This window comes from Miscanthus floridulus, chromosome 4 (genome assembly GCF_019320115.1).
Source record: "Miscanthus floridulus cultivar M001 chromosome 4, ASM1932011v1, whole genome shotgun sequence".
NCBI lineage: Eukaryota > Viridiplantae > Streptophyta > Magnoliopsida > Poales > Poaceae > Miscanthus > Miscanthus floridulus.
The window spans coordinates 81,963,183-82,035,271 of NC_089583.1; the positions used below are offsets into that span (position 1 = coordinate 81,963,183).

A 72,089-nucleotide genomic window follows, 5' to 3' on the forward strand; every position below is an offset into this window, starting at 1 on the left:
CCTCGGTCGCTTACGCCATCACGCACGGCTCGTGGCTCTTTTTCCTGCCTCCCGCTCGCATCTCGCACTTGCCGGTGCCGGCGCGGCGGCACTCAGCCCGCTCTTCCCCCCCCCCCCCCCCCCCCCCCCCCCCCCCCCCCCCCCCCACACACACACACACCTGCCGGTGGCTGCCATTGCCCTCATGGGGCCGAGCGTCGCCCCTCGGCTGCCGGCCCTTGGCCCGCCGCAGCGCCGCCCTTAGGATTCGCGCGCTGCCTGCACCTGTGCTTGCCGGAGCCTCGTATCGCCGAACAGAGCAGCTGAACAGAGTAGCCGAGCAGGCCAGAACGGAGCACCGCGGACGACTGATCGGCCATCCGCAATGAGCTTAACGCGGCCACGGGTCCGTGTTCCCCGACAAGGAGTTCCAGCGGCGGCTGGCCGATCGAGCTCCGATGTGATTTGGATGCCATTAGCCGGATCAAGAACCATCCTCGGCTCACCTACGAGGCTACGACACATGCCGCCGGGTCATCGTCGCCAAGGAGACCCAGTGGAAGCGCTATGGGCAGGTTCATGCGGACTGACTTCTTGGGCCGAGGGTTCTGCGTGTTCTTTTCCTCACCCAAACTAAAACCCCTCCATTCTGTTATAATTTTGCTGCACTAACCAGAACTCGACTCAAATTCTTATACGTAAATAGAGGGAAACATGCACCGCATAGACCGGAAACACACACGTAAAAGGAAACGGATTGAACCAGGCAACAGGGACAGCTCCCGTACGTAAGTAGAAACGAGCAGAGCAGCGATTGAAACAAAAACAGATGTGGAAATAAATGCGGAAGAGTTGGACGAAATCTTTTTGTGGGCAGAAATTTTGTCTCTTTAGTATTAGGGATAAATCTTTTATTATACACCTTTTCTATATTACTATTTTATTGTACATTTGCCAAGTCCTTTCTATATCATTATTTAATATACATCATTTTTTATTACTGTTTTATTATACATAATTTTACTTTTTTCCAACATTTTAATTAATATATTACCCCCTCCTGCCAACTCCTTTTCATTATCGTCGTCGTTGTTGTCGCATTAATTTTTAATTACTGTTTTATTATACATCATTTTTTTCTTTTCTCCAACATTTTAATTAATATATAAGCTAGGATCATGTGTTGTGCGTTACCACAGAAAAAATAATATTATGACAATTCAAGTCTAGATATGCATTGTACCGTTAAAAAATTGATACATTAAGTATCTGATACATTAAGTATGATGTATTCGCAACATTTCGTCACTATTACCTTAGTCTCGAATGGACTTAAGCCACCAAAAATTGAAGTTGCATATTTGTGGCATCATAGAGGGAGGAAAGGAGGGGGTGTTAGATTTCATTGACTTTGTGCTAGGAATGCATGCAAGACGGGTTGCCCTACTCTGTGCTAAACTTGGCTCCTAATTTTGTTCTACTTCAGTAATAACAAGCAAGAAACTAACATATCGTATTTGTGTTGTATACGTGAGGATTTAAATAAGCAATACAAATTGAATTTTGTGCCTCGTTGAGACTAAGAGGAGCAAATATTTATGCCACAAGTGTATCGCATGGCCACCGATCCTTTAGGGCCCACATGTCATCCAAGCAACAGTTGCAGCCCACCATTTTGCCGCAACTTTGCACTGGCCCCAATCCTTGGCCGTGTCGACAGCGAGGAAGCATCTGCCATGTAGATTGTTAGGTGCAGTGCAAGAACATGGAATGTGAGAACAGAAAGGGGATATGGATGACAAGTGGATCACTCCATGTGTTAGTGTCAAAGTTAGCACACCACGTAGATTGTTAGGTGCTGACATGAGTAATATGAACCCACGATACACTATTAGACAAGTTTAGTAACCCAAAACATAGGTTTTTTATAATTTATAGACTTATAAATGGCACACTATGATACTGTGGCAGACGGAGCGCGTAGTGGGCGTTTGTCCGGGCTCCCATGCCGATGTACGCTTGGATCGTCTCCATCATAGCACATTTTGCTGGGAGCTCCAAAACAAACTAGCTAAACGGCGCAATGAGATTAGCCGAGGATTCGATAAGTGTTGGGTCTGCCACTACTGTGACAATTTCACGCACCACTGTTGTATTTTACACTTAGAAAAATAAAAATTGGGATAACAAGTCAGTAGTGTAGTGTAGTGCTAGTATTCCTGGTTGAGTTATTATATGAAAAAACGAATTGCTTCGGCCTCGTGCCAAGCTAAAATTTAGGACAACTATTTCCGGTGGCAGTGTTGTAATTTGTATACACACACATGCTCACGTGCTGGTATCCTGTCCGTCTGGTACAACCCGTCGATCCACTTGTAGACAATTTGAGGCCCGTTTTGATCGATGCAACGAACGAGTCCGGTAAGGGTCACGCGCTCACAAGTGTGACACGCGTTAAAAGTTTTTTTTTAAAGTACCGAAAGGAGTATTTAACGACGCCAAACTGGCATAAAAAAGAAGCGCTAATTCTCTTCTTCTTTTTTTGAGAAAGGGTTGCATTTTATTGATTCATATAAAATATTACACATACATCCTTACAAAGACACCCTTAAATAAAATTAAAATTACATTCTAGTCCTTGCAAAGATCTCCCAGTCGCCTTTGTCGCCAGAGAACGGAGCCACCGCTCGACGTTGAAACGAATGCCGAGCTTGCAACTTGAAGCCGAATCCCACCTCAACGAAGAAGCTTCCAAAGAAGCAACATACGGTTTTGAATCTACATCAATCGCCACATAACAAGATGTGCACCTTAAACGCTGAACGCCAGAGCAAATGATGGCCAGCGGCCATATCCTCGCCAAGAGTACGGGATCGGACGCCATAAGCACCGCCGATGACCCCGAAACACTCAGCGACAAAGCAACCCTAGGCACAAGCAGGACCAACCCACCACTCTTCTGTCAAGGGGTCAAGGTCTCCATCCAAACTTGTACTCTAAGCCCCCACACCTGAGTCCTCGACTCAGTGTGGTGCTTAGACCTCCCCCATCCCCGCCTCCAATCAGTCGGTTCAGAAAGAGTCGGAACCCACAACAAGAGAGCAACGAGCATTTCCGCTCCCATAAGCAAGTATGTGCTTAGGATAATAAGTCTGTGACCTTACTAGAATTCAATGCAACGGTCGGTCCTTAACCGACATGGACAGGGAAAACAGTGTAACCAAGCTATGCCCCGTTGGCCGTGGGACACAACCTCTTACATCCACCAATACCCGTACCATATCCCTGCCCGATCTCCATTTCTTTTCACCATTCTATCATGAGAGTGATAATAATAATCACTTATTATGGGTAATGGCAGGTTACTCATGCTACCGATAGCCTAAGCATAGCAGCTACTCGACCTATGCTAGTAGGACTCATAGGTAGGTTATCTATGCATGTAGTTTCAATATAAATCCTATAACGTAAATGCACATCACATATATATATACAGTGATCATTCAAAATAAGGGTTATGCACCGGGACTTGCCTTGGGAAGGCAGGGTGTCAGCTCAGTCAGTCCGTGGTGGCTCCGGAACCTTCTCCTGCACGAGAATCTTCTCCTCATACTCCTCAATCACCTCCTTGAACTCATGATCTCCAATGGTCACGATCTCCGCCAACACATTCTCTACATGCATGCGATGATGATGCAACACTTAGTATTTTGGCAACACCAACTCTTAAAATAAGAATACACATGCTAAGCTACTAAGCTAGCTCTAATGACCAAAATATTAAACTAATCATTATCTCTATCAAATAGATTCCAAGCTCACCCTACAAGTGCTTAATTTTTATAAACCAATATCATGCCATTATCCATTTAGCCTTAATGGGTACTTAGCTACCATATTAAATAGTCTATTTTAGGGCTACAAAATTACAGTGAGCACATAATAATATTATTAAGCTACTGTAAAATTTTCAAAGCTAAAGCTATCGCCATTTTACCATAAAAATTCCTTAATATTTAACCTAGTAATATTAAGCACTCTCAATTGATTTAATAACTCCTTGTATCAACAAGTATATATATATATGAACTAAATATACTAACAGATAGAGCACAATTTTAGGAACTTAACAAAATTTATTTCACAATTTTTGGAGATCTACTTTATTTTATATTAATTATCAAAGTTCAGCTCAGAATTGAAATGAAAAGCTATTTCTATTTTTACACGAAAAAGGTAAACCGCTTTCGGCCCAACACGACCCATGCGGGGCAGCACATGCGTGCGTGAGCGTGCGCGGCCCACGCGAGGCCGACCTGCAGCGCGAGGCGGCCCGCGGCGGGGGAATCCCGCGTGTGCTAACACATTAGCAATAACGCCCCTGGACTTCGAGCAAAACAACCCGCAGTCCATGTTACTATTTTTATAGACAATGACTTTGCAATGGAACCCTCGGATATTTCTCCTCATTACAACAGCAAGGCCCCCGGCCTTCCCCGCGCGCTCTAACGCGGCGAGCGGTGGCACTGGCGCTTGCGCTGGCCACATGGGACCCACGCTGACCTATCTACGAGGCCGACGCTCACCTAGGGTTCGACGCGAGACGATGGGTGGCGGTTGCACAAGCCGGGACACCTTAGAAGAACCTCTCCACGACGACGGGTGTAACACCCCTGGTGTTACGAGCTCGTTTGGCGCCGCGATTTAGGCCTAAGAAAATTTTTGAAACAAGTTTATCGGGTTTTTGATTTAAAACGTACTTGAGGCGATAAGCGAGTCTTATGTGACTTAGTTCGTGGACTCAAATAAACACTCAAGTTAAATCACGCTGTGTGTAGAAATATTTATGAATGTCGAACGATAATTCCGGTCAATCGATAGTGAATAGTTTGTTCTATTAGATTAAGCATGAAAAGCAACTTTTATAAATAAAATAAAATCCATTAATAAATAGAACGATATACATACATATAGCTTTTGAATCAAATTTAAATTTGAGCTTTGTTGAAATTTTCCATTGCCTATACGTTGCAAATTGTCTAAATTAGTAAACCGTTACGACGATAACTCAAAAATAAAGAATTAAAAAAGGGCAAACGTACTCCTACGTGTAACAGTGGCAGTGTGGTCATCACCAAAGCTGACCATTTAAAAAAATCAAAAATCATTAGCGTGATAACTCTGACTATCACCATTCACTTTGACTAGCAAGGGGTGAAACCAACGGTGCTGAGAGTTTCCCATTTGGCGGTGAAAATATGTCCTGTCTGTACAAGTTGATTGACGTTGCTTCCTCGTTCTCTCTCATGCGTCTGTCTTCCATGTCTCCTTGGCTTGGCCTCTGTCTGCCCCTGTCTGCACCTGTCTTGTCTATCTTGCCTCTGCTCCTCGTGTTCAAAAACCTAGCTCGCATTAAACCATGAGCGAGTCCCATAGTTTCTCTGCTCTCTGCCTTGCTTTCCATCATATCATTCTAGAGCAAGCAAGCAAGTGCATACACACATGCAACCACGTCATGCTGCTTCTACTGTCTTCGTGGCCGGAGAAGCAAAACTCCAAACACGGTTCGAATACGACACTAGGGGTGCTCTAAAGGTCCTTGCTTTCCTATTGCGCGGTCAAATCCTTGCCGGCCTCCGTTGTCACTACCCTCACTGGCGCTGCCATGCGTACGCCTTGGCCGACCGCCCACGTGTGCTTGTTTCCTCGCTGGCTTTGCTCTTGTCTGTGACAGAACCATCTAATCTAATGTCTCATAGGAGTGCTTGTCTTCTATTAGACACTAAGTACTCAAGGGAGAACACTAAATTACTCGGTTCCGTTGGGTACACCCTAGGGGAAAACCCAAAAATCCACATTTTTACCATCAGGATCACAAATGAGAGAATAAAGCTTACAACATTTAACCATTTCTTACATCACTTTACATGTACATCAGGGTATAACATTTATTATTATAACAGCGGAATGCAATCATATTACTAGAGTTATGAACAATTTAAGTTATAGCAGAATGTAAACATGTTATCAGAATTACAGCGGAAATAAATATCTATTCATGGCATGATGAATCATTGATAAATAAACTATGGCAACATATTATAACACTTCTGTTTATAAAAATATTTAGTGAGAATTATAAATAAAGACTACAATCGCAGCGTAAAGGAAATCCTCTCTGAGCCCACCAGGAGGAGTCCACACACAATAGTCAGCTCAAGCATCCACCTGTCACCTGCAACAGGGGGAATAAAACCCTGAGTACTCAATTGTACTCAGCAAGACTTACCCGATAGGAGGAAAGAAAAGACTCCAAGGATATGCAAGGCTATCTGGCTTGTGGGTTATTGCATTTGCAGGAAGCATTACTAAGTGTACGTCCTTATATTCAATTTTTTTATTAAAAGCCGCATTGGTTCATTAACTAACCATTCTATGTAAGCACGCTACTTTCAAGTAGGTGGTAAGCAATCAGATTTTCTTTTTCATTCCATCTTTCATCTTTCAGTTCTTACTATAATGCTAGACACTGACACAAGCCATACCGGATAGCCCGGCGATTCGCGAATCAATGCCCCCAGCTGGGTACCCTGAAAACACACACCCCGCTTATACCCAAGGCACAAGCAGGACCAACCCATCACTCTTCTGTCCCGAGTGTCCAGGTCCTTGTCCAAACTGGGACTCCAAGCCCCCGCCCCTGAGTCCCGGACTCAGTATGGTGCAAGGACCTCCTCCACCAAAATAAAACCCTGACAGTCGGTCTGGAAAGAGCTGGATCCACGACAAAGAGCAACAAGTCTTCCAAGCACCCATACTCAAGTATGTGCTCACGATAATAAGTCTATGACTTGCCTCGATGGCTTATGCAACGATCGGTCCTTAACCGACCAGACAGGAAAAACAGTAGTAACCAAGCTATGCCCCGCGTCTACGGTGACATAACCTCTTACACCCACCGATACCTAAACCATATCCCTGCTCGGTCATTATTTTTCCTTTCCACCATTTATATTTTCCAAGTGATAATAATACAGTAATATATTTCCTATCTCTCACGAGTGACAGACAATCACTCGACTTCTACTGGAGTCCTGTAGCATAACATTCTACACGACCCTGTAATGCTAGTAAGACTCATGGGATAAAGATATATATGCAAGTGGGTTTCATTCAACTCCTTAAAACTTAATGCACAAATATAATTTAAACTGCAGAAAGTAGGGGTTATGCATCGGGGTTTACCTGGGTAAGATATATATTAAAAAGTTAGTATTTGCATCTTCAGATCATCCACCATCAATTGGATAGAAAGCCCACTGACATCATCTCCTAGAGAGAATACCATTACACCATCTTTGGATTCCTAATCATCCTTCAATTGATCCATTGATCCATCATCGTACCTATATGGTATGCATGCGATGCAATGCAAAGATGTAATTAATCAACTGTAATCGTGACTCGTAAAATACGACGTACGCCTCTTGAGTTAACGGGCTAGTTCTAACGACGACCGTACTTAGGCTATATATACACGTTGTCGGATGAGGCGTTATTTTCCAACAATAATTTTAGTTATATAAACCAAGGTGTTTTTTTATTTTATTCTATCGATTTAATCTTTATGCAGGAATAGGGCATCATTATCAATTTAGCAAACTAATTATTCCGGAGCTACAAAATTTACAGTGAGTACCTAATATTGCTAGGAACCTACTATAAAGTTTTAAGATCCAATACTATTACCAATTTATCATGGGAATTCCTACAAGTTTATATTTTACAATATTAAGTATCTTAGATTAATTATATATCTCCCAAAAATATTACCAAACTATATGAACAAAATATACTAATAGGTAGAGCATAATTTTAGGAGACTAACAAAACTAGTTTTATAATTTTTGGACTACACAAATATATATTGATTTTATAATTTTATTCCCGAACTAAATTAGCTACTTGTTTTAGAAAACCAAAGGGACCAGCAGGCACCAATCGGCCCAGTGGAGACCGACGGTACCAGGCCAGGCCCAGCTGGCGAGAGCAATCGGTGGCCTGGGCGCACAGACCTCCGGTCGACGCAGCAGCGCGAACATAGCCTAGTGCGCGGTGGGGCGCTAGCGGCCCAGCAGCGGCATGCGGCCATCGGCCCAACAGCGGAGAGCGGGGCAGCAGCCCAGGCAGGGCACAGCGGGGCGCGCACGGCCCAACCAGGCGTCCTAGCCAAGCCGGCCTGGCTTAAGCAGAACGGTAGCAGGCCGGCCTAGGCGACTGGTGGCGTGGCATATATGCAAAACAAACCTTGTGTTTTCTCGAAATTAACCCGCAGGAGATTTGCACTATTTACTTGAGTCATGTATTTACCAAAAAAAGACCCCGTATAATTCATTTGCTTGGATATATACCCTTCACATCATCTTCTTCGTAGAGTCGAGCAGAGGAGCTCCAGCCAGCGACCAAACCCGGTCGGGAAGGCACGGCGGTGGCGGGAGACCCGCCGGAGAGTTGCTTGAGAACTCGCGCGACCACGGCCCAGCCGCGTCAAGACCCAAGCTGTCCCACGGCAGCCCACCCGCACGAACTGCAAAAGGCGGCAAACCGGCAGCGGTGGCTCCGACCCGACGGACGGCAGCAACGGCGCGAAGGCGAGCAGCTCCGGCTGGCCAGCAGCCAGACGGTGAGAGGGTGCGGAAAAGAAGTGCGGGAAAACCGTGGTTGCATTCATGGGGCGGCTGCGGTTCGTGGCGGCTCGGCGAGAACAGGGGGCATGGGCACACGGACGGGGGCGCGGCACGTTAGCCCGGCGCGCAGCTACGGGCAGCCGTGGGACTGAGAGGCGCGGGCAACGTGGCCAGGCACGCACTCGTGCAAGAGAGGGGAGGAGCCAGCGCCGAGCAAGCAGAGGGAGGTGAGGGAAGCGGAGAAGCGCGGTCCTCTGCTTACGATGCCTGTGGCAGCAGACAAGCGCACAAGGCAAGGCGTGGGCTGTCGGGCTTCCCTGTGCGGTGCAGCGAAATGAGAGAGAGAAGAAAATGCATAGACCAGCGCAGCATGCAGTGGCAGACAGACAAGATAGGGCAGACAGAGGTAAAGCAAGGGAGCAGACTCGTGAGAGAGAGAGAGGGAGAACGGACAAGTAGCAGCAGCTCAGCCTGTGTTTTTGCATTGAGAATATTATTTGTTTACTCTAGCTGCCCGCTGCGGTAGATTACTAGATATACCGTACTGGATAGTGGAGTAAAAATCAGCAGCTGCAACATTCCGTCAAATCCTCATTAAGATACCCACAGAGAAGAGAAAAGGACGCAAGAGAGAAGGGATGCAGCGAGCAAGTAGCCAACGCAGTCAGGCTGACAGACCCACGCGCGTGAGGTCGCGAGGAAGCAACGTCCAGTCTTTCAGCAGTAACCAGCAGAGGCAGACAACGGAGAAAAGAAAGAGGAAGCAAGAGGTCGGTCAACTTGTACAGCCTTGCAGAGAGCACAGATAGGGACGTTTTTCCGCAGCACTAGCGCTATTGTTACACGTTCTTTGATTTAGAGCTATTGTCGTAATGTGTGTGTATATATATATATATATATATATATATATATATATATATATATATATATATATATATATATATAACGGTTTACTACTTTAGTCAATTTGCAACGTCTAGGCACATGAAAATTTCAGCAAGCTCGAATTTAAATTTGATTCAAAAGCTATATATATATATATGTATATCGTTCTATTTATTAATGGATTTTATTTTATTTATAAACGTTGCTTTTTCATGCTGAATCTTAAAGAACAAATCATTCGATAGCATCGTTATCGGGCAGTCCTGAATATTCCTATGTACGGCGTAATTTAACTCGAGCGTGTATTTGAGTCCACGAAACTAAGTCTTACAGGATTCGCTTATCGCCTCGAGTACGTTTTAAATAAAAAATCCAAGAAACTCATTTCAAAAATTTTACATAGGCCTAAATCGTGATGCTAAACAAGCTTGTAACACCAGGGGTGTTACATTGTCCCTCTCTCTTGTGTCACGTCCGAAAAATTTAGGCGAGCGCCAGTCAAGCAAGCGACCTGCTGCATCATTGAGTGTCCAAGCAACAGCAGACTCCTTTCCCTCGCCTGCCACCGCGCTAGACACAGCCCTGTGTTCCTGCTCTCCCTCCCCAGCTCCTGCGCCTTCCTTCCCACGCCTCCTGTTCGCCAGTTCGTCCATGCCGCGCCATGGCCAGCCATCTCTCTCGGCCGAGTCCGGCACGCCACTTCCCCGGTCCGCTCCGGGCCATTGCCCTTCCGTGCGCCTGTGCCCGGCCATGGCCGCACACCACTCTATGGCTCTGTGGCGCTCCTCCTCCAGCGCCGTTTCTGCCTCGCCTCGCTCCTCTACAGCGCTACCATGGCCAGTCACCGGTGCACGCCATGCTCGTGCTGCAGCGCTGCTCCGCCTCACGCTGCTCTTCCTTTCCCTGCTCCTTCGCTGCTCCTCCCGAGCCCGCTGCTGACCGCGCACGCGCCGCTCCTGCTTGCCCTTCTTGGCCACGTCCGTTGCCACGCCTTCCGCCGACGTGTTCGGTCTTCGCGTACGCGTGTGAGCGCGCGTGTCCCATGGCCGCACCGGACCCGACGCACCCTCGCTGTCTTTGCGTGCCGCAGCTCAACGACGTCTCGCGCGTCTCCACCTCTGTGCCACGCTCCGGAGAGCCCCGCTGCCGAGCCGGTTCGCCCCTGCCACCGCGAGCGCGTGCTGCTCGTTCGAGCCGGCCCGCCTACCGCATGGTCCCGCCCTACCGGCGTTGCAGCGCCACCGCCTCACCCCGAGCTGCGCACCCCTTCCTCCCCCGTGCACGTGCGCTGTCGATGCGCCATTCCCGCCGGTCGGTCGATCGGTGCTCTCCTGCATGTGCTCTGTGTTTGAGGCTGAAGAAAGGGTAAGAATCCAAACCAAAGCGTTGTACATGGTGCTTACTGCTAAATACATGACCCATTTGAACAGTACTATAGACCTAGGGTAGAATCGAGAAAAGCATAGGGGTCGTTTCGCATATATGCCGTCGTCACCGTGCCCTAACCGCGTTGGGCCGACTTGCTGGGCCGGACCTGCCGCTGGCTACCGCGCTGTGGTCGTGCCTGGTTGGGCTACTGCCTGCCCGCTGGGCCGTGTGCTGCTCCCGTGCCTGGGCCAGCCTGTGGTCACCGTGGCTAGGCCGCTCGCGCCAGCACGTGCCATGGGCCGAATCGTGCTGCTAGAACGGCCACTGCGCCTGGGCCGTCCGCGCCCTTACTCGCGCCTAGGCCGCCAGTTGTTTCGCATTGGGCCGCGCCTGCTCCGCCTAGGCTGCCATGGCCGCTGGTCAAGGCGAGCTGGGCTACTTCGGGCCCAAGGACCCTTTTACCTTCTTCGGTGTTTTGTTAATTTCAGCAAGTGTCTAAATACTTGGAAGTTGATAATAAAATATAGAAAAATTAGAAAAATGCCAAACCAATTTTGTTGAGTTCTTAAAATCATGATCTACCTGTTAGTATATTTTGTTCACATAGTTTGATAATATTCGTGGAAGCTATATAATTAATTTAAGGTACTCAATATTGTAAAATATAAATTTATAGGAATTTTCGTGGTAAATGGGTAATAGTGTTGGATCTAAAAATTGTACAGTAGGATCCTAGCAATATTAGGTATTCACTATAATTTTTGTAGCTCCAGAATAATTAGTTGCTAAATAAGATAATGACGTCCTATTACGAATAAAGATTAAATCAATAGAATAAAATAAAAAACACCTTGGTTTATATAACTAAAATAATTGTGGGAAATAACGCCTTATCCGACAACGTGTATATGTAGCCTAAGTACGGTCATCGTTACAATTAGCCCGTTAACTCGAGAGGCGTACATCGTATTTTACGAGTCACAATTGCAATTGATTAATTACATCTTTGCATTGCATCACGTGCATATCATATAGGTACAATGATGGATCAACGGATCAATCGAAGCATGATTGGAAATCAGAAGATGGTGTAATGGTATTCTCTCCAAGAGATGATGCAATAGGCTTTCTATTCGGTTGATGGTGGATGATGTGAAGATGCAGATACTAACTTTTTAATATATATATATATTACCCAGGCAAGCCCTGGTGCATAATCCCTACTTTTCTATAGTTTAAATTATATTTGTGCATTAAGTTTTAAGGAGTTGAATGAAACCCACTTGCATATATATCTTTATCCTATGAGTCTTACTAGTATGACAGGATCCTATAGATTGCTATGCTACTGGACTCCGGTAGAAGTCGAGTGATTGCCTGTCACTCGTGAGAGATAGAAAATCTATTACTGTATTATTATCACTTAAAAATATAAATAGTGGAAAAAAATGGTGACCGGGCAGGGATATAAGTGGTGGAAAGATGCAAGATGGAATGGGAAAAGGGACTCTGATTGCTTGCCACCTGCTTGAAAGTAGTGTAGGTGCTTACATAGAATGGTTAGTTAATGAACCAATGCAGCTATTAATAAAAATCGAATATAAGGACGCACACTTAGTAACGCTTCCTGCAAAAGCAAATAAACCACAAGCCAGATAACCTTGCATATTCTTGGTGTCTTTTATTTCCTTCTGTCGGATAAGTCTTATTGAGTACAATTGAGTACTCAAGGTTTTATTCCCCTGTTGCAGGTGATAGGTGGAGGCTTAAGCTGACCGTTGTGTGTGGATTCCTCCTAGTGGGCTTAGAGAGGATTTCCTTTACGCCGTGATCGTAGTTTTTATTTACAACTCTCACCAAATGTTTTTATAAATGAAAGCTTTATAATCTGTTGTCATAGCTTATATACCAATACTTCATCATGCCATGAATATCTATTTATTTCCGCTATAGTTCTGATCACATGTTTATATTCCGATGTTCAATTAAATTGTTTATAACTCTGATAATATGATTACATTCCGTTGTTGTAATAATAAATATTATACTCTGATATTGTATTAAAAGTGATGTAAGAAAGGGTTAAGAATATTATAAGCTTTATTCTCTCATTTGTGATCCTGATAGCAAAACGTGGATTTTGGGTTCTCTCCTCGGGTGTGCCCGACGGAACCGAGTAATTTAGTGTTCTCTCTCGAGTGCTTAGTGTCTAATGGAAGACAAGCACCAGGCTTGTTCCCCTACCTCTAACAAGGCGGAACCTGCTATCCCTGAGGCTATTGTTGCACCTGCTGAGTAGGTGCATGGTACTAAGTGGGAGGTGCATGGTAGGTCTGCTTGAGGCTGATGGAATGACTGCCCACCTGAAGACTGATAGGGCACCTGCTTGACAACCTGCACCTTCTAAGCCTAGAGGTGACTAGAAGACCCAGTCATCACCCGCTTGCGCTTCCACTCAGCCTGAGAGTTACGCTGAAGTCCCTCCATGGCAATAGCAGCATTCATCATAGCACCAAAAGTCAGATAGTTCCCTATGTATAGCTCCTTATGCAGACTGCAAGAGAGGCCATGATAGAAATGGTCCCTCTTCTTCTCATCAGTATCAACGTGGGTCCTAGCATACTATGCTAGATGGTTGAACTTATTCACATAATCCATCATAGACATGCCCCCTTACTTCAGATCTAGGAACTTAGTCAACTTCCTGTTCAGCACACCAGCAGTTATGTAGTACTCTATAAAAGCAGCGGTAAACTCCTACCAAGTCACATGGTGGTTCACCAGCTGCATGGCATTGAACGTGTCCCACCATGCACTATAGAACCCAACAGCTGCTGTGTGGCAAAGCGCACCTTCTACTCCTCAGTCATAGTGAGCAGCTGAAACTTATGTTCTAAAATACGAAGCCAATGCTTCACATCTAGAGGCTCAGTAGTTGGTGTGAACATGGGTGGGTGCGTCTTCAAGAAATCTTAGTAAGAACAGGGCCCCTCGGGACCATAGGCACCACCCCTGTTCCCGCCATTGCCAATGTGGCCCTCACAGGCGAAGCCACCAATCGCCTGCGCTAGCGTCTCCAAGGCATAGGCTGACTCGCGTCGAGCAGCCAGCATCTCCGCCATCATCTCTGCATGGGTCATCGGAGGTGGTGGTGGTGGAGGAGGAGGAGCCAGAAGTGGGGCCTCATGGCTATCCCCATTGGTGTGGCCATTGTCCTCGCCGCGACCGTTATCACCCTGGTCTTCACCAAGACCATGGCCCATCCCAGCACTGGTACTCTCGCGACCAGACCTCAAGTTCATCTGTGAACAGATAGGAACCAACCATTAGGGACAACCCTCCAGATTAGGAACAAGAGACTTAGAGAAACGATAAGACTTTTATTAAAGCATTCTTTTAGGTTATCCTATCACTTTAGTAATCCAAATTATACGTGTGGGGGGAGTTTAGTTTAAGCAAGATTCTCTTTTCATGATGCTTGCATCGGCCTACCCTATTCACTCAAGCCAGAATATAGCGGCATTCGCAAAATTTTTGGCACATCTCACACTCACTTTCTGTATGCTAAACGATTCTTACATAGCAAAAGTTAGTGTACCTATAGAAAATTGATTAGATAAGACTAGTGCCGCTATCCTAGATAGACCATACTGCTATGGCTTATACTTATTTATATAATTTTATCGCATCCTACTTTTTGCAAAGCTTTTGTTGGTCAAATTTTAGGTTTTAAAAGAGTTATGAAACTCGTAGAGTCATTATTGGCTCTGATACCACCTATGGCAGAACCGCCCGAAATAGCACACTTCTAGAGGCGCTCATCTTCCGCTAGACACTAAGTACCCCAAAAGTAGGCTACACCAGGCAGTTCTATCGAGCACACCCCAAGGGAGAACTGAAATAATCCACATTTTCCTCCAGGATCCAATAATGATTACGAGTTTACAATACTTAGTCTATTTTATACAACCAGAGTTCTTAGAAATACATTATTACAATACGAAGTTCAGAGTGCGGAATTTAAACAACGGAATTATAATAAACGTCTAATGATAAGATACAAGGATCCGTCTGTGCCCACCAGAAGAATCCTCCACACAATAGTCATTCCTCAAGCTGCACCTGCAAAACCTTGAGTACACCATGTACTCGCAAGACTTACCCGACTAGTGGGAATAATTTCTTGACTTCAAAGGATATGATAAGCTTTATGGTTTGCTGGGTTTCCTTTTTGCAAAAAGCATTACTAATATTGAATCCTTATGTATGTATTTTATTAGCAAACATGATTAATTTGTTAGCTAACCATTTTATGTAAGCACCTGTTCTACTTTCAAGCAAGAGTTGAGTAATCAGATCTATTTCACCATCTTTCATCTTTCAGTTCTTAATACGGTGCCAGATCGTAGACAAGTCATACCGTATTACACGGTGATTCACAAACCAATGTAGCCCTAGCTAGGTACCCTGAAACACATGCCCCGCTTATACCCTAGGCACAAGCAGGACCAATCCACCACTCTTCTGTCAAGGGGTCCAGGTCCCCGTCCAAACTTAGACTACAAGCCCCCACACCTAAGTCCTGGACTCAGTGTGGTTCTTAGACCTCCACCATCACCGCCTCCAATTAGTTGGTTCTAGAAATAGCCAGAACCCATAATAAGAGGGCAACGAGTCTTCCTGCTCCCATAAGCAAATATGTGCTCAGGATAAAAAGTCTATGACCTGACTAGAATCAAATGCAACGACCAGTCCTTAACCGACATGAATAGGAAAATAGTATAACCAAGCTATGCCCCATTAGCCACGGGACACAACCTCTAACACCCAGCAATACCCGTACTATATCCCTGTCCGGTCTCCATTTCTTTTCACCATTATATCATGAGAGTGATAATAATAATCACCTATTGTGAGTAATGGCAGGTTACTCATGCTACCGATAGCCTAAGCATAGTAGCTACTTGACCTATGATAGTAGGACTCATAGGTAGGTTATCTATGCATGTAGTTTCACTATAAATCCAGTAACGTAAATGCACATCACATATATATTCAATGATCATTCAAAATAAGGGTTATGCACCGGGCTTGCCTTGTGAAGGTGGGGTGTCAGCTCTGTCAGTCAGTGGTGGCTCTAGGACCTCCTCCTGCACGAGAATCTCTTCCTCATACTCCTCGATCACCTCCTCGAACACGTGATCTCTGATAGTCACGATCTCCACCAACTCGTTCTCTATATGCCTGCGATGATGATGCAACACTTAGTATTTTGGCAACAGCAACTCTTAAAATAAGAATACACATGCTAAACTACTAAGCTAGCTCTAATGACTCAAATACTAAGCTAATCATTATCTCTATCAAATAGATTCCAAGCTCACCCTACTAAGTGCTTAATTTTTATAAACCAATATCATGCCATTATCCATTTAGCCTTAATGGGTATTTAGCTACCATATTAAATAGTCTATTTTAGGGCTACAAAAATTACAGTAAGCACATAATAATACTATGAAGCTAATGTAAAATTTTCAAAGCTAAAGCTATCACCATTTTGCCACAAAAATTCCTACAATATTTAACCTAATAATATTAAGCACTCTCAATTGATTTAATAGCTCTTTGTATCAATAATTATATATATGAACTAAATACACTAACAGATAGAGCACAATTTTAGAAATTTAACAAAATTTGTTTCACAATTTTTAGACATCTACATTATTTTATATTAATTATCAAATTTTAGCTCAGAATTGGAATGAAAAGCTATTTCTATTTTTTCCACGAAAAAGGTAAACCGCTTTTGGCCCAATGCGACCCACGCTGGGGCAGCGCACGTGTGCGTGAGCATGCGGCGGCCCATAGGCAGCGGCCCATGTAAGGCCGGCCTAGCAGCGCGAGGCGGCCCGCGGTAGGGGAATCCCGCGCGCACTGGCATATTAGCAAAAACACCCCTGGACTTCAAGCATAACAACCCGTAGTCCGCATTACTATTTCTATAGACAGTGACTTTGCAACAGACCCTTCGAATATTTCTCCTCATTACAACGGCAAGGCCCCCAAGCTTCCCCACGTGCTCCGGCGCTGCGAGCGGTGGCACTGGCGCTTGCGCCGTCCACATGGGACCCACGTTGACCTATCTACGAGTCTGACGCTCACCTAGGGTTCGACATGAGATGATGGGCAGTGGTTGCATGAGTCGGAACGCCATTGAAGGACCTCTCCATGACGGCGGGCACCCTACGGCAATGGCACCATCGTTCTGGTGAGCCGCAACAACAAGGCGATAGGGGTAGCGGGTGAGCAACGACAACTCACCAGTGACCTTACCGAGAAGCTGGCTCGGCTAGAGACGACCCAAGCGAGGTTGGCCACATGCATGCTGCGAGGTGAACGGTGGACCACAAAGGCACGGCCGCAGTAGCAGCGAGGAGGCGGTACTAGAGCTACGACTAGCGTGCACACGACGAAGAGGGAGCCAAGGTGAGCTAGTGGTGCAGAGGAATTAGCGTGGGGTGAAGTAGTGGAGGCTGGCCACGGCGCGGGCGGTGACGGGCCTTAACGGCACGGCGGCGAGCAAAGCTCCAAAATTAGAGCTTGGTGTGACGCGAGTCAAGGCGGGGTGGGGTCGGCTAGAGAGGGGGCTTGAAGGCAGAGACGCGGGCAAGAGGAATTAATGAGAGGTGCCCGCTCTCTGGCCTCACCGTGACGCGACATGATGGCGACAGAAAATAGAGGGAGAAGAGGAAAGAGAGAGATGGCGTGGCAGGTGGGCTCGGCTCATGTCAAACATAGCAGTATCTAACTGTTGGCAGACTTGACTAATTTCTTAAGTTTTTTAGCTGAATTTGATTTCCATTTGCTGATTTCTAAGCTAGTAGGAAATATTAGCTAGTAATATCATTTTTCGACCGCAAGTATTTCATTGTCATCTACAAAGTTTGTACTTCAAACTTTATTTAAGTATCACATACATGTTCTATAGTATTTTTGCTTAATAAAAATTGGTTTTAAACCTAAGTGATATAACACAACTATCGAATCAACTTTCATTTCACATTTGAGTTGATCGTTTCGAGTTACCGAAATTGATTTACACACTTTATCACATGCATTAACACATAAACATGATACTCATGACATATTTTAGTAAATGATTTACGGTGTAACACCGAGGGTGTTACACCTACCTAGATATAAGCTAATAGGGGAGAGTATGTACACCAGCCATCGATCTTCGCGACTCCTCTCCACCTCCGTTGCTGGAGCGGCCACTGGAGGCGAGGAGGAGCCGAGGAAATCGACGCCAGGAACCAAATCGCCTCCCTTTCGCCCTGGTGAACTCTAGCAGAGGGGAAAGAAAGGTCGAGAACCTGCCGCCAACTCTCTTCTCACCGGGTCTTGTAGTGTAGGCTTGTAACCCAGCTTTGGGGGGGGGGGGGGGCAAGCAGGCACGTTGCCGAGCCTATTGTTTGTGGGCCAAAATTACACGAGGGTATTACTGGACCATGACTGATCACGGCATTAGAGACTTTAGCCCAGGTCCGACTCCTAGTCGGGGGCACTATATATCATTCTGAATGTATATCTGCTTATCAGGCGCACAATTCTCATAGATGGGTGTGTGTCCGCCTCTGGTAATAGTCATTGTCAATCTGCTATTTCTAAAGGCGTGTAAATCGATTAAGGGTGTGTTTGGTTCAGCTAAGAGCTCAATCTAGTCATATTTAATCACTTTTTACCCAAACACTATGACTAAATAGGGCTAAAAGGACTTTGGTCCTCTCTAGCAACTCTGGAGTGACTAAATGGGACTAAATCATTCAGGATGGACTAAGTTTAGCAGTCCAAAACAAACACCCCCTAACATAGCATAGGCAGACACCTTTTTTAGTATAAAGTTTGTCATCCAAATTCATATCGAAAAGTTATGAACTTTTTTTGGATGCAACTATTTAAAATTGGTTTTTAGATATAGATGCTTAGCATGGCTGCCTCTGTTCGTAGCGACGAGAATCCTAAGTTGACCACCTCTATTAATTCTTGATTTTTGGAGGTAGTCATCTTAGAACGCCTGCCTATGTAAATGTGAAAAAAATGTGTGCATTATGAGTATATGTGTTGTACTGTGTGTAATCATAAAAAAATAATTTTTAGAGGCATGTGAACTCAAGATGTCTGCCTCTGTGAATCAGAGAGGTCTCCTATAATAATTACTTTTAGGTAGTATATCTAGAAGCAGACCATATTTTTATCCGTCTTTAGAAAGAGAGCTTTTTTAGAGATGTTTTTTTGGGCGGTTTTGTAAGGTCGTCATCTCTTTCCTAACCGTTTGTTTATATAATAGCGACACTGAAATGATTGTTAAGTCTTACAATAAGGCGGATGCTTATGCTGATTTGTTATGAGAAAAAAATATTGTTCGTTCGTTAAAAAGTATTGTTGAAGTAGTGCTAAAGAACAATGGTTCTAGTGAGTAATTATGCTAACATAATTCCTTTGGCCGGTGGGCGGCGGGAGAGACGTACACGCCGATTAAACGGAGAAAGTACAGGCTCGCCTAATGCTGCAAGCATCATTTAAACTTAAGCGAGAGTATCACGTGTACTACGTGTGGCAGGCGTGTGCAGCACGATCAACTTTCCATCAAGATGATCACCCTGTTCACTGAATCTAAAATTTAGTTTACGCTGATATTTATACTAAAATATTGTGGGAGAAAAATATTATCCTATGACTAAAAAGTAGTTCTGAATAAACTCAAACGAATGGGGCCGACGCTAAGGGCAGTCCCAATGGTGCATTGATGATGGTTTCTATCCTCATTAAATGACTTGCCACGTAGGTAAAACGCTGATGTGGCAACGTAATTAATAAAGAAAGAGAGCAAAAATCATAGAAATGGTTTCTTCATGAAGAAACCAGGTCTACTCTTGACCCAATGCACTAAGAAACCATAAAATCGTTATTGGGGAGAAACCACCAGTTTCTAGGGAGCTCGTGTCGCACTCCCATTGGAGGAAAAGATAGAGTTGGGAGAGAGAAAGAGAAAATAGTTATTACTCATAGAAACCATGGGTTGGAAAGCAGTACTTTTTAGTGCGGTATTCTATATTATAGAAACTACTAGTTTCTTTCATTGGAACTGCCCTAATATTGCTACGGCAAGTAGAACACAAACAACGACCGTGCACGAAAGGTATCATTTTGTGTAGCGTGAAACACTGAACCTCGATTATTTTCCGCTGTTCCAGTTATCCTGATTACTTGCGCATCGAAACAACGCAAAAACAGCATAAGATACCTCCTTAGCGTTATCTAGGAGTCCAATACACGATACTGTACACTCTTTTTCTTTCCGAAACACATTATACATGTGTATTCATCTTTATGTACCCACGCATACTAGGTACCTTACTCTATGAGTACCTACGACAGGCTAAGATTAAACCGATAAGTCTCGAGATTAATAAAGTCATTGCACACGTCTTGCTGTCAGTTTTGATTCGATCGGTGGCTGAAAATAATGTTACGTAGTAGTATTGCTATCGTGGCCCGGAGAATCAGTTAGTATTTCTTCAAAACACAGTGACAGAACTGTTGCGCTATATGGAGCGTAACTAACTTACATATAGCTAATCTTTTTGGTTTCAAAATAAATGACCTAAACTGTATTTCATATTTGTTCATCTATATGTTTTCACGAGTATAATAATCATATCTCAAGTTGATTGCCCGCACTATAGTAAAAAGAGGAGATGTGGTGCTCGATCACACACTCACTCGCACTACAAAGAGTATAAAGAATACAATTCTAGCACACAGGTCATGTTTTAGTATTTTAAATTTGATCAGCTATAGAAAAAATATTAATATTTATGATATCAAATAGATAATATTAAATTAATTACAAAATATATTTTGATCATAAATTGATTTGGAGACGTAAATGTTAATACAATTTATTAAAAACTTGGTTGTTGTATTATTTTGGGACACTAGATATATGTCTGTGCGTTGCATCGAGGTCATAATTTTTAGAAATGAAGCTAATCGGACACGGATAGATTAGTTCTGAGGATTTCATATTGGACACGGACATATAGATCCAGTCGTCCTATCGGAACTGGGTAGGGACACGGATGTGTGAGCTCTGGCCTTGTTTGGCTAGTCTAAGCCGCTTACGCTGATTTGTACGGCTGGTTTATTGGGAGAGAAAAATATTGTATCATGGCTAATAAGTTGGCTTATAAACCGGCTTATATGAGGAGCCGAACACAAGGCCTCTGAGTGAAGTATTCATATCGGACGTGGACACGGGCGTAGACGCGTGAATATGGATCAAGATTTGATATCGCTGGATAGATGATGACTTTATTGTATTTTTAGATGTGTATATAGATAAATAGATAGATAATATAGATGTAGATGTAGATATAGATATATGTATAGGTATAGATATAGAGAAGCATATGATACGGACGAAATGGAATCTGTTGTCCCCGACTCGCAATCGCAACAATCGTGGTTTGAACAGCTGTGGCGTGGCGGCGTGGGACAGCGGATGCCGGAGTGCAGTCACTCCAGATCCCAAGGGCCAAAATCTCCGCCGTCCATGTCCATGGCCCCGTTGCCCGTCACTCTCCGGGGGCAGGCCCATGAGGCCGCGACGCAGTGGGATAGACGCGCACGCCACACGTCTAACAACCGCGATCCAAAATACAAGATTCATTTATTATTTGGGTATCGCTACATGCAAATGGTTCAATACCTATTTTTTATCTTCTTCAACAACAAGACACAAAAAACAATCTTTTCTACAAATGAGTCTTCAAAAGAGAGAATATTTAGATTTAGGTTATGCCTCTCCTGATACATAAAATGAGTCTTGTTGGAGGCTATAAGCCCCATTTTAGTTTTAGACAGCCTTAGGCTGTCCGCACCGCAGACCGCTAAAGCGGCCGGTACGCTAGCGGTGGCGTACTGCGCGCCCGCACCGCGCGTGGTAGCGTACCGGCCGCACAAGAAAGTGCCACAGACCGCGCACGTTGCTAAACACTGTAGCAGTACTGTATCGCGAAGAGAGAACGAGAGCTGGTGAGAGAGAAAGGGGGAGAGAGGGGAATAAAATATGGAATAGTGGGTATAGAGTATAGGATAGAGATAATATGGGTGTTGAAGAAATAGGTATAGAGTAGAGAATCTCGATGACTAGGATAAAATATTTTTTTAAGATGGAAATAGAGGTGAAGCAGAGTGCGGATAGCCGGGTCTAGCACGCACGGGCACGCGACCGCCCCCAAACCGACGTGTTTCGGGCCCGCCACGCGGCCTCAGGCGAGTGGGCGCTATATAGCGCGCGCTGTTCGCACTCGCGCTCCCTGTCTGTTGCCTTCTCTCGCGGCTCACGCTCCCCTTGCCTAGTCGCCTCCGATCGAATCGAGTCGGACCGGATCGTGTCGTCTAGTGTCCGATCTGTTTGTCTTGGGGAATAGAATAGAGCACCGAGAATTCCTCGCGCGCACGGACAGGAGGGTGTGGCCGCAAGGGGAAATGGGATCGGAGGGACGGGCCTGGAACGGCGCCGCCGGCAGCGGCCATTGCGGCGGCGTGGAGGCGAAAGCGACCACCGCGGCTGTGTCTGCCGCGGCGGCCGCGGAGGTTCCCAGGTTGGCGGCCTCCGTCGACATCTCGCTGCCGCTCCCGGAGATGTCGCCTGACATCATGCAAGTACCCCCTCCTCCTCTCCCGCCTCTCTTCGACCCTCTTGCTTCTGCTCGCGCTCGCGCCCGGGCTGATCTCATGCCCCGCTGCGTCTGTCGGCTCGTGACATGTTCGAGTAGTCGCGAGCGCGCGCGGCGTCGTACGTACCCGTGCCCGCGAACGAACGAGCCGGTAGTGTTTGAGGAAATGCCTCCGCGTGTGTGCGGGAGACAGAACACAGAGTGTCCTGATGCACGGGAAGTCTCTCTGATTTGAGGATTGCTGATGCTTTTTTTTCTTTTTTGAGCCTTTTACCGCCATTATGGCCCTGTTCGCTTCTCTTCTAACGTGGACGCCTTTTACCGCCTTTCTCTCGTAACAAATTAGTCAGAACTTATTTTTTTAGCGAAGCGAACAAGGCCTATAAAAGATCGCAATTTCTAGCGTGCCATAAAAAAAGTTGCTTAGACTTTTTAGACACAGCTCCCAACTTTTGTTCTTCAGTGCCACTGCCGTTGCTTTTGCCTCTAACCTCGTTAAACAGGAGGAGGGGATGACCCAAATGCCCTCATCCGATGTGGACTACAAAATTTTCGATTTCTTTCTGCGCCACTGCTTGCTTTGGCTTTTCTGGTGGGAGATTTTGGCGCCAAAACGCCCTACAGTTAGCGCCAAGTGAATGAATGAATGACACAGTGAAATTCATGGAGTCATGAAAGAAGTAGAAAACAAAGTGGTCTCAAACACCTGACTATCCCGGTTCATCCATTACAGGTTCAGGTCACCTAGACCACAATTCAGTTTGACAACAAAAGCAAACTTTTTAGCCACCCAGACCACATTACAGGTTCTGGTCATCCAGACCACATTACAAGTTTGCAGACCACAAAATAAAGTATCTAGTTTCCAGACCACATTACAGGTTCTGACATCATCAAACCACATTAAGTCCTGGAACAACAAAATAACACAAAACAGAGCTCAAGTAAGGTTAAGTCTCTTCTTGCTTCTAGTTCCCATCGCTGGACTGGATGGTGAAGTTTGCACCTTGCTCCTAGTTCCCATTGCTGGGCTGGATGGTGAAATGTGGACCTGTGCACCTCTTTTCTTCATCCCATCTTTTGCATCAGTTTTCTTCACCACAGCTGCCTGTGCATCTTGTTCAAATGTGGGTGGGAGCAAAATAGACAGTGGCATAGGTTCATCTCCAGGTTCATGCCCAGGTTGATTAGACCCAGTTCCAGATCTAGTGGCATATAATCACACACATTTAGTGCACAGAACACAGTGACACAAAATGAGGATCTGTTGTGTGAGTTAAGTTACCTTCCAGACTGAGGATCTGTTGTGTGAGTTGAAGTGTTTGATGACCCCTTAGTTTTCTTGCTTCCTCCTGAAGATGATGTTTGCTTATTTCTTTTCTTGGAAATGGGAGCAGTGTTAGAAATGTATAACTGTCCTCTGAACTTTCCTGTTAAAAATGTACTATCTACTGCCAAATAGGGCCTACAACCTTGGAGGAATCCATCAACACAAGGTTTCAAAGCAAAAAAGAGCCTACTAAACCTTATCTTGTTGTTGATGGTATGGTGATCAATTACTACAAAGCTTCCAGGACAGCATAACTCAATCTGTGCCTTAAACCTATACAAATTGTCAAAACTTTCTTTCCAAGGACCATAAAGCTGATCCAGAGCAAGATTTTTACCATAGTAGACTCTCTTGTAGTGCACCATCACTTTGTAATCATCCTTCAACCTTCTCTGAAGCTCCTTGGCACCCACGGTTGCATCTTCCTTAAGCCAATCAATAACCTTCTCACAGACCCAATACTTGGTAGCTCCTTTAACCTTGCCAACTCTTCTGGTGCTATGGCATGTATGAGGAGATGGGTTCTTCTTCACCTACAAAGATATATATCCATACTCATAATTAAAGAAAAAGACACAATCAATAAAAATGACTATGGCAGATGCATTTGATTACCTTAACTGTGACATTATCACCCATTGTTGAGGCATGAATCCTCCACTTGCAGCCCTCAGCCTTCCCAATGCAGTTAACCCTGTACCACCCTGGATCACTCTTCTCAATGTCATATTCAAACTCATGCTTGATGGCATGTGAAGCTAAAGCCAATCTAAAAACAGACATGCTTGGATAGATACTGCCTACTGACATAGGTGGGTCATCTTTGTCATAGTCTACTTCTGTGATATGAGAAGGCACCTTATCTTCTACTATGTCATCTACCTCATAATCATCATCACAGTCTGAGTCAGATTCAGAGTCTGTCCCAGGATGGTAATCTTCATCTCTATCAGCATTTCTGTTCACATTGGGCTGTTGTTGCATATCTATGTCAATGTACAATCCCTCCTCATCCACACCAACATGTTCATTGCCTGGTTCAGGATTCACAAGGTACTTGTCCACACCCTCCTCTTCAAACTGGTAAGATTCAGTTTGGTGAAGATTGGGATGCTGGCAATGATTGCTAGGTTCAGTAACACTGGTTGATGTCTGGTCTGGGTCTATTTGGCTTGGAGCTGCTAATGAGGGTGTGCAGGGGATTTGTACTGATCCTTCAGTGCTACTGTCCCAAGATGGGATGCTAGGTGGCTCACTATCAGGACTAAAGTAAGCAACTGACATCAAACAACACTTAGTATCCTTATGTTTTCCAAACATCGGAACTAACTCTTGGTCACAACTGATTTCAATGTTGGTCTTACTGTCAGCACAGAAGTAGAAGACCTTAGCTACATCACCATAACTGCACGGATACTTGTCCAGAATCTCATCAACAAAGTCTTTGAAATTTGTAATGTCAGCATCGACAACTTTGTTAATAGAAAACCACCGTGCACGCGATTTGGAAGAAATTATCCTTATTTCTAGGTTGTAGCTAGTCTTTAGGTCCATCCTACAGATGGACAACAACGAGTTTATGTACATCTACCAGCAATACAACGAAACAAGAACCAATCCAATAGGCAAAAAAAAACTCACCCTACTGGGAGCCAGACCAGAGGGACGCCTCCTCCGTTGTCCGCCATTCCTCCTCCTTGCCTAGATCCGCCCTCCTCCTACCCCATGCGAAGCGAGATGAGGGGGGATATGCTTGGTTTCTTCCCTACTGCCGCCACCGCTAGGGTTTCGATGAGGAGCAGAGAGAGCTCGAGTGAAAGGGAAGGAGAGACAGAGAGATTTCGAGTCAGTCAACGGAGAGTGAGAGAGACAAGAGAGTTAAGCCCAGAAATGGAGGGGTACCATGGACATTTGCACTCCTCGGACCCACTTGACAGAGCCGAATCCCCGTTAAAACGAGGGCAAAAGCAACGGCAGTGGCACTGAGGGAATACAAGTTTGGAGCTGTGTCTGAGAAGTCTACGAAACTTTTTTAATGGCACTGCTAGGAATTGCGATCTTTTATAATGGCCTAGAAGTAAAAGGCTCTTTTTTTCAGATTTCTCTGCAAGGAATTGGTCAGTGGGTGGTGTAAGATTGACAGCTCGCGCTTCTCCATCGAGACCGTGTCTGGAGGCATCACCAATCTATGTGAGTTCCTGTTCCCCTGCCCTCACAGTGGCATGGCTTGTAGCGCCATCCAGATTCCTCACCTTTTCGCCTGAGCAGCATGGTGATTGTAGTAAATAAATGGATACAGTAATTCGTAGTTAGTTGTTGCTTGAAATGTTGCTTTGACATGAGGACATGACCTTTTTTTTCTCTCGCTGTAAAGTCTGCTTGTCCGCTTCCTGCTACTCGTTCTTCCCATTTGCTGATGAAGCGCCAGAAGTGCAGAACCTAATGCTTTTTGCAAACTTTGTGCGATTAGATACTCCAGCGGGGCAGCTGCATAATATTTCCTTTGGCCTGTATCATTTCTGCTGTCGTTGTCACATCTGCCCCATCATGCTTGCAACATTAGAAAATAATAAGAGCCTGCTGTCTCTGTATCTGCACCTAATTCACCCATAGGGATGATTCACATGAACAACCATTCATCGATTCATGTGCGCAATAATTTATTACAGTTTGTACTCCATGATGTTTATTCGTTATTACCTACAGTGCTCAAAGTTTCTGTCAAAGAAGACAACGACAATGAGTCTTCTGTTACTGTCCGGTTGTATGGACCAAATACGGACTTGGTGATTGATCGGAAAAGGGAATTGCAGGTGAGAATCTGAGTGGTATTATATGCTTTCAATAGAAGCAGGGCTTTTGCTTTTGGTCTAAAAAAGAATCTGAGTGGTACAAGATTGTGTGTTACCTATAGTATTCCACAATGATTCTAGGCTTCTAGCATTACCCCTTGTGTTGGTGCCACAATGATTCTAGGCTTCTAGCATTACCCCTTGTGTTGGTGCCATATTTTTATAGTGGCACATTTTTCAATTCTTCTAGACACAGAATAGTCATGGTTTTGTAGTAGCATCTGTCCTACCAAGTGCATTACCTTTTGTTTCATATATGTACCTTTTCCCTGACGAATGGATTTCATTTCATTCTCTGAAAAATGCTAACATAGAATGATAATTTTTAAGGGTCCCTGGACTGCACACGTAGTATAACGCACCCACAAAATTAAATCTCGTTTCGGTTCTAAAATATTTCCTAATGCATACACCTATTACTGTCATGGTTAGGCGATACCATATCTCTCAGCTGCAGGGTTTGGGGCTCGGCTACTTGGAATATTTGAGAATGGAGTAGTTCAGTCATTCATCTATGCTCGAACACTGTCACCTGCAGGTAGGCATACTTCCCGTCTGAATAACGTATGGGTGTGGGGTCCTAATCAACTTAGTGGAATAGTTTCTCTATTCTCCTTTGTAGTTTTAGTGGCAATTTCAAATGCAAGTTCAAAGGAATTGTGTTTTTTTCCTTTCCCTGTAGTCAGCATTATCCACTATTTGGTATGTCAATTTCAAGCCTTGGATGTTTGGAGGTTTTATGAAATGCTTCTGTAAACAAATCTACTGATCCTCATTATTTTGTTTTCTAGACATGAGAGATCCTAAAATAGCAGCTGAAATTGCCAAGGAGCTATGCAAATTCCATCAAGTAGACATACCAGGGTCTAAAAAACCGCAATTGTGGAATGATATATTCAAGTTTTTGAAGAAAGGTAGGTGACTTATGTAGCTCGTTTGAGACTGTTGCTTTTATGTCAATGGCATCTCAAACATGACACCTTTCTTGGCACAAGTTAGTAACATAAATAATATTTATGTGTGCTATCAAATGCACCTTGCAGCTGCAGCATTGAAGTTTGAGGATAACGAGCAGCAGGAAGACATATGAAAATATCTCATTTAGAGAAATACAAGATGAAGTTCAAGAACTTAAGGTACCTTGAAGTTGACAATGTACCTTCTGATATTTCGGGTCCCATTTTGCCCTTCTTAGAGTGATATTTTCCTATTTTTTCCTTGGGCACAAATAGTAGTTGATCCTTCCCTGGTATAGTGGGACATCCATGTAGCATAGTTATGAAGCAAAATGCTGGTTGTGGTGGTGATGGGTTTAGGCCCATACTAGGGAACTAAAATCGAAGATAGCAGTTACTCCTGCCAATTCCTACTATCTGTACTTCATATTTCTTCATCAATGTCCAGTGCACCTTTTAGGATCTCTTGGACATTCTGAATGCGCCTGTGGTTTATGCACACAATGACTTGCTTTCAGGAAATCTGATGCTCAATGATTTGGAAGGTAAAATATTTTCCTTTGTATCAGTTTCCCCCCATTTTATTATTACTCATTTGCAAAACTAACCAGTAGTGGCGGTGTGCCTGTTGTTTCCTCTGTCAGGGAAGCTATATTTTATTGATTTTGAGTATGGGTCATACAGCTACCGTGGCTATGACATTGCAAATCATTTCAATGAGTATGCAGGATTTGATTGTGACTATAATTTGTAAGTTATCTCCATGTCAATGAAATACTCCAAAGCAATATATTGTTGTCATGTTCTTAGTCAGCAGTTACATTTGATTGTGTTTTTAGGTACCCAGATAAAGATGCCCAGTATCACTTCTTCAGGAATTATCTACGTCCTGATAGACCTAGTGAGGTATGTGAAACAAAACCAATTGAAATCTATTATTGGAATTCGAGTTCTTTCTAGAGTAAATGAAGCTTTCTGCTAGTACCTTCTCTTGTAACATATATTTGACGCTATGAGTAGTTCCTGTCTTTGCTTGTTTTTTTGAAGTTAGTAATGCCTCCATATGTGCTACATGTGTTTGATATTTAGAGTGTTCTTAAGCTGAACATGGTTAGCATTTGTTTGTATTAGCTACTGGGATATCTCAGATGTTTGGCATTCATAGAAGGCTGAAAGGCATACAGGAGTTCTCATTTTTTCTTTACCAACGGCAGAACATTTGGAATTTTCTGTTCTGATGAATTCATGATTCTCTGTTTTTCTTGGGGGCAACTGAAAGGCGCAGGCACAAGATATGGAAGTGCTTTATGTGGAAACAAACACTTTCAGACTAGCATCGCACATTTACTGGGCATTATGGGCCCTTATTCAGGTGAGCAAGGTTATTGATTCTGCGCACATGATTTTTTTTTTTGGGATCATCTAGGTTGAGTTCCATGTAAAAGATACTGTGAATGGCAAAACTTAATGATTAGCACTTGAATGCAGGCAAAGGTATCCCCAATTGACTTCGACTATCTTGGATACTTCTTTCTACGGTATGTTGAGTACAAGAAACAGAGGGAGTCCTGCTTCTCCTTGGCACAAAGCTTTCTCTCCGAGCTAAGAAATGGCTAGAGCCTGAGAATCTGTTGACGAGTTTATACTGTTGTACGCATACTCAGGGCGGGTACGCGTTGTGATCATCGGCTGCTACTCAGAAACTCTATTATAGTGGGGGTAGCAGCCCCTCATTGTTGTATCTGATGTTAGGTTCGTCATTGCCTGATAGAAAAGTCGCATGATCCGTCCTCGGGAACACAGGGTGGCAAGATCTGTTATATTTGTAATAAACACAATTCTGGTGGGTTCTGCCCTGTGCAATTTGTTGTGCACATAAGCATTCTGGGCATGTTTGGATGCTGCCTCCCAGGCAGCTCAGACGCCCGCCAGCGTCCCCAGACGTTCGATTTCGATCGCCTGGGGTTGCGATCGCTTGCCTGGCAGGCAAGCCCAGGACGAGGGCGGCATCCAAACACGCCCTCCGTGTTTTGATACATTCTTATGAGGAACTGCATAAGTTTTTTTTCGATTAAATCATATATTGTTTTTCATGACTGGGTAGTCCTTTGGATGTGCGTACACACACAACGCATAAGGATCACAATCAACTACCACTTCGAATTACAAATTATAAGACGTTTTGTCTTTTTGATACGTTACTTTTACTATATATCTAGATATAGTGTATATTTAAATGCATAGAAAAAAAGTGTGTAGCAAAAACTATGTATCTATAAAATCTAAAATGACTTATATTTGGAATGCAGGGAGTATGATGCAAGCCATGCCCAATTATAAACATGGTCACATAATAAGTCTTTCAAAAGCATGTTTGAGTTTACATCAAGTTCAATGATCACATAAGGTTTCAAAAGCATGTTTGAGCTCACATCAGGTTCAAAGAGTCCATCGCGCTCATGCACATAGGCCAAACATGCTACAATGGCACTCATACAATAGAGCACATAAGCTGGTCATGAGGCCCAAGACACCATTCTCGTATCGTATAGCCATCAGTCGTCTACTCACTCGCACTGAGCACTCCATCAACGGAAGCTGTTGTGCCCGGCCGCTCGAACGGAAACAAGCCATATCACAGAATTATTTGAGAAGAAATTTAGAAAATAGGAAAAAATCATGTGTGGGAGAGGTTGAACACAAGACAAAAAGATTAAAGTAATCATTGCTCATCACTACACCATGTAGATGGTATGTCTTACTTATAAAATATTTATATTAGGATGTTCAATGTAACCTGAGACTGCGACAAAGGTACCCCTTCTTTAGTTCTTTGCATTTGTTATCTTCTTGTTTGAACTGTTTGCATAAATAATACATATCTATGAATTCAATTTTTTTCGACATTAGGTCCAAATTCTCCACTAGAAATTATGACAAAATAAGTTTGGAAGAAACTGGAAAGGAAAATGAAGCTTGGATCTTTGAAGACAATCCACCTGGTCTTAACTCTGAAGAGTTGAACACCTTTTGCTTTGAACTGTCCGCACTGAGTATACATTGCAGCGATGGCAACGTCTCTTGTCAATTGTGAAATCAGTTCAACATACATAGCTTTTGCTTATTTACCATCAAATCTAAATTCATAAATAAAATTTCAGAATTGGTGCTAGACTTGGATGTTGTTAAGGCTCATACAATGGAAGAAAGTGATGAGATTCTTAGAAATTAGAACCAGGAAAGGGAATGGAAGAAAGATGCATTTGATTACCATGGCATTGCACTTGAATACTTGATGTTGGTGGAGCAAGTCCGGATGCTGCTGCATGAAGATGAATGGGATCCACTGGATTTTTATTGAGTATCAATGCCATGTTCGCTTGCCTGATAAACCATGACTGAAAGTACTGTTGGTTGATTTGTTGTGAGAGAAAAATATTGTTCGTTGGCTGAAAAAGTACGGCTTATAAGACAAGCGAACATGGCTCAATTGTTTTGTTCTGTGGTTGTATCTTTTTAGTACAAACTTGTTTGAAACTTTTAGCATGTCAGTACGTTGTCACACATTCGATATTTTGTATTAAAGAACCTGCTAGCCGGGTTCTGCATTTCGATATTTCATTATTTCTATGATGTACGAACTAAGATGAACTTTATTTTATTATTATCACGCACTTGATGTTTTGAATTTTAAGAACATGTCATTCTGTATCTGCATATGTATGAATCTTATGTTTGTACAATTAAACTGTGTTGTCTACCATGTGTTAATTATTAATTATATCATATACATATACCGGCTCAATGTATTTGTGGCCGGTTCAATTTATCCAGTTCAAAATAGTTGAACTAATGGTTCAATCGGTTCTAAACAGGTTGGATCAGTGAACCGATGGCCTTGCCAATTCGATCTTCGGTCCGGTCATAATAACTATGTTATAAACCGTAGAGGACCATTTAGAATTATGTTTTAGATAAAAACATACCCCGTAACATCTCATGGAATATAGAAAAAACTACGTAAGAGGTAAAACAAAATAAAAATATAAAAAGAAATAAAAAGGAATGGAAGAAAAAAGATTATAATAAAAAACTAATAGAGGAAATAAGGGGAAAACAACCTAAAATACATTAAGGAACATCACATGAGCACTACTTGAACAACCTAAAATATACCATAGAACATCTCATAGGTTCTATATGAATACTCAAAGATAATCAGGGAGCATCGTATATAGAATATCACATGTATACTACGTAAACGTCACAAAAAAATACATCGTAGAACATTACATGTATACCAAAGCCACTGCTAGTGATCCGCAAGCCGAGGAATAAGAAGACAGGAGCCATTGATAGCATCGTCGAAATCCCCATGCATCATAGGCTCGACCTGGAGGAGGAAGCTGGTGATGGTGGCGTCGGCGAAAACCACCTCCTGGTGCACCGTAGGCTCAATATGGACGACGCCAAGATTGGCAGCAGCACATCGCTATGCTTCAATAGGGCCACACTGAAGGACAACCTGAGGTTCCTTGCCAAGCTTGCCTTGGACGAGAACAGGAAGCCACCACGTACGTCAGTAACGCTGAAGATGTATCTGCGCTCCTAGAACCAAGCAGAGCTAATGGAGAACCTACGGTCCCTTGCTAATAAAAAAACACCCTGCTGCTACCCCTCGGCGTCATCGATACCACCTCCACGATAGATGAATATGGCGCCAACAAGGGAAAGAGCAAGGCAATGGCAACGAGAAGGGTGGTGAAACTTTCCTTGGTGCCTTACAAGAGCAAGCGGGCCGCCACCGCTAGTGACGAAGGTGCCATCATTGCAGATGAAGACCTTATCGCCATGGCGCTTGTCGTTCATAATGAGTCAACTGGAATAGAGGTAATGTACGTAGCGGATTGGAGGTCAGATTCCGTGGTGCTCCCCAACACGAAGATGTTGCGACAGCTGGTGCGCATCACCCCTGCAATAGAGGCAATGTACAATGAGCTGGTGCGAGCGAACGAGACGTGCTTGGTTGAGGACCTGGACAGCATCCCTGAGGGCCCTGAGCTAGGAGAGGAGCGCCAGTGTTTGCAATTCCTAGTGGATAAGTTCACGGGGCATGTGTGCGCAACCATCGGTAACATTCATTTGTTAATTCATGTGTTCATGTCATGCATCATTGACGTGTTTTTTGAGTTAACATGAAGGAATCCCTAAGATATATATTTTCGTGTATTAATGTGTTTAAGTTAACACGAAGCAATTTCTAAGATATATTTTCATGTACATACAGGTAAAAGGGAGTTTTCTAATTGGAAAGGAATCGTACTTACTTCCGTGGTCGGCACGTTCCTAACACAAAATGTCACGGACGTTCACACAAGTTAGGTTGAACTCATATGTATTCATTTTTAATATAGTTTCAAAATTAATTGTTTGGACGATCCTATAACAGGCCTTTTGGATTTTTCAGGCAATGCTTTTATGGACATAGCTGCAAAATTATCCTTTGCGAAAAATGAAAGCAATGTTGCCCAAAGTACAAATGTAACTTTGATAACATATGGGTGTGATCTAGGTTTAGGAGTGTCTAAACAACGTGATAAGGACATAAATGAGCTCATTACATCGCTTAGAACAGGAGAAATATCAAATTGGTCCAGGGATGAAGAGCGTATAAAGAATGTGTTGCTAGAACGGCTCAAATTTCTGACGACGGTGACGACAATTTCACATGACATTAAATCTTTCATAGAAACCGATGCCTCTCGTTGGAAATGTCTACTTGAGGAAGCCTACAAAAATGGGTAGAAATAAGTGAAGCAATTGATTGGGAAGCTCTACTGCATGCATCGTTTGGTGAAATCGAAGAATGCATCAAGGGTCGTGGAACTCAAAGCCAGATGGCATTCAGAATACTGGTACATAGTCACAACTGTACCATTTAAAATTCCAATGCATATATTCTCTTTTTATGACACCTAATTTTTATCTAGCATCTTTTTTGAATGCTAGTATTTCTAACATGTATACCAAGATTTCTAACTAGATAATAACTTTACAAAATAAACTGTAGAAATGTGCATCCAAGAAATCATGGAGACATTTCAATCTAGAGATTTTATATTTTATTTTGTTTTACAAGCATAACAGTTATTAGTTAACATCAACTTCTTGATTCTTTTCATTAATTTTGTAACTCTGTTGCATTGTCCTTATGAAAGCATAATCTTTTTACAAAGTGGTACTCTTTCCTTACATTTCATTTTGTTTGTTGTAATGATGTTGAAACTAATTCTCTAATCGATTAAATGAACATAAAGTGTATTATCTAATCTTGTGTACTTTCTAAAGTTTTTACTAATTCGGATCAAGAGAGACCAAGGAAGCATTGACCTTGAGTGGCTTAGATACATCCCCCGTACAAAGGCAAAAGTAAGAGATATATATTTATATACTCGTATTAGTGCTTTGTAAGCTTACACAAAATATGTAAACTCTTTAAGGGATTTTAGCAAAAGTAATACAAATACATTTATATAGTTGTATTACTGCTTATAAGCTTACACAACATGTGGTTCTTTAAGGGACTTTAAAGACTAGCGACCGTAAAACATTCATTTTAGTGAATTGATAGTATATATATTTATACTTTTGCAAATAAAAAAATTTAAGCAAAGAATGAACAAGTATTCACATTTTCTTTTTTGTCCATCTCTTTTGAATAGTAGTGGTACGCCTACTGTGACATACTACTACTACCAGTTCTATTGCAATCCTTCTGTCGACAGACAAACACCCAAGTTTACCCTGGCCAAATCCATAAATTTTGCATATCAGGCATTCAGGTTAATAAAAAGACAAACAACCAATGACGTCGCAGCAACAAATGAATGATCCAAATCAAAACTAGCCTCAAATCACAAGTATGCACCACGTACGTACGTACGTACGCTTGGCTTATAAGCCGTACTTTTTCAGCCAACAAATAGTATTTTTCTCTCACAACAAATCAGCCAGCAGTACTTTCAGTCATGGCTTATCAGCCAAGCGAACAGGGCATTATTGCAGATATGTGATCCATGACAGTGTAAAAGATGATCCAAGTACGACATCATTTAAAATATTTCAAAATGTCATCTAATTGTCACAAAAACATGTCTGATATCTTCTCGTAAAGCCATCTCTGTGCAACCTCGTCTAGCCTATCTGGTGTAATGGTTGACCACCCCTTCCGTTCAAAGGATGATTCACAGGGGTAGCATCATTGATGCTTCTTGATTCAAGCTTAGCATGTCAAACTCTATTGGCTCTCCAACAATGATATCTATCTTCTTACTGCAGAGTAGCACTGGTGGTCGTCGTTGGAAGTAAATGGCAGCATGCTAAGAATATATTCATATTTCAAAAAGAATGTTCTATACCACATACTACGAGGTATTCACTAACAAGATGCCATAACAGTTTCATGTACCTTTTCAAAACCGGAGTGAACAATTGGTAAAACTATTGGAGTCATAGGTGCTCGCACAATAAGACTAGCAGTTCCCCACTTCAATCTTCTAATTGGCTGATTGTCTTGGTCTATTTTTCCTTCAGGGAATGTATGCAACTATTTGAATATGTCATGATAGAATTTGGAATTAAACAGAGGGCAGAATCCATAGGCAGAGATATGGCAATTGTTGATGACAGAAAGTTCAGTATGTAATTGTAAAAAAATAACCCATATCCATCCTCCATTTCTAAGCACGTCAAGGGCTTAATTCATGTGTTCTTGATAGATCCCAGCCCCACTTGTGATTGGTATGCATTTCCCTGTGTGCACAATTATTTGTCACCTCAAAAGTAAAAAATAAGAATAACCGAAGAATGTGAAGGGCAAAGAATAAGCACCGGACATTTAAATAACAGTTGAACAAAAGATAATGATGCACTAAATTTGACAGCATTTGTTTCTTGTACTAGTACCACAACACATAGCTTAGAAAGCATCAGCTAATCTTATCTGATAGACTGAGATACTGCAAACGAGGTACCTGAAGATATGTCAAATGCAGAATACAAACTATGGCGAGCTTGAAAAAAGCATGCATAACTATTTTTGACTCGTCTCTGTTCTTAAGTTATATTTTCCTGTCTTTGGGTTCTAAATTTGGTGGCATCTCAAGGATCTAAATCTACTGTAAGGTTTATGGTCTTCATCGTGCAACTGTACTGAATGTACATTCACGTTGAGCTAAACAAGAAGCAAAGTTTCATCCGTAAATCATAGGCTAGGGTCTTCAAATGATACAAACGCATAGGTGGACTCCATATTTGGTTCTTTATTGCCATTGGATCCTACATCTCGAAATTATTCCCCACCAAGAAAAGAAGCAATACGCAAGCAAACTTAACACAAGAAATGTGCAATGCAGTTTCTCAATTATTTGGTGCTTACATCAACAAAATAGGATGGTCATAGCACTAAAGCGTGATGCATACCTGGTTTCAATGCCCTCTCGTCGCTCTCAACCGCTGTGGATGGCCCCTGGCACACAGTGCTACCACGGTGAACTCTCTAGGCCATCTGCTGTGTCCACCTCCTCAACGACATCGGGTGATGCAATGGCAGGCAGCTTGACATTTCGGTGGTCGTGCTGCCTCATCGGCGGGGCTAGCGGCACCATCCATGGCACAGCCGTTGCGCTGGTCATCCTCGCACACTTGAAACATGGGCAGCAGCTGGGTGACTGAACTTCCATCAGTATATACATCGCGAAGCCACCCTTGGCCCGCTCGGTGGTGACCCCGCAATTGCCACCGCCACCGCAACGGCCTAGTCGAGGACGTGGATCGAGGCACGGACCTCCTCATGAGGGCACGCCAAATTGGACGGCGCCGCCGAACCTCGCCGGCTGCCAGCACAACGAAATGGGATCTGGGGAGGAGGCGCCTCCCTCCGCTCCAGTCCGGCAGTCGCCGCTGCTTGGGATGTCCTCTCCTTCGACGATGGTTCCTTGCCGCAGGGGGAAGGAGGCGTCGCCCCTGGCTCGGTCCACCAGCAGCTGCTGATCAGGACGCCTTCTACTTCGATGAAGTAACGGAGCGGCACAGAATAAAGGACGTGAGAGCTGATGGGCTGGACGCGAGGACAAGTTGAGCGCAACCATGACTCAGGCAACAAATCAACCCCATAAGAAAAATAATCACTTAGTTTAATAGGATGCTTTGAGATTCGTGCTACTTTTGAAAGAAGTACCAGATCAGTTGCCTTTTTTCACAACACATAATTTAAAATAAACTTTTATAGCTCATTGTTCATCTTTTTCGCAGCTCACTGTAACTTCTCCATGTCCCGTAGCTAAACCTGAACGAACCCTTAGCCTGATGTTCCGCGGCCCTAGCCCCTGTGGATACGGCAGCGTACGCACTGCCTTCCGAAATCTGAACTAAAATTAAAACAAAGGGCACCGCCGAAATTTGAATGCTCCAGCGGCGGCGGAGATCGCCAGCAACACCGTACGGTTACGGTACGGCCGGGACCGTGCCAGATTTCGCTATTCCTTCGTAGGATGCCTCCATTTCGCAAGCATAATCCAGACGTTCAGATGGAAATTAAAGCTACAGAATTCATCTCTAAGCTCCAGCGGTAACAGCAAAAACTTCTCAACACAGCCCGTTTGTAAAGGCGAATTCTCTGCGCGACAGACTCTAAACCGACTTTGCTCGCTAGTTTGGGGCGTTGGGACTTGGGGGTGGTCTCTGAACTCTGCTTCACACCAACAAGCAGGGAGGCACAGGGAAGGGCCAGTGAGCGACGCTCTGGCTCGTCGAACCACCTGAGCTGACCTGAACGCGGAGCAATCAAGGCGGTTCTCATGGCGTGTCACACACTGTTCGGCGCCGTGCCGCGCAGGGCCTCATCCGGAGATGCCAACTGCCCGCGTCATGGGGAACCGGTGCCCGTCCAGGCTTGCGCGGTCGAACGGGACGTCGACGTGGGAGCAACCACACCACCCCCTGCTCACGGGCTTCCCACTCCCGCGCGGGCTGGGCGCCGGGACAGGCTGGTCGCCGCCGCCGCCGCTCCTGCCGCCTTTCCTCACGAAGCCCAGCAGCTTCTTGAGCCCCTTGGACATGTCCCTGTGCGAGTCGGAGAACACCGCCGTTGGCCTCTCCGGGCTGCCCCACCGCTTCCTCGCCCGCGCCTGCGGCGAGGCCAGCGCCGCCGTCTCGAACGGCAGCTCCGACACGGACCGGACGTGGCGCGGCGCCTGGGTGTGCGCGTGGGCGTGGCCGAGCTCCTCCTGCTGCTGCTGCTGGGGCAGCGGCCTCGGGGTGATGGCCACGTCGAGGGTCGGCAGGTCGTGCACCCGCGTCGTCCGCAGCCTGGCCGGCGCGGCCGCGCCGCCGGTGCCCGTGCCGCGTTTCAGGAACGGCCTCGGCGTGGCGCACTCGCCGAACTCGGCGAGCACGCCGAGGCTGTTCCGCCTCTGGTGGTGCGACGACAGCCTCGCCTGGCCGGCGCCGTCCTTTCTCGGGGTGCTCGGGGTGGACGACACGGCCGGCGTCCTCTTCGCCGGGGCAATGACCAGCCGCGGAGTGGCGCCCGCCTCCTGCGTGCCGCGAGCCGCGCACCGGAGCGCACTACGCGGGCTCATCGGCGTGGTGCGCCCCGCCCCCGCGGCGCGCACGCCCCGAGGTTGCTGAGCCTTATTATTCGCCGGTTGCTGCTGCTGCTCGGCCGACGCGGCCACGCGCCTGGCGTTGCGCCGGCGCATGTAGGCGTCGTACTGCCTGCCGCGGCAGGTGCTGCCGCCCCCCGGCGTCTCGGCCCCGTCCGCGAAAGCGAAACCCACGTCGTCCCCGTCCCCGCGCGCGGCGCGCAGGAGCTTGTACGCCGCGAGCTGCAACTCCAGCTCGTGCAGCTTCGCCCACAGCGCGTCGTGGTGGGTCGCCATCATCACCACACCGCGCGAACGAGAGAGAGCAACTCCAGCCCGTGCCTGCCAACAACCGGCTGCTGCCGCCGCGACCGCGAGCGATGCCGCTATGTATACGTGCCTGCCGCGCGGCGCGCGATCAATTGGGCGCCGTCGAGCCGTGACCGTGTCGGGGCCAGCGGTCGCACGGGGCAGGCTCAGTTACTCCAGGTTTGCCGCGCAGCATGCGAGCTGAGCCGTTTTGATTTGATTTGGTCGCGGCAGATGAGGATGCGGGAGTAGGCTGGTAAGCTTGACCTGAACACTTGGCTAGGTGGGGCAGGCAAGCTGATTGCAACAACGGCGGCGTACATGGCAGGGCAGCGACGACCTGTCCAAGTTCTGGCATCTCCAGAAAACTACGGGTTCGGTCAGGGAAGTCGTGCTGAGAAAGATCCTATCGCAGGACGTGTCGCCGTTGATCGGTCGTCGGACTCGTTAAAATAAAATGACTTCCCGCTGGACATGGTCAGGATCACAATGACAAGACGACCCTCTTGAACCGTGCTTGTAGTTATACAGATCCAAATTTTGTTCTTCTTGTCCGTCGAGCAGCATCGTGCTCGTGCCATCCTAAGCAGCGCCATAGGTAAGTCCGGTGCTATTGACGTGAACTTTGGTACATGCACCACTAGTGATGCCGACTGTTGCGGTCGTCCGGTCAAGATTCTAGAGTATGTGTGTTGCATGTGAAACGGTCTTGGTCTTGCAGTGTGGATGGCTCACAGAATTTCGCGCATACAAAGCCCGGTCGTCAGAATGGACTGAAGACAATTCATTCAGGTTATGCACGGTGCTACAAAGCAAAGCATCATCTCTGATGCACTTTCAGCCTGTTCGTTTCGGCTGAAACGATCGTGGATTATAAGCCAGAAGTACTGTTAGGTTGGTTTGGTGTGAGAGAAAAATATTGTTGCAACTTATAATCAACGATCGTATAAGCCGAAACGAACAGGTTGTTTGTCTTCCAGGCTCCAGCCGTCGCAGTTCGTGGCAAGGATTCCACACAAGGAGCGGTTAGCGCCTGGACGTCCGTACGGACACATGCTCCAGACGCCCGCGCAGCCCGCCTCCGTCCACCAACGCCTTGCCCCACGAGTACAGTCCGCTTTGGCTCTGTGCCCGCCCGTCCTTCCCTTGACCTCCTCCTGCCTCTCTGACTCTCCGCACGAGCGACACTTGGGTGACTCTCCGACTCCCCTAGTGCGCCCCAACCCGTAGCACCCTCATCCCGGCGGCCCCCAGCGCGCCGCGCGTCCCGGCCGCCGGCCTCTGGCTTGCCCCCAGCCGAACAACATAAAACACTTGCAACATAAAAATGCAAGATACGTCTAAAAATAGATAAAACATTTGGATCATGTACTTGCAACATGTGTGTGAAATACATGAAACACCCAAATAAAAACACTTATAACTAGCAACATAAAAACCACTTGCTGCAACCTAACTAGCAACATAAAAACCACTTGCTGCAACCTAAGACTGAAACAGCTAAAACATTAGGAACATATTTGTTGCAACATATGTGTGAAACATATGCAACACTAGATCAAAAGTGTGCAACATACGTCTGAAAATAAATGAAATATTTTGAACAAACGCTTGCAACGCCTCTAAAACACTTGCAACATGTGCAACATACTGAATCTACTTTTGCAACATCAAGATGAAACAATTCCAACATACATCTGAAATACTTGAAACATACATATGCAACATAAAGGAGGGGAAGACCGGGCCGGTCAATTCTGGCCGCCAGGGTGGGAGCCGACGGCAAGCCGCAGCGCGAGCACCACCAGCACCTGCCGCACTCGTGGGTGCCCTCGGCTCGGCCGGGGAAGAGCTGAGACGCCACGACATGTGCACCCCAGCGGTCATGCACAGGGTCAGCGGCGCGCGCGATGGCGATGGGGGACAGACGAACGGTGACTGGGACGGGCGCATGGCACGGACGGCAATGGGACGAGGGGCGGTTGGGGGAAGGACACGGCGTGGCAATCGACGAGCACACGGTGAGGGAAGAGGCGCGGACAGATGAGCGGCCAGGCTACGGCGGACACTATGCGGATAAGCATATGAGTGAGTGAGGATTTTTTTTTGTGAGAGAGATGAGACCTGCTCCTGCGGAGCCACATCCGAACGAGTCATGGCCCGGACGCACGTGGCATATCATTATGGTTCCACAAAATCTATTCTTCCCTCCCGGCATGCTTAAAGAGAGGGATGCCATGAGCGGATGAGGCCATGACGCAGCTTTGCGTATAGGAGTTAGGTGCCCTCGTGCCGATGCAGAAATAACATTCCATATGACCCCTCATATTGGCACGAGGTCCTCTTCACCAACTCTCCTATCATTATCCACTATCCTCAGCCTCCACCAACCGAACAAATGCCCTCGTTCACGCCTGTTGACTACGAACTCCCATGTGTCCTTGCAAGAGTGAAAATGTTAGTAATATTGATGTGTTGGCCAGTCTTGGTGTAAAACGCTGACTGCCATGAAGAACAGCCGAATCCGACATGCTGGTCAGCTCACCTACCAGCCAAACAGCATAGCACATTCCTGTCTCTAGTCTACGCTACTCAGCTTATTTTCCTTATAATTCGCACCAAAATACAGTTGAGACCTTCCAGCATTTCCAAACAGGAGAAAAATGAAAGATAAGGTTCGGCCTCAACATCAAAACTTCCTACATTTCATAAATGGCGCTGTATGCTTTGGGATCAGAGGTAAGAACAGCCATCACGTCAGACGCCCTGAGCACGATGTACTCACCGTCCTGGCCCTTGAACTCACTCCCTGCATACTTGCTATACATCACGTTGCTTCCAGGAGTGATCCGCAGGGGATTCCTGCTGCCGTCCTCACCCAACGGCCCTGGTCCAACGGCTACCACCTGTGTCCACGGTGTATTAGACTCAAGAAAACGAGCTCCATGTTAGGACTGAACGAATAAAGTGGAGAATGTATACAGAGTATGTAAGGAGTACAGACGGATGAAGTATAATTCTGTATGATTGTTTGTTCTTTTTTAGTGAGGTGGTCACTCTATTGTACGAGTAACTCTTAGGCAGCTGCACTTTCCACACTAAAGGCTGCACGTTGAACTCTATGTGCCTTGTGTTTTTCCCTATAAACAGACGGCCAACTAGTTGGGCTAAAAATTAGCCCAAATTAGCTATGGTTGGTTACAAAAAAAAAAAAGTTGGAGACTTGGGCTAAAAAATTAGCCCACCTATCAGCCCTCTTGTTTGGATACACCAGAGCTAATTTGAGCTAAAATTAGCTAGCTAACAATTAGCCCATCGTATCCAAACATGCCCATAGTAACCATCTCCAAACCTCTGTAGCGAACCACACAAGCAGGAGACAGCTAAAGGGCATCAATTACTGGCCAAGACCTGCAGCTTTTTCAAATCAATTCCCTCTCCTTGCAGCATGTAAGCAATAATAAAACTGTTGAAACTTAAAAGGTCAAGCATACTTCAACTCAGCTGTTACTAGTCCACTAGAAGTCTAGAACATGTTAAATGCACTACTGATGCCCACCACCAAAATTCAAAGGCCCAAAACAAAATAAGCAAGTCTTTGAAAGGATTCAGCTGTTGAACAGCTAATGTGTTCATAACTTGAAAACATAAGCAATCATAATCAACAGATAATCAAATAAATAACTGCAAATGCTGCATATACTAAACCTAAAATACTCACTGTTCCAACAGAAGGCTTCTCCTTAGTCGCCTGCGTCAATAGCAAACCACCAGCAGTTTGTTCTTCAGCTTCAGCAATCTGGTACAGAAGGAGAATAAAAAGATTCAGTAAAAAATGGTATTGTAAATGTGGATGTCATAGTTCACACTCCAACAGCACAGAGCATAGCCGCTGCTTAGCATGCACTAAGACACAGATTTCCTCTTGGCCAGATGGAATGTGCCGAGTTATTGTCCAATTTGACTATTTGAAGAATAAACAAGTATAGAACATAATATACATTTGAATCTTTAAAGGAGAAAATGTCACTGCAGAGGCCAGTATAGTAGTATGTTACTATTCCATTATTCCAAAACAAGGGATAACGTTTCACAGAACCACTATCACAGTGCATGCGTACGAGATGGATAACCTTAGGCTGGGGTACTCAACATGGTGCAAATGTATGACAAATGCCAAACAAGATTTGACTCAGAATGGGTCAGTGGTGGATTGAGTCAAGTCAAAGAGTTCCCATCGGCTATGGAATGCACAAAATGGAGCTTCCTGGACAAGCTTTGCTTCTAGTATCCAGACTTGACAGAAGACATGAAGACATATCGTGAATAAACAGAGCATCTGCCAAAGACATCATAAAACTTTTGTGACTTCTGTCCAATGTGTGGTGTTCCTGTTCTGTTCTTAGTGCATGAATATGCCGTATTATATGGTTTATTCTGCTGCAAATGGTGCAAACACAATTTTCTAAACTTGATATAAGTTGTCACAAGAGATGAGACCTTTCATATATTGCATATGCAACTTGTGAGTGAAGTTGCCAGACAAATTGTGGCATGGAAAAAAGTTTGCTTAAAATAACGTGAGCAGAATAGGAGTACAGTAGCCAATTAATCTGGATAGTGTCACAATAGTAATAATTCTGGACAAGCATACTTTAATCAGAATGTGATCATTCAGTGGTTTCATATCCTTCACATCATCACTGTCGAGAATACCAATTATGTCATCTTCTTTCAAAATGAGATGGTCAGCGTCATTGAATTTCAATTCTGTGCCTGCGTATTTCGAGTAGACAACTTGTGCACCTACCTGTACAAGATTATAAATCGATGTCAAATTACTCAATTAGTTATATAGGACAGTACCAGTGTGTTCAAGGGGGAAAAAACATGTTACTGGTGACAAGGCCATGAGGCAAATTGTCTTCCAGAACTAGAAGTTCAAACTTAGAAGAAGATTGGATACAGCAAAAATCTCAGCATATGAAACATACAGCTACTTTCTTAACTTTTTATCATAGATGGCAGTGCAGCAGTAATATCACTTTTAGTTCATTGATTATTTTTCATTTCTGCTATTTGTAAATGTTTATTTAAATATACAAGTATAGAATTACAGACATGTCTGCTTATACAAAGTAAACTTAGCTGTGCAGAAGCACATACCGGAACACTGATCTCAATGCTGTTACGTCCAAAACTTCTCCCCTCTCCAATAGCAATAACTTCCCCTCCTTGTGGTCTTGTCTGAACTGATACTGGGAGTAAAATCCCTCCATCAGATTTAGCCTCAGAGGTTTTGATCTTCACAAGTACTCTCTCTCCCAATGGTTTTATGGAAGTATACTGCAAATTGCACGCATGTATATGAACACAACTGCTTACATAAAAAAGAATCGCACACATTGCTAACTGAGCAATAGAGGTTTGCCACACATGGAAACTGTAATATCATGTGGACACGAGACAGCAGATTTGTAACATAGGTGTTCATCACTAAAATAAGCAGGTCTCATCACTCATGCCTGGGGTTTGCATCACTTTGTCCACTGATAATATGGTAAAAATGAGTGTTTTTACCAGATTAACCACAGTTGTTTTTTTTTTTTTTTGGGGGGGGGTCATACGCCCAATGGAGGCCCCCAACCTAGAGCAAACGGGCCGAGAAGGGCCCGAGTAGGGGCGCCAGGTGCCCCCACCAGCGCGCCCAGGAGGGAGGGCGCCGTCGTTACCTAAGTTAACGTATCGAGTCTATTAGAGTTTGGTTAGTTATGGAATTGAAGTTTGTTAGTATGGAAGTGAGAATCCAATCCTATAAGGATCTCCCGTAGGTTGCTTGGAGTCCAAGTCCTATAGGGACTTTAAATACAAGGGGATGTAATCAATCAAACTAAGCAATAGACGAGCGATTGATCCTTCTTATCTCCTCCTCTCCTCTCCCTGCACCTGCCGCCTCCTCTCTACCTGTGCCACCCTCTCTCCCACGCCGCCTCCCAACCCTAGCCGCCACCTCCACAGCCGCCGCCAGCCCCTTCCCCCAGCACGCCTCTTACACCTGGTATCTCGAAGACCAGTTAGATCCCACGCCGCTGCCATGGGTGCCAACAATGGTGACTTCAAAGCTAGCTTCGACAAGCTTGTCGCCGACCTCCACCAGCAGTTCGACGACATCAAGAGCGAGTTCACCTCCATCAACAATCGTCTGACGACGATCGAGCAACGTGACGGCCTGGCAGAGGCTACCGCGGCTGCTGCTCGCGCCGAACGCGAGCGCAAAGCGATCGCCACCAAGCTCGAGGTCGACACCAAGAAAGCCATGGAGGACGCAGGACGCGCCTTCCTCAAGCAGCAAAAGGAGGCATCTACAATCCCTGAGATTGCGGATGATCTAGAGAGCAAGCTCTTCACCGACACGGCGGAGGGCCCCAAGACCAATCTACCTCCGCCGTTCCCGTACCAAGGGACACTGCCAGGCTCCTTCCCCGTCCTCACGCCACGCCTCCACAAGCTCAACTTCCCCACGTACGACGGCAAGGAAGATCCATTGCCGTGGATTAACTGCTGCGAGCAATTCTTCAGAGGTCAGAAGACTCCTGAAACGGAGCAAGTCTGGTATGCATCTTACCATCTGACATGTGGCGTGCAGCAGTGGTACATGCGCCTGATGTAGGACAAGACGGTGACAGACTGGGCGTATTTCGCTCGGTGTGTCAACGAGCGCTTTGGGCCCCCTACACGGCGCAACGCCCTCGGCGAGCTCGCCTCCCTTCGCAAGACGGGAATGATCGACGACTACACCGAACACTTCCTGGCACACGTGGCTTGTGTCGGGCCCCTCGATGAACAACAAGTGAACATCTACACCACCGGCCTCCTCGAACCCCTGAAGACCGACGTCGAGCTCCAGAACCCCACCGACATGGAGATGGCCATGTCCTTGGCTCGGGCATATGAGCGTCGTCTCGCAGTGCTAGCCGACTCCAACAAGGCGCCATCGACCAAGCCGGTGCCACGGGTGGTACCCCTGAAGGCGCCCCCATCAACACCAACCACGACGACCACGACATCGTCTACACCACCAGCTCCTCCGCGCCCGTTCAAGCGGCTCACCGCCGAGGAGATGGCGGAACGACGACGCTCCGGGCTCTTCTTCAACTGCGACGAGCCGTTCACGCGCGGCCACAAGTGCAAGCACCTTGTTCGACATCACGGTCGTCAACAACTACGACAACAACGACAATGACACTGACACTGACGTCGACAACAGCCTCCTCATGATGATCAGGACTAGCCAGTCCCGGTTCAGGGACGCCCGCCCATGTACCTGGCGAGGGTCGTGTCGGGCAACGGCGTCCACATCCTCGTCGACACGGGCGCTACACACAACATCATCGACATCAACGTAGCCCGCCTCATCGGTCTCAAAGAACAGCGCATCAACACCGCCATACTCGACGGGAGCGGAGAACGAGGTTTCCTGTCGCGCTACAACCTTCAATGTACCCCTTCACATCGATGCCGAAGTCTTCGACATCGACGCCTACCTCCTAGACATTGGCAACGACGTCGACATCATCCTCGGCACACCTTGGTTGGCTAGCCTTGGCCGACTGACTTGGGACTTCACCACCATGCAGCTCCAGTACGTCCACAACGAGCGCCTATTCACCTTCACCACCGTGCAGCGACAACATACCCCAGCTACTGTTCTCGCCCTATCGGCACCTCCGCCGAGCGAGCGGGCGGCACGGGCAACGACGCTACCTCCACCCCGCAACACCCTAAGCAGGGCAAGCCGAGCCCGCCACCCGAACGCCCTCGACTACATCGACACGACCGACGTCATCTTCGAGCATATGCGTCAAGCTACACTACGGCAACGCGAGCTCCGTACCATCGCCATGGCCATATCCGACGGTGTGGCCGCCCAGGCTTGGTCACTTGATCAAGGCCTCATCTTCTTCGACGGTCGGCTCTACCTCCCGACGGCATCATCGCTCCTCCTTGACCTTTTGCAGGTTATGCGCCGAGGTGGCTCGGCCAACATGGACCTCCTGGCCCTCGGCGCCCACACTCCACCGACGAGGGGCCAACACAATGGGGTGCCTGACAAGCATCCTACTTGGACGCCCATGGCTGCAAGGGCGCCCCATCACGTCAGGTAACAGTGGTCTTCTTCGACAACCTAAGCCGTCTGCTTGTTCGCGTCGACAGTGTCCACATCGCTCTTCGACCCGACTCCAACGCCCACCGACTCTCGCCAGGCGAATTCGACTTGGGCTCTTTCATGTTCGGCACCATGCTTGACTTGACGACGTCGCCATCAACACGATCAAGCGCCATGATTTGGCGCCGCATCCCTGCCTACCTCGCCCCTGATGCCAACAACCGCATCCACGACTTCGTTGCTCCACCAAGTGAGATGGTGCACTTCATATTCGGGGCAGCCATAGCACGACCTCTACTTGTTGTAGCTGGCACGAACACTGACACACACCTCTACTTCTTCTACGGCTACATCGGCAATCTCCTCTACCGCTTCGAGTTTTCGCCAACACGCACTGCGGGAGAACATCATCATCGCCGACCCCGTCTACAGCCGCATCGAGGCCATTCTTCCCGGTGAAGCTTTTCCACCAGCTGGCGTCGATGACTGGACCCTACTTCGGCACGGGAACGCGCCGAGTGGAGAAGGGGGGGTGGTGTCATACGCCCAATGGAGGCCCCCCCAACCTGGAGCAAATGGGCCGAGAAGGGCCCAAGGAGGGGCGCCAGGCGCCCAGGAGGGAGGGTGCCGTCGCTCCCGTCACTCCCGCCGTCGTTACCTAAGTTACCATATCGAGTCTATTAGAGTTTGGATAGAGTTTGGTTAGTTATGGAATTGAAGTTTGTTAGTATGGAAGGGAGAATCCAATCATATAAGGATCTCCCGTAGGTTGCTTGGAGTCCAAGCCCTATAGGGACTATAAATACTAGGGGATGTAATCAATCAAACTAAGCAATAGATGAGCGATTGCTCCTTCCTATCTGCTCCTCTCCTCTCCCTGCACCTGCCGCCTCCTCTCTACCTGCGCCGCCCTCTCTCCCACGCCACCTCCCAACCCTAGCCGCCACCTCCATAGCCGCCGCCAGCCCCTTCCCCCAGCACGCCTCTTACAGGGGGGGAAAGAAATGGGCAGCTCTGCCATTCAATTAAGGTAGAAGCGAGATTAACTGTAGTTTTTCTGTCAGCTAGTACTACTTGATGGAGACAGATGGGCACGGTCCCATTAGATGCGCAGTCTGCAGGGAAGCAAGTTTAAACTAGCCCTCTCTAGATGGACTGTTTATATACTTTATACATAAACCTTTGCTAGTCTTTCTCAATCAAGGGGGGGCAGGAGCCAAAGTTTGGCTCCACTAAGCTCCACCCCTGGTTTGCATCTGCATGCTGACTATCATGATTATATGGAAAGCCAGAGGGATTGTTATTCACTTGAATTCAGCAGGCTTGATCCGCTTCTTTTTTCATCCGGAACAGTGTTTTCCTCTCACAAATTCCTCCAGAATTCCTCCAAATCATCCAAATTCCTCCAGAACCATACCATCCGAACGGGGCCATACAGGGAAGGATTATCATGATTATATGGAAAGCCAGAGGGATTGTTATTCACTTGAATTCAACCTTGGATACTTGAATCTTCTAATGGGAAATGGCCGATATATCAGGCACTAATCCTATTGAAACACCAATCATACACTCCATACCACGAGCTGTTGTGCTATGAGGCAAAGGTGGAAGTCCAAGTCAGCACAGCAGGCTCCATTCTCTTAACAAATGGAGAGAAACATTGCTCCTCCTTTTCTTCAGACTTCAGAGGATTGCTCCTCAATTGTGCTCTAAGATAACTACATAAGTTTAGTTGTGGGCCTTGTTCTTTCAATCAGAAGGTTTTCTTGCCTCAGTGAATGACAACTAGTACAATCTTGCTCCACAGAGGATTTCAGTCTTCCTAGCAATCTCCCCCCAACCGACAATAAGCTTTGTTTCAGCACAACATTCATCCCTTACTTAAAATTTTGAGATTTCTCATACGACTACGAGCGTACCGCCTAACACGGTAACACCCACAGAACCGAACACAGGCCACCAGACGCGCCCCTGAAAGTCTGCAACCACAGAATTCAGAATCCCAACACGATAACAGCGTTCTGTTTGTTACCTTGGGTGACACGACCGTGGCGGCCCTCACCACGAGCCCCCTGGCCCTCCGCCCCCTTGGCACCGCAAGGGACGGCGTCAGGAGGAAGCCCGCCCACCGCAGCCGGTTTCGCAGCCACCACCACCCGCGGCCTAGACAGCTGCACCGACGCCATGGCTGCTGCCGCCTGCAGGGAACTGCAAATGACACTGAGCGCGACTGCGCGAGGACGAGAACTAAGGAGCGGGGGCAGGCTGAGCTTAGGATAAGGGGCGGTTAACCTATCTTCAAGCGCTCTATTCTGTTGCGTTTAGGGGGAGCAAAGCGCTCTATTCCGTTGCGTTTAGGGGGAGCAAGCCGCCGGATAGTTCTAGAAGATAGTGGTGCCCTCTTGCGGATGGCTGCAAGTAGTCTGGTTGGCTGACAAGTAGGCCTCCCAGCTCCCAACGTTTTTTGGCACGTTTTTTATCACAAAAAAAAGTGGTCTTGTCGCAGCATCACTAGAAAACCCGGTACAAGTTTCACAAATGGACTCATAATGAGATGCACTCAATTAATCGGATGCAAGTTCAGACGCTTGACAATCACAATTCACGGTTCACAGGGTTTTGGCCAAAAAAAAAACAAGAATACTACCCCGCGGTATCCATTCCAGTACAGATCTTGTCTGACGATTTGTCAACCAGCACCCCCACGGCACCAACGGTCTGATAACCGTGTGTGTATGCGTGCGCATCTATGCACCCTGTACCTCTGGATTTCCACATCAGAACTCCGGGTGTCATTATCAGGAATGCTTCCGCCAACACTGCATTTAATCCATGGAAGTTAGCTCCTCCGGAATTCATCCCTTTCATCAGATGGTCTTCAAACAGAAATCTGTAGCCAAGCCGAAGATATTTTGGAGCAACGAATTCCACTACTCGTTTAACAGCTGGGCAAGCATAGCATCTGCACTCTCAGGGCCATCGTTTTTTACACTCGGGATTATGTGCTCTGGTGATATGAACTTGACAAATTGTTGCAGTTCCGTGAAACTGCTGTGTTCACTGTGGGGCACTTCATATCTGTAGAAACAAAACGAATGACATGTTACTTTAGTCCATACACGGTATAGGTTTCTTAAAATTGTGGATATTTCTTTAGGGCAGCCACTAATAGCTTGTTTGGTTGCCTCTACAAGGCCCGGCCAGGTTCACTGGATGCAGTTTTCGGCTGTTTGGTTGCATCGACAAGGACCTAAGCCTGTTCCGCAGGATGCAAAATACTAGTAGCTCCTTCAACTTGGCTCCCAAGAAAGAAGTTTCATTTGCGTTTCCTGCAGGCCTGGCTCGCTGGATGCAAGGTGTTTCCTAGCTAATGATATACTTAGTCCATAATTAAGTACTCCCTCTATCCACAAAAGGATGCAATTCTCACTTTTTGAGTCAAATGATTTGAAGTTTGACTAAAGTTATATAAAAAAAGTACTAACATTTATGATACAAAATAAGTAGCATTAAATGACTTATGAAATATATTTTCATAGTAAACCTAGTTGAGGACATAAATGTCAATACTTTTTTTGAACACAACATAAATGTTAAGACTATTCACTATAGACATAGTTAAAGTTAAGCTAGTTTGAACAGAGGGAGTATATATTAAGTGATATTAGTGTTTTTAAGAGCTAATTAAGGCTTCATAAGGAAAACTAAGACTACCAAACATACTTATATACAGTAAATATAATAATTATTTTTATCTTAAACATTTTATCTCATGTGACATATTCTCATACGGACAACCCTACACTATACCTTAGACAGGATGGGCAAATACGAGCAACTAAACAAAGTGACCTTGTATGAGTTCAGCCTGTCTTAATGAGCCTGGTTCAGCTCATACGAGGCAGGCTAGGTGATACAAATAACCAAACAGACTACAACACTGTCCGATAAGCCCCAGGACTGATTAACAAAAGGAAAAATGTATAAAAAGAAAAAATCCAGGATGGTACCTGATGATTGATCCTTGTTGCCACCTTTTGCCTGGTGTCTTTTTCCTACCTTTGCCAAATGCCCAACCAGTAGGACAAAACGCCACTATGAGGTCAAACCGGCCCTGAAGGTAAAGTAGCTTTTCAGAAAATACAAATGTATCACAGAATTCGAAATAAAAAGGAAAAAATGGACTGAGTTGAGATTTCTTGCTGGATGAGAATCTGGAACAAAGATGGAACCTCTAGACAGTTAACAGATAAATGAAATGCTAAACATAATGAAGGGAATATAGAAATTCGTCTCAGTTCTGAAGTCCTGACTCCTGATAATACAACCAGAATATATGGTTAAAGATGAGGTTTTTAGTTATCTCTTCTAAGTAGAATAATTCCTAGCAACATCTAAGCTATGACCTATTTTCTTGGTGGTGTTTCATCTAGGAATTTCTGGTTCAGTTTGAAGTTCAACAAAATTCCTAGGAATTTTGATCATGCCCACTATCAGGAAGGCCCTTAAATAAAAACGAAATCTCTCTTACAGTCTTATGAAGGCATAAGACAGAATACAAAGACTTACAGCATATTGATTTGATAAATATTTCATCCGCTTGAAGCTTGCTAGAGTCCACATGGGGACAACATGTATGTGACTTTCTGCTTCATTGGCTGTAAACCAGTGCATAATATCCTGAGGAAGCTCTAAATGTTTCAATATTTGCAGCTTTGCAGCTCCAACATATATTTTCTTCTGAAGCAAACGAGCAACCTCCATAAACAGTCTTTCTTTTCCTGCATACAAGAACACTTGTAAGTAATTATCCTAAGTCCTAACTTAGAGAAACACCAAAATACCCCGAAACAGAAAATACGAGATAATACCAATTGTGTAGCTACCAATCAAAAACTTTTTGGATTGAAAGCTTCTGCTTGGATGGCCTCAATAACGAACTGTATTACAATCTCTTGACTTGGGAAGTCATACTGCAAAATAATTTTATTCATGGCAGATTAAGTTAACCATGTCAAAAATTCAACTCTAAACTTTGGAAACATATAGTTTTTCTGGACAAACTAAAAGACATACCCGTGGATTGCAATAGGTTGTGGACTTGTGTCAAGTATTAGAGTGTGGATATGAGAAGACTGCAAAACAGGATTGTTGGCCATCTCGGAAGAAAACCAGAAGTCTCCAGTGTGCAAAACAACCTAAAAAGCAAGTAATAAAGAAAAAAAAACATATTGAATAGTTATGTCAAATAGATGGAACAAAATACTCAGACAAACACTTACTTTACCGTTGGGAGGCTCAAAAAGAATAATGATTGATCCAGGGCAATGGTTGGCATCAAAACATGTCAAACTAACTCCAGCAATAGTGTGCTTTTCATTTAGGGTCAATACATGCAATCTATCCCATGGAATACCAATCTTATGATCCACAAGACTCGCTGTAATTGACGAACAGTATATCTTCCCATGACAAAAGCTCCTAGTCAAGCCTTGATAATCTGTTGAAATAGAAATATGTGTTAGACATTGAACATCAGCATTAGGTGCCTAGCAATAATGAGAAAGAAAACATGTGGGAACCAGTTTGCTAATATGCTGGTGCAGGAAGAGTTCAATTCAATATAAACTCAGGCAACAAACAATAGAGGTTGTACTTACGATCCACATGGAAGTGTGTGAGAAACCAGTGAGAACAATCGCCTCTCAAATAGCGAAATGCATCCTGCAGCAACATTTTAAGTTATGGAACACGCTGATTGATATTAAGGATAAATGTTCTTGTAGGTCTGCAGAGATAAAAGCATACCACTCGAAAAGGGGTCCCTGGGATGCAACACCAAAGAGGTGTATCTTTAACCTTTCCTTTACCAGCACTTCTTCTAGTGGGTATTTTAGCACTAGAAATTTTCTTCTTGTTCAGATTAGATGGCTTGTTGACTTTGCATGCCCTTCTTTGTCTTTGATCAAATGAGGAACACTGAAAGTATTCAGTAATTAATTTATTACCATTCATCGGAACTTTAGTCTTCTTAGTATTTTCTGAATTTAACACGACATCTTCCACTTCACTGGGATCATCATGTTTCTTCCGTAACTCTCCTAGAGCATGGATAATTTTCTTTCTTGGTCCAAGAGAGGTGATCCCGATACCCAACAGATCCTGCAATCGATAGGGCAAATGTTAGTTGTTTTACCGAAAACCAGAAGTATCATTTGCCTATTGGAGTCACATCCAATGTATTAACAACCAAGCAATTCTCTCAAAATCTTAGGATTTCGTGGAGAGCTGATCCATCTACTCATGCTTCAACAAGATCAAATCATCAAAACATGCAAATGTGTTAGAGTAACTAGGAATAGTACCACATTGTCTAACCACGTGAGGTGTTAGTCCTATGTACTCTATATAATCAGCCCATGAGACCCAATGCAATATAACACAATCTCCACCAATTATATTCTCCTTCATGGTATCATTCGCCTAGGTTTAGATCCTAACCCTAGCCGCCGCCGCTTCCGCACCGCGCGCCCCCGGGGAGAAATCGATCTCCGCCGGGGGCAGCGCCACCTCTTTAGGCGCCGGATCCTATTGATCCCGCGCCCTCTTCGTCGTCATCAAGCGGCAGATCGGGTCTTCTCGCGGCGCGCGCCGCCCTCTCCGCGCTCGCCGTGGAGGATGCTGGGCGTCGCCCCATCCCGCGCCGCCATGGTGGTGGCCCGGGCAGATCGACCCCAACATCGCGCCGCCATGGTGGCGGCCGGCCAATCTGCGTCATCCTCGTGCGACCTCGCGTGACCGTGCCCCGCCGTGTGCCCCGCCCCGTCCGACTCCGGCAGCTCGTGCCACGAGCCGGGATGAGCCTCGCTGAGGTGCACTGTTGCCGGGTACACCTGATCCGTTGCTGCTGTATCTTTTTGGTTTGCCCGATCACTGATCGGGATTGAGTCGCCCATCGCCAGTCGACCTCGCGCATACCTACTCCGGCATCGGCATCGACTACAATGACATCTACATCTTCGACTGTGCGTCCTGGCCGGGGCAGGCGATGCCGAGGGGACGCCTTCCCGCGTCGCTTCTCGGTCATTCAGTCCGCATGTCTACATCGTCCCTCCACCAACCGATTATGCGCGATCCACCTGGCTCCGGTGATGTCCATGGCCGAGTACTATGCACATCTTCTCCGAGCAACAGGGCTGCTGCTTGCTGCCGTGTCGCCTCGTCGAGCTGCAGCACTGCCGCCCGTGTGTCCGCTTCGCCGTTGCATCTACATCACCGTCCACTGTGCATCGACGACTGTACTGCGCACTCTTTGCTGCGCCATCCGTCTGCACAAGGTCTTCGTCCTGCTGATTGGGTCTTCGTCATCGAGCTGCCGCTACCCGCGCCGTCGCTGAGCCATGCTCGCCGGTCGCACCCCTCGCATCGTCGTTGAGCCCTGCTCGCCGATGCGTCTGCTCTCGCACTCTCGCACTGCTTCTTCTTCGTCCAGCACAACCACGTCGATAGCATCACCGTGGTTGGGGCCCTCTACCTTGTACGCCCGGTATTGGCAACACCGACGCGTGCTTTCGTCCCCGATGCGTTGCTGGGACTGGCAAACCCAGCCCACGCCTCGGCGCATAGGTGGCTTGACTGCATCGACTTCGGCATCGACCCTCCTGTTCCTACCCCGTCTGCCTCGACTGCGTCGTCGCCTTTCTTCTATGTCTACGACAGCCTTGACTGCGTTGACTTCGGCATCACCCCCCTTCCACGACGACTGCCTCGACGCGTCTCCGTCATCATCATGGCGCCCCTCGCGCTCCTGCAGCTCCATCGACATGGCAATCCAACCACAACTACGTCGACCTCGGCCATCTTCAGCACGACTTCTTCGACCACGGCTATTGCGCCCTCACGCTCGGCTACCTCGACATCGGCACAAAAGGGCTACCGCCTTGCATGAGGACTCATCGGCTTCTTCTCCAGCCACATCATATGCGCCGCATCGACTGTTATGACCGCAGGGGATGTTAGCTTCAGCTTCTTCTCCAGTCTCACCGTCTGCGGCGCTCCCGCTGTGACTGCGGGGGGATGTTAGAGTAACTAGGAATAGTACCACATTGTCTAACCACGTGAGGTGTTAATTCTATGTACTCTATATAATCAGCCCATGAGACCCAATGCAATATAACACAATCTCCACCAATTATATTCTCCTTCAAAATGAATGTTGCGTCAGGAACAGCCTGGACTTACAAAAGATGGGTCACATAATGTAAGCAGTAATGGAGTTATGCTCTACACTTGAAAATAAACTTGCATCTAAGAATAAGACATAATGTACCTCTTCAGTGAGCCACTGCAAGGTTTCCCAGTCAACTTCTTCTCTGATAAAAACCTCCACATACTTGGATAACCCAAGGTTTTTTAACCATTCGACAACACGTCCAATTTCAACATTTTGTCCAGCACAGGGCTCTTTTTTATGATTGGGACTAGATTCCTGAAAAAGATAATTCAAGTATATGCCTACTTTAAGATATATGTTATTCTTATTGCAGAAGAAGAAGAAGAATTAGGGATGTCAAATGAACTTACTCATGCTCTTTGTATCCACACTCCACTAACTTCGTCTCTGAGTTTTGTTGCTCAGCAACCAGTAAATTGGATGATAACATGAATGTCTTATTGATTATTAGTCAATTGAATCTAAATAAACAGATTTCATTGCACCACTTGTGCTCTTTTATAATTCATTATCGGGCAAATATGGTAGGAAAGCTTCCACATTATTGACATTGTTGTAAATTGCAATCCACTGTGGATACATTTTCAGTGATGTTTGTTTATTGCCCCAAATAGGCAGGTGATGATGTACAAAAACAAACCATGATGATAATGGTCAACACTATGCAAAGAAACAATACCATCAAGCAGAGGATCAACACAAAAGCAGCAGTACTTTTGAGCTTCTAGCCAAAACATTAATTTAGCATGTATATTTAAGGCACATTAGCACAAAAGAAATTATAATATTAGGACGTATTGAACATAACCTTAGCTGGTTCGTCAAGACAATTGTTAGTATGCAGCTGCCGAAACTCCTCGCTTAAATCAGATATATCCGATCCACAGAGAGGGCATTTCACTTCATAGTCTGAACTGAGTCGCTTAGAGTCTAATTTGTTCTGTTCCATGGGAGATGCACTAAAGTTTGACTGTCCCTCTATGGAATCCTTCATACACAAGTTAATGAGCTCACTGAGCTGTGTTCCAATCTCAAAATCATCACAACCATCAACTTCAAAGTCATGGATCATATGGGATTCTAGAAGCTTTGATTCAGATGTATTAGAGCGGCACTGCCCCTTACAAGCCTCAGGTTCACTTGATTTATTCTCCATAGGCACATTTTCAGGGGTTGCACGTGCAGAATGTCTTGCTGCTACTTTCCTCTCTTGTGAAATCATGTTACAGGCTCCCAAACCAGGCTCTTGGATTTCATTGCTAGCACAAACTCTAGAACCATACTTTGCGTTCGACATTAGGAGCTCTGACTGTAGAGAATCCAAGTGATAGCTCCCGTTCTGAAGCCCAAAACCACATTCAGATGCCACCCCGTTTGCTTTCTTCGTGTCCTGTTTATCAGTCAGTGAGCCAAGAATCCCTGAATCGAGACCTTCTGAATCATACGAACTAGCAGTTACAAACTCGTAGTTTGCATCTGATTCAATAAGCCCCGGTTCAATCAACCTGGAGTCGTGATGTCCCTCTACAGCTTCAGAACTGCCCAGCTTCTTCTCCGTTTTTTGTGGATGACAATCAGAGCCTGCCAGCTCCTCTGTGGCGTGCCCCTCCTCAACAACTAAGGTACCAGCTACTTGAGCCTCCTCACAACGCCCAACTCCCAAATCACATACCACACCGAGCGCCAAAACCCTCGATTCTATCGAATTGGGCAAGGAACTGGAGCTCCCTTTGCCATATCCGTATCTATCCAATCCTATCTTCGGTTTACAGCTTAGTTTGGCGCTATCAGATCCGTACCTCGAGAAGCCGCAACTTTCTTTGGCCTTTCGTTTCTTCGCTTTTGGAACGCCGCCACTAACCCTCGAGCCGGCGGCTAGGGTTTCGGCATCCTTCGCGGCCGTCGAGGCGCCCCTCACCGCGGTAACGGCACCACCAGCGGCGGAACTGTTCTCCTTCCCGGAGGAACCGGAGGAGGATGAAGCCTTGAGCTTCTTACGGAGCCGAAGTGCGGCGGCGCCATTGCAAGGCTTCAAGGGGCGGGGGCGAGGAGGTTGGAAGTCGTCGTCGTCGTCGTCGTCACAGTCACCGAGGAAGGTAGCGGCTGTGAATTTGGGGCGCAAGGCGGGAGCGACCGTCGGCGAGGGGGAGGGCTTCGCCGAGAGCTTGCCACTCGCCGCCATCTGCTCGTGGAAGCGGAAGGGTGGGAAAATGCGAAGCGGGGAACAGAAAAGTGAAGAAGAAAAAATTGTTGGTCACTGGTCAGGGCGTTTTTCGCCTTGTCCTCTTTCACTTGATGGTATTATATGGTGTTTTTCTCTCTCAACAACTAACGATCAGGCGTTGAAAGAGGACTGAAAAAAAAGTAGGGCGCGCGTAAATAAACACGAAAAATATTCTTCGGGCTTCGGATCTTATGGGCCTCTATTTGAACCTGTAACTTCCTATATAACAAAATGGACCTTTATAAGGGCTTCGGGTTATTGGTCTTTGAGGCCACATATTAGCAAACATGATCCGTGTATTGTAAAAATATATATAATCTATTGTACTGTTGCTAAAAAAAATAGCCTATTGTATTTTTATGAAAATTGAAAAATGTGAAAGGAATGCTACATACTCCCTCAATTCTATAAATAGTGTCGTTACAAGATTCGTGCTGGTCAAACTTTCTTATCTTTAACTATATTTATATTTATAGAACTATTAGTAATATTTATACCTCTAGATAAATTTATTATAAAACATATTCAGTAATTCATCTAATGATACTAATTATCAACATAAGTATTAATATTTATATATATATATATATATATATATATATATATATATATATATATATATATATATATAGTCAGAGTTGATAATGTTTGACTTCTCTAAAAGTAAGAATAACATAACATAATTTATGGGACATAGAGAGTATCTATTTATATTTTACCTTTTCTATTAAATTTTAAAGCTATAATCTATTTTATGATGGTTAATTCATAATAGAAGCTAATGTTGACAATAAAATGGTAATGTCCTATCAAATTATTTTAAATATGGATTTCTTCTAATGTGCGAAGAACAAAAAATTACTCGTAAATATTGCACAAAAATATTTCTTTCATCCATCTCCAAGTCTTTGCTCTCCATCTTGGTGTGTACCTAATTTAGCTTAATCACACACTTAGCAAAAGTGTATTCTACTAGTTGTCTCAATTACCAAAATCAAAAATAGGCTTTCACCTTTCCATGCCACTCGATCACTCTTGAGTTAGGTACCACCTAATGGTACTAGATAACTGTTTAGCAAACAAGAATGTCTCTCCTGATAGTACGGCTATCTATCATAAACTCAATCGTGCACTTCTCTACTCACCAATGGCTGGTAAATTGAAAAGGCCTACAACTCATACATTTGCCTTGTGTATTCTATTTCATCTCCATATGCCCTCAAGCATCCACTCTTCCATCTCACCATCTTCCATACGATGAATAACGATCATCTCAAGTGTGGCCAACAAGGCCACCTTGCCCATTGTCCATGCAATAAAGCTCATCCATCTTCACTTCATCAAGCCATCGATCATAGCATTGATTGCTCTTTTCTGTTGTATTGGTTCATCGACGCCAAGCCCTCTACCCGCTCGGAGCTTATCTGTTATTAGGGTTCCAACAAGCTTTTTAATACTCTATCTTGGTAGTACCTTGGTTAAAAAAAAGGTTTCTCTACTCTATCTTTATACTCTTCGAGAACATTCAGAATTGAATACTGTAAAAGCTCAGACTCGTGGCATGAAAGAAATTGGGAAGAACTAAACAAGAGTGCTGCACTAGATTTAGAACTACCAACAAGAGTACTGCACTAGGGTCTTGTACGGACAAAATTCCAATACTAAACAAACTTTCAGAAGCACCAACAGGAGTACTACACTAGGATCTAGAACCGTAGCCTGCCTAGAGGGCAACTATCTCTACACCCTCTCCCTCCCCTCCAAACCCTAGCCGCCGCGCCCTCTCCCTCCCCTCCAATCTCCAGTCGCGCCGCCGCTGGAGCGGTCCGCCGGCAAGGCCGCGCGGCCGGCCGGGATGGCGGCGGCGTGGCCCTCTCAGCCGGTTGTGTGGCGGCGCTGGACGACGCGGCCAGGTGGGGGGCGAGCGCGGCGGGCGCAGGGCGGTGCGGCGGTGGCGGACTTCTCCGTCATCGGTGTGCAGTCGCCGTGGCGGTGGACGGGCGGATTTGGGCCCTGCGGGCCTGGATCTGGCGTCCTCGGTCTGGGCTGGTGCTGTCCCTCTGCCGGCAGTACCCTGCTCTGTGTGGTGGTGGATCGTCGGCGGTGGCCGGCGTGCCGTTCGTCTGGCGGCGGTGGCGGCGGGTCAGGATTGGGCCCCCTGGGTCTGGATCTGATCTACGGTCAGCGCCGGGGATGCCCGTCTTCTGAGCGTCTCTGATGGTGACCTTCCGGTGAAGGCGGTCTTCCACGTTGGCCGGGCGCAGTGTCGACGGTGGTGGCGGCGGCTTGGGCGAAATCCTTGCCTGGCGTGTTACGCCGGGCCGGTGGCGGTGGAACTTCTGTGCCACGCACCTTGTTGAAGGCGCTGCTGAAGCCGTTGGTCAGTCCGTCCCTTGCTGCATCCGCGGGCGTTCAATAACTGGGTGAAAACCTAGCCTGGTTTCTCCGGGCCGGCGGCGATGGCGCAGGCGCGTCGTCGAAGTTCTTGATCGCCAAGGCCGGGCAGTTTTCCCGTGTGGTTACCCTGTTCGGTGTTAAGCTCAAGGCGGAGGCGGCATTCGTTGGCGTAACAGCTCGGCGTTTGGTGGTTTACACCAAGTGCTTCGTGCTGTTGCGGAAGAAGCATCTAGTCTTCAATGGTGGTCGGTGTCCAACGTTTTCAGTACCTTTATTAGGTCTGACAAACGTGTTTGGCGGCTTCGTCTTGACGTTGGTGATCTTATTCTGTGGAATTGACATCACGGTGGAAGTCAGAGGTCACGTAGGACTACTCGAGCTCCTTGTTGGGGATGTATTTTCTTCGGTCAACTTCTTTCTTTAATTTTTGATGCTGTAATAATTTGGTCTGATTCTACCCACGGGTAGATGAAGCCGGATAGTTTCTATCACTTATCTAAAAAATCTTTATACTCTTCGTTAGTACTCCTTTTGCACCATGTTTGAGTGGCTTTACTTTTTCTAGAATCGCATGCTTATAGTTGATAGCTAGGTTTTTGGAATCTAGCGTGTAAACTTATATTTGTGCAGTATAGTCGTATAGATGATGGCAACACAAGAAAAAAAAAGAGTTAAATGCAACAGTGGTCCATCAACTTGTACCGAAGTTTCACTTAGGTCCATCAACTCTGAAAGTGGGTTTTTGGGTCCATCATCTTTGTCAGTGGCGCATTCCTGGCCCATACCGCTTTGTTCCAGTTTTTTAACTGACGTGGTTGTCCATGTGGCATCCAGGTTCGATCAATAAGCATCTGTTCGGCACGTGAGGGTGTAGGGCATTGGGTAAAATTGTAGGCAGCCCCTCTAGACTTCTCCAACGACTATGGCACCAACCGCATCCTACACCACACCATCGGCCTCCCGGACTTCTCCCAGGAGCTCCGTTGCTTCCAGACATCACCTGCTACCAGGCCGTCATCAACAACCTGGACGTCCGCCACCGGCTCCCAGGGGTGGAGCGGGACGAGGCGGAGGGCGTCCTGTCGCCGCTCGTCATGCTGGCGGAGTCCGACAGCCTCGTGGCGCGCGAGAAGGCCACGCTCACGCTGCAGCGCCTGTCCGCGCGGTCGTCGGACACGGTAGCGTCGGCGCGCTCGTGGAGATCTGCCAGATGGGGGACTCCGTCTCCCAGACCGCCGCGGCCGGCGCGCTCAGGAACCTCTCGGCGGTGCCGGAGGTGCGGCGGGCGTTGGTGGACGAAGGAGTCGTCCGCGTCATGGTCGGACTGCTGGACCGCGGCGCCGCCCACAGCCCATGGCGCCGCCGCTTGCGCCGCTGCCGGAAGCTCCGGCGACCCCCGTCTCCGGGCACTGCCGAGGCAGGCCACGGGCGCCCCTGAGCCACTCCCTGGCGCACGCACCGTGGAGGCCTTCTCCTGGACCACAGGCGCCGACGCCGTGAGCAGTTGCACCATCGCGGCGACGTTGGCGTGGCCGAGCGCCGCCAGCACGCTCCGCTCATCCCTGCGCAGCGCGTCCAGCAGCCCGTCCATGGCCCGGCTCTTGGCCTCGGGGTGCCCGATCTGTAGCCTCGCAAGCAGCTCCCGGAGCGCCCGCAGCACCCGCTTGTCCCACAGCCCGGCCTCGGCGCCGCTGCGAGACCTGGCAAGCGTGGCGCAGGGCCGCACGCCGGACCCGCCCAGCGCCACCATCGCGTCGACGTACGCGTCCCGAAGCCTCGCGAGCAGGAGCACCAGCGCCGCCAGCAACGCCGCGGCGCGGCACGCCAACCAGATGCCCTTCCACGACGACGCGGCGACGGCAGGGGAGCCCGCCGACCTACCGCCGCCCAGGCGGGCCACCTTGAGGCGCCGCGACGGCGAGCCCAGGCGCTGGTAACTCCTCCGCGCCCAGTACATCTGGATGCTGTGGCGCGGCCGCGACACAAGGCTAGCCATGGCCTGCGTGCAGGGGGCACCAAGGACCGCTAGCTCCTGTCGGTTCGACGGGCGACGATGGGAACTAGTGCCGCGGCGAGGTGTGGGTGTGCAGCACGCTGCTGGCGAATGGATGTTTATATACTACGAATTGGATGCTACTACCAGCGACGATGCTACGGATCGAGGGCTAAAGCAGCTCAGCTGACCAGTGGCTGGAAATGGAGGTGCCAGGTCAATATGTGTTCACGTGGTGTGATCTCTAGGCTCTAGCTACGTGAATGTGGCCGTGAGGCTTGAATTCTTTCTTGCCGGCGCATCGATGAGCGGCGGGCGCTGCGCTAGATGGACGTTGACTGTTGGAGTCGCCCGCATTGAAATGGTCCTGCTCGGCGGGTCGAGGTCCTTGTCGATGCGCGCGAGCAGGCGCCGTTGTGCAGCCAGCAGCCTGCGCTTGGATCCCGGTCGCCTCCGTGCTCCAGCGGCCCGACGGAGGCAGCCCTGCGCCCGACGGAGGCAGCCCAGCGCTCGCCCCACGCGCCCGACGGTCGTGGCCCCGCGCCTGCGGCAGCCGACTGCTTCCACAGTGGCCCGCGGGCGGATAGGAGAGTGCCGTCGACGCGCTGTCCGGGAGGCTCGACCTCGGCCTCCGCGACTGCACGCTGCTCGTCGAGACCGGCGTGCTGTCAGACGACGACGCGGACAGGCGCTGCAGCCGGTGGAGAGTGAGGAAGAGAGATAGGAGGATGGGTTGCCATTTAATAACTCAGGTAAGGACTTAAATGCATTCTTCCAGCAACCATTCTGCGCGCCAAAACTTCCACCAAATCCAACGTGGACGCCACATGGACAGTTACGTCGGTTAAAAAACTGGAACAAAGCGGTATGGGCTAGGAATGCGCCACTGACAAAGATGATGGACCCAAAACCCCACTTTCAGAGTTGATGGACCTAAGTGAAACTTTAGTACAAGTTGATGGACCACTGTTGCATTTAACTAAAAAAAAAACTAAGATGCATTTAGACAGATTTGGGGTATGATTTTGTTTACGCAAAGCTGACTATATATTTTGAAGCCACTAATTCACTTCCTGGTCAGGAGCCAGGACCCCTTCGTAGTTCAAAGAAAATCGTACAAGTCGTGGCAAAATTGATCGAAAATTCTGAAATGCTAACTGCATGGGTGCCGGTGAGATCGACCACGTTTTTTCTAGATTGAATCGAATATAACACTCGTAATCCTAAACGTGGCAACTAAGGACGACCGTACCATTTCTTTATCCATTGTGCCTTTCAGGTTTCACTCACCGGCACAGTCGCACAGGGCTGAGCCGTCCTCGTCTTCTTGACCGGCGGCAGCCCCGTGCATCACGTTTTTAGTTTAAGAGACAAGACAATAATTCTTCACCCGCTTAATGATTCCAGGCTCAGCACGGCTGTTACTGTACGAGCGTCGAGGACCAACAGCTCACATGAGATATTTCCAGTGCTTCGCTTCGCCAGATGTCCTTTAATCAGATGCGACATGCATGGCCTCGGTCGGATATTCAGCCAAAGGGCCTCTTTAGATTGGGGTTAGGAATTAGTATCTGGCACTGTAGTATTTTTTTTTGCTTGTATTTGATAATTATTGTCTAATCATGGTCTAACTAGGCTCAAAAGATTCGTCTCGTAATTTACAATCAAACTATGTAATTAGTTATTTTTTATCTAAATTTAATACTCCATGTATGTGTCCAAAGATTTGATGTGATGGAGAGAGTAAAAAACTTGCAATCTAAACAAGGCCTGGGCCATGTTTAGTTCGACGAATTCGGCGACGGCGGATTACTGTGCAATGCTATAGCGCACTGTAGCATTTCGTTTGTATTCGTTAATAATTGTCTAATCATTGACTAATTAGGTTCAAAACATTCGTCTCGCAAAGTACAACCTAACTGTGCAATTAGTTTTTTTATTTCGTCTATATTTAATACTCCATACATGTACCACAAGTTTGATGTGACGGGGAATCTTCTTTTTGCATAGTGCGAAAGTTGGGAGTTGGGAGCAACTAAATAGGGCCCTATTCGTTTGGGCTAGTTTGACTTATAAGCCATGACTAAAAATAGTGTTGACTAGTTTGGTGTGAGAGAAAAATACTGTTTATTGACTGATAAGCCATGACTTATAAGCTAGATACGAGCGAGCGTGGCTGCAGTTTGTCAACTGTGCTCGAGCACAGGCCTGCCGTACCGAGGATGGACCAGCACCAACTGGGGAAATCATGTGCGTGCATGCGCTCTCAATGGTGGTCCTGACCCCTTTCTGGTTATCCTACTTGCATGTGCACCATAGGTATGTCCTGGTCCTGCAAGGAGAGAAAAGCAAGTGAACTCCATGGATCGCTTCTTGTTTTAGGCTCTATGAGCGGGGAAGCTTCTTGGTTTAACTACGCTAGAGGTGGCCAAAACGAAGATTATTCGTCAAATAACCTACCAAACAACTTTTTTAAAAAAATTAATTAACAACTTTAATAACTACGTTACACAAATGTAGAGGGGGAACTTTCAAGGTTTAAGGGTCAGAATCATGCTCTGATTTTGGGCCTCTTTGGCACAGTGTGAGCTGGGTTTTTTTTTTTTTGCCATTTCCAAAACAGTTTCATGAGTAAAGCTGATTTTTTCCTCCTCTCACAGAGACATGAGTTGAGATGAAGCTGAAAAAAGTAACTTATCCTAACTCTCTTCCTCATTTCTCTTTCTCATCCATATATGAAGTTGTTGGTGAAGCTATTTTGCCAAACAGTTTTTTCTAAAATAGCTCAACTTCACCTAAAGAGTTACTCATTAAATAGTTTTACTAGTAAAGTTGAGTTGTGCTAAACAGGACCTTCGTAGTTCCCCACCTTCTCATCTAATCAACGAACGAAGTTGGACTTGATTTACACTGACCTCCCAAGTCCCAAGCAAAACTTACAAGGGTTTAAAATACAAATGGAAGCATGTGTTTTGTGTGCCGCCCTGCCCAGTGCCCACTCGCATCAATCAAAGTGTTATGAAACTAAGGTCTTGTTCGTTTCTCTTATAATCCATACTTTTCGGCCTGTTTTTTTTTAGCTAGAACAATGTTTTCTTCTCAAAACAAATCAGCCGGAACAGTGTTTCGGCTTATTTTTTCAGCGAAGCGAACAGGACCTAATTATGCCAGTGGGCTTATACCGAATTAACTCTTGAAACTCAAGAGCTCAAGAGTTATAACTGAAGAAGTTAAAGGGCCATCATCTATCTATATAAGGAAAAATAAGAGAAGATTGGTTTCACAGATACTTTGTCCATGATGTCATTCTATTTTTATGTGATCTTACAACGGAAACGGGAGACACGATATTCTACTGATTCTCACGTCTCCTAAATCCGTAACTAATACATATTATAATACAAAGAAGCTGGCCATCAACGGCGGTTCTTTCGGTCGCAGAAACAAACAGGCTCTAACCGAAGAACGAAGACCTGCAGGCTCTGTCTTGGTATACTACTGCTGCTGTACAATTTAGTAGCTAGCCTATATAGGCTACGCACAATACTGTAGTCTGGGCGCTGGCCGCTGGGTCGGTGTCACCGCGAAAGTTTATCCTCCCGCTCCAGAGTCCAGACAGAGCCACTGGCTGATCTTTTTTATTCGGCGAAACCGACGCGACACCGACGGAGAGCGAGCGGGGATCCGTGGACGCCGAACCCGACGTTGTCGCGGGGAGGAGGTGAGCACGCCAGACGCCACGGGTGGCACGATCGGCATGCCGAGGCGTGCAGGGACGGCAGCGCTGACCGACCGAGTGGGTGCTACGGAGTCGCACGCACAACGCACAGCAAGAACGGGGACCGCGTCTTGCCGGGTTGGCGTGCGTTCTCTTCCTACTTTTCCTACTAGGCTCGTTTTTTACTCCCTGATGAACAGGACAGGGCTAGCTCCTGTTTTCTTTCCGCGAAAACCTCGTCACGAGAACCGAGATCACACCGTTTTCTCCGCCAAAAACTCGTCCTTTGAACAAGGGCTGTTTGGTTCAACCCCAGGCAAACTTGTCTGGCGCGCCGTGCGTCCCCCCAGACGTCCGATTTCGATAAATTGGTACCTGGCCGTGAGGTGTCTTGGAGGGTTCGATCCAAACACCCTTAAGAGCATGACTAATAACGATCGGATGCATCCATGGGGTGCAAGCGGCGATCAATCTGGGGACTGCCAATGTCATTTTGGAGACATGCTGTGATGGCGAAACAAGCAATGAACGCAGAAGGCTATGCTGATTCACCGGTCGGTAGCCTGCTCGAGGAGCTTCAGAGTCTGGTGTTTGACAATTTCAATTCTTTTATTTGTGTAGCTGTCTTCAGATTTTGTAACAAGGTTGCTCATGAGTCAGCAACTGGTGGGTGTGCTTGTATAGAACGGTCTGAGCAAACTTTGAGGTCGGTACCGGGTCACATCGCTGTAATTGTTGCTGATGAGTAGCATCCAAAAAGGCCCCCGCGTCGCCCCACGCAGGCGACCCAAACCCTAGCCGTCTCTCTTCCTTCCCTCCCTCTCTCCAGCCGCGCCGCCGCCGGAGCAGGCCGCCGGCATGGCTGTGCAGCTTGCCGAGAGGGCGGCAGCGAGGCTCTTCTTCGCGGTGGAAGCTGCGACGGTCGGGGAAGAGCTCGCGTGCGGCGTCCTGGGGCACGACGTGGTCGCTGGGGCAGGTGGTGGCGCCGGCATCTTCAGCCTCGCTTCGGCGGTCCAATGTCCGGATTCGCGCGGATCTTTGGCGGGCCACGCCTGGGCGGGCGCTGGGCGGCGGTGGCGGCAGCTCCTGTCCAAGTCGCCGTGGATCCGCGGGTACAACGCCCGTGGTGCGGGGCGCTATGCCCAGGGGCGCACGCGGTGGCGGCTGCGTCGCCCAAGGCCGGGTCTCTTCCCTTCCTCGCGCTTGGGGGCGGCGTGCGCTGTAGCGGGGCGGCGGGGCGTGCCCTCGCGCGGGGCCGTCTGCTGCGGCTGCGGCGGCGCTGGCCAGTGCCCGTGCATGTGACGAGCGGTGGCGGGGGCTCCTTCTTCCTCCTCCGCTTCCCCCTTTCCTCCTCGACCTTGGCGTGGAGGCGGCGGCGCCTGCAGGGGTCACTGGGTCTGGCGCCCTGACGGCCAGATCCGGTGCCCCCAGGGCAGGGGGCAGCGCCCGAGGTGGGGCATGCGCCTGTCGGAGGCTGGCGGAGGTCGGCAGCGTCGACGACGGGTGCTTGAGCCGGCGACGACAACTGGCGACGGCTTCGGCGTGCGGCAGGGTGACGCGCGTGGCAGGGTAAGTCCGGCTCTGCATGTTGCCCGGTCGGAGGGGGTGGCGGCCGACGCAGCTGTGCAGCTGCTGTGAGCAGCCGGCGCGTCGATGCCCCTCTGGAGGGGCTTCTGCGGGATGGCAGTGACGACGACGGTGCGACAGGCTATGGTCCGGCATCTTGGCTCGACGTTTGTGCTAGGGGCACCTCGGGCGAAAGCCTTGGCGATGGCGACGCCTGTGGGCGCCGTTTTCCCTGTCGGGGGCGTCGTGTTCTTGTGCCCCCAGCCATGTCTTCCACGGGTGGAAACCCGGTCCATTCCTGGACAAGCGACGGCGGCGCCATCGGCGTCGTACCCTTCCCGAAGGCGTCGCTGTGGAAATTCGTCTCGGTCGTGATGTCTCCTTCGACGGATGTCCTCTGCCTCTCGGCGCCCGGTTGACGCGAGACGGTGAGTTCTGCATCGTGAAGTCGAAGCTGCTGTATCAGGGGATGTAGCTCGGCAACGATGACGCGGGTCGAACCCTCCTTCTCCGACGGCTGGGTTTCAGCTTTAGAGGCTCGGCAATCGCCGCGGACAGGGCGTGGGATCAAGGCAGGAAGTCGGAGCTGCTCTTCGCGTAACCGTTGAGCTCGGCAACGATGACCTATTGCAGCCTCCTGCTTCGGGCCCGTTGGTCTGACATCTTAGGGTGGGTCGTCGGTGTTTTGCCATGGGAAGTCGGAGCTGCTGGCTGCTTTGCACCTATGTTCGGCAACGATGACTCATGGTAGTGTGTACTCTATTGCGTTACGTGGGTGGGCTAACCTTTCGTGGTGTTTGGCGCCATGCTTAGTTATCTTTGCTTGTATATAAACTTCATTCGTCTTAATTGAAAGGCAGAGCTCCTGCCATTATTTCAAAAAAATGAAAGTCACCCATTATTAAAAAAGAAAATACAACATTTGCTAGTCATATACGGATTACATCCTACCTTTAGCCTACTTATATAGTATTCCATCCATTCCAAATTATAAGTCATTCCAAAAATCTTGGAGAGTTAAAGCATTTCAAGTTTGATCAAAATTATAGAAAAAACTATAAAGATTTGTGATATCAAGTAGTTATACTATAAAAACATAATTAATAATGAAAAATCTAATGATACTTAGTTTGCATCATATATGATATTATCTTATCATATAAATTTGGTTAAACTAGAGACGTTTTGATTCTCCAAGATTCTTGAAATGACTTATAATTTAGGATGGAGGGAGTAGTTGCTTACTATTCCCTCTGTCCTAAATAAATCGTTCTAACTTTTTTTGATAGTTAAAACATCTAAAATATAGAGAAAATTATGAAGATTTATGATATCAAGTAGGTATTTGAAAATATAATTAACGAAGAACCGAATGGAACTTATTTGGTATCGTAAATGTTATTATTTTATTATATAAATTTAGTTAAACTAGAGATGTTTTGATTCTAAAAAGTTAAAATGATTTATAATTTCGAACAAAGAGAGTAGAACATACCCTCATTAATCTCTGGTTCAACTTTCTTCTCCGAGCTTCTTAGATTTTGTGCTTGAGCCTAATGTAGACCTACAGTTCACTTTCTTTCTCTCCTCTTTTTTATCCACCTCAGTATTTAGACTACTTACGACCACTATGGATCGGTCTGTTCGGCTGGAACTTGCCTCATTTTTTGGAACGACCTTTTTTGTTATATTTTTTTCAGTGGGAGGAGAGCAGCTGCATGCCGTCGTATTATTATTTTCTGCTATTCATACAAAGAATTTAGGAGAGTAATAGTGATCGGTGAGCTACTGTGTAGTAGTAGTACTATGAAAGCTTCAGGCGCTGCAGCTCTCGAGCTGAAGATAAAATAAAGCGTGTATTTATACAGCATACCACAATACATTACACGCATACATGTTCATAAAATAAAATAAAATAGACCAAACATCTTCCACTGAACATACAAACCCTCTATAAGAGGGAGGATCCAGCGTAAAACATACAGGACAGGGAGAGGACAATAAAATGTACCGGAACGTGCACGACACTACACATCGAGCAAGGCAGCAGCAGCCATTCGTTGCAACATATGGCGCCGGTCACGGACCAGCGAAACTGCTGCGAGCATGTTCATCATCTGCAGCAGCAAACAATCTCGCGAACGAACGGCTGACCGACCTTACGTATATGCTTGTTGTGGCCAATTAGGATGAGCACCAAAACAATTCCTAACCTCGTCACTACTAGTAGTAGTACAGCAGTAAACTGAGTAACCGACGGTAAATTATTCTTTCCCTTGACCTGAAGCGACGACGTGCACTGCACCATCCGTGAACAATCTCTGTTGATTTGGCATCTTCCTTTTGGGTAAGATCAGATCTCCTGCTTGACTGTGCCCAGACCCAGCCAAGGTTTCTTCTCCACTCCGGCCGCTTGCTTGGGCGCCTCTACGCCAACAGAGCTGTTGACTTGGTATGGCGCCTTTGCAGTTATCCTGGAATTTGAATGAAAAAAAGGCACAAAAACATGTCACAACTCTGCTTAACTGAACTTGATTCCACAGGTGATCCTGAATGCAACTGTTTCCCATCGCTGAAAATTCGAAAGAAAAAAAGCAACTCAGTTACCTGTCCTTTCTCTTCTCAAGGAACCTGTGGAGTGAATTGCTCCTCGCAATCGGCAGATCTGTTACAGAACAAAAATCAAACACACTTGTGTCTCAGATAAAGTTGTGTGCAACCACCATCATCTTTTTTTCAACTTTAGTTTGTGCAACAAAAGTTTGAATGGGTATGGGCTGCCAAGTAGGGTCGTGCCGTTGTCGGGGGCATTTTATACCACTCACACAAGTCATTGACATGGTACAAAAGTTTGATATCTTACACTGTGTCACTGACACATAAGTCACTGACATGGTGCTTTTTATACCACTCACATCATAATGATGGTAAAAATGTAAATAATCCCCGTTGTCGTCGTAGAACAAGAACTGCAAAGAGGAGGGAGGCTTACCAGAGAGGCTGCTGTGTGAAGGCGTAGGCAGGTTCTGCGTTGGGACAGTGGCACCGGCCTTGTCCACGCCGTCGCCGCCAGGGTTCACGATTTGCAGCAAGTCCTTGACCTTGGTGGCGGGGAACTTGTCGAAGACAACCACTTTTCCACCGTAGAAGATGGTCAGCTGTTGCGCCTCGTCTCCAGCTGCCTCCCTACAGGAATCAAAATGTCTCTGTTACATTTGACAAAATACAGATGACACTTGTTCTTTCTTTCTTTATTTCTTTCTTTTGAGCCGGGTGTGTTATTCTTTCGGTTCACAAGGCACGAACTTGCTTTTTCTTCGTCACCAATTTACCAGGAGCAGTGCAGGGACAGTTGCGGATTTCGTTTATTTACCTTGGATTTCCGGCGGTGCGTTTGTCATGGTCTTTTGGCTCCCCGATGGTGGCCTTTGCCGCGTCGCTGGGCTCCTCGGCCGGCGCGTCGAGCGCTGACAGCAAGTTCATGGTGGTCGGCGGCCGTAAAGCTCCTGCTCCTGCGACGACGATGGGCGAGTCTGATAAGCAAAACGGTATTGTTCATTGACGGGAAGTCTAGCTTCGATTGGTGTTCAAGGGAAGCTTAATCATGCATGCATGAAAGAAAACACGACGACTGAGAACTGTTGCTGCCTTACCAGCTGCCGGCGCCGGCGCCATGGCGAGGCCGCCAAGGCCCTGCAGGGCGCCCTTCTTCTCCTTGAGATACTGGCTCAGCAGGCTGCACGTGGCGGCGAAGCTGGTCTTGTCCCTCGCCGTCGCCGGCGCACGTCCAGCCATGGCCGCGGCGCCCTTCTCCTCTCCTCCTTCCCGTCCCGTCCACTTCACCCCCAGCTGGCCAGCTCACCAGCTAGCAGGGACGGGCAATAACCAAAGACGCCGCCTCCCAACTCCAAGTCGCAGCTTCCTCCTCCTCTGCGTGTCAGGACAGAGAGCCTCCGACAAGCTCTCGTGTACTCTTCCCCCCCTCGCAAATGGCCTCTGCCCCTTTAATAGCGCGTGCCAAGGAAACGGCAAGCGGTGGGACGGCGAGCCGTGGGGGCAGGGCACGGGCGGGCCAGCCGGTCGGGGAGGCGACTCGCGTCGCATGAAACACGTGACTGGTGGTCCTCGGGGAATGGGAATGCGGGAGAGCGACGGGTCGGAGGGGCCTCGGTGGCGGTGGCGACGTGATCCGACGGAGGAGGAGGGGCAGGGCAGGGGGCAGGGCAGGCGAGAGGGACCGCCCCGATCGGGCGGAAAGGCGTGCTAGCGACATGTGACGATCTGGGCGGGGGCGCGCGGGGGATTTGACCGGGGCGAGCGTGTGTGTGTGGGATCTTCCGGCGCCGCTGTCCGCCTGTCCCCGGCGGCCGGCCCCGTGGGACGAGGAGAGGACGCCGTGGCAGCGACGGGTGTGGTTCGGGGGCACGGGGCACGGGGCACAGCACAGCGAGAGCCACATTGAGTCGTGTCGTGCATGCTGCCCCGTACCATCGGTTGGTCGACGATCCAGGTCTCAATCTCCGGTACTGTTGGCCACGCTTATCACCTGTGGTGTGTGAGCGTGAGATCCGAAACCATGGAGCGTCCTTGCGCACCGGTGGGTTCAGGAGTGCCACGCACGCTGTCGGCAACGGGCGACGTCGTTCGCTCATCATGTGTCTCGCCTCCGACGATGTGGCATCTCATTTGTCGGAGGTCATACCACATGACCCGCGACCGCTCTCCTGTCGACGGCGATGGCTGATCGCTCGCCGGGCTACGGCCGATCGCCCCGCTGGATGGCGACTGAGGGTGACACAGTACGGTACGGCCGGCCGGTTATCCATGTCTTCTATTCTCTGTCCTTAGTAAATAAATTAAAAATTATTAGTATGTTATATTAGTACTTAGTAATTATGATGGTAGGATTAGTTTTGATAAAGTGCTAATACGTTGATTAGCGCATGTTATGTGTGTTAATTAGGATATTAGTGGTGCTAATTGACATATTTTATTTAAAATTAGTGATTATCATGATAAAATTAGTATT

General features: G+C 46.9%; 2 protein-coding genes and 3 pseudogenes across 3 annotated transcripts; 1 reads left to right on the forward strand and 4 right to left on the reverse strand.

Moving 5' to 3' along the window:
* Positions 1-22,310: 22,310 nt before the first annotated feature.
* On the forward strand, positions 22,311-29,890 carry LOC136549882 (probable ethanolamine kinase; annotated as a pseudogene).
* A 7,061-nt stretch (positions 29,891-36,951) lies between these two features.
* LOC136551851 (uncharacterized) lies at positions 36,952-39,183 on the reverse strand. Its single transcript, XM_066543394.1, has one exon. It carries the CDS (start codon positions 38,748-38,750, stop codon positions 37,707-37,709), a length of 1,044 nt encoding a protein of 347 aa, XP_066399491.1. The 5' UTR covers positions 38,751-39,183; the 3' UTR covers positions 36,952-37,706.
* A 1,996-nt stretch (positions 39,184-41,179) lies between these two features.
* LOC136549884 (20 kDa chaperonin, chloroplastic-like) lies at positions 41,180-49,291 on the reverse strand (annotated as a pseudogene).
* Positions 49,292-49,586: 295 nt separating this feature from the next.
* Positions 49,587-57,425, reverse strand: LOC136549883 (uncharacterized; annotated as a pseudogene).
* An 11,472-nt stretch (positions 57,426-68,897) lies between these two features.
* Positions 68,898-71,050, reverse strand: LOC136551852 (protein TIFY 10c-like). Of its 2 annotated transcripts, none has more exons than XM_066543396.1 (5): positions 70,714-71,050; positions 70,434-70,572; positions 70,053-70,246; positions 69,668-69,725; positions 68,898-69,534 (listed from the first exon to the last, which is right to left on the reverse strand). In XM_066543396.1, the coding sequence occupies exons 1-5, from the start codon at positions 70,853-70,855 to the stop codon at positions 69,414-69,416; spliced, it is 654 nt and encodes a 217-aa protein (XP_066399493.1). In that variant the 5' UTR covers positions 70,856-71,050; the 3' UTR covers positions 68,898-69,413. The 2 variants fall into 2 exon arrangements, with proteins under 2 accessions (XP_066399493.1, XP_066399492.1); XM_066543395.1 differs by having other exon boundaries at positions 70,434-70,593.
* Positions 71,051-72,089: the final 1,039 nt, after the last annotated feature.

What these genes read in the sequence shown, in the direction of transcription:
- LOC136551851 (XM_066543394.1), bottom strand. Translation starts at nt 38,750, where the DNA reads ATGATGGCGACCCACCACGACGCGCTGTGGGCGAAGCTGCACGAGCTG.
- LOC136551852 (XM_066543395.1), bottom strand. Translation starts at nt 70,855, where the DNA reads ATGGCTGGACGTGCGCCGGCGACGGCGAGGGACAAGACCAGCTTCGCC. An exon ending in GGCGCCGGCGCCGGCAGCTG is followed by an intron (nt 70,594 to 70,713) that starts GTAAGGCAGCAA and finishes TTTGCTTATCAG; the next exon opens with ACTCGCCCATCGTCGTCGCA. An exon ending in CGCACCGCCGGAAATCCAAG is followed by an intron (nt 70,247 to 70,433) that starts GTAAATAAACGA and finishes TGATTCCTGTAG; the next exon opens with GGAGGCAGCTGGAGACGAGG.